Genomic DNA, 72,089 nt, shown 5'->3' on the forward strand with positions numbered 1-72,089 from the left:
GGCTCACATCAACACCATCATCCCTGAAAGCCTAGACCCACTGCAATTTGCATACCGCCTCAATAGATGATGCAATATCTACTGCACTCCACACTGCCGTTCCCACCTGTACGGAACACCTATGTGAGAATGCTGTTCATTGACTACAGCTCAGCGTTTAACACCAAAGTGCCCACAAAGCTCATCACTAAGCGAAGGGCACTGGGACTAAACACCTCCCTCTGCAACTGGATCCTGGACTTTCTTAAGGGACGCCCCCAGGTGGTAAGGGTAGGTAACAACACATCTGCCACACTGATTCTCAACACGGGGGCCCCTCAGGGGTGCGTGCTTAGTCCCCTCCTGTACTCCCTGTTCACCCACAACTGCATGGCCAGGCACAACTCCAACACTATCATTAAGTTTGCTGAAGACACAACAGTGGTAGCCTGATCACTGACAACAATGATACAGCCTATTGGGAGGAGTTCAGAGACCTGGCAGTGTGGTGCCAGGACAACAACCTCTCCCTCAACATGAGCAAGACAAAACAGCTGATCATGGACTACAGGAAAAGGAGGCCCGAACACGCCCCCATTCACATCGACGGGGCTGTAGTGGAGCGGGTCAAGAGTTTCAAGTTCCTTGGTGTCCACATCACCAACAAACTATCATGGTCCAAAAACACCAAGACAGTCGTGAAGAGAGCACAACAACCCCTTATCCCACTCAGGAGAATAAAAAGACTTGTCAGGGGTCCCCAGATCCTCAAAAAGTTCTACAGCTGCATCATTGAGAGCATTGGTTGCATCACCACCTGGTATGGCTATTGCTCGGCATCTGACCGTAAGGCTCTACAGAGGGTAATGTGTACGGCCCAGTACATCACTGGGGCCAAGCCTCCTGCCATCCAGGACCTATATACTAGGCGGTGTCAGAGGAAGGCACAAAAAATGGTCAAAGACTCCAATCACCCAGGCCATAGACTGTTCTCCTTCCTACCATACGACAAGCGGTACCTGGAGCGCCAAGTCTTCGTCCAAAAGGCTCCTTAACAGCTTCTATCCCCAAGCCATAAGACTGCTGAACGAATCAATGGCCACCCGGACTATTTTCATTGACCATCCCCTCCCTTTGTTTTGACACTGCTGCTACTCGCTGTTTATTATCTATGTATAGTCACTGTACCCCCACTTTACCTCTACCTACATGTACAAATTACCTCGACTAACCTGTACCCCCGCACATTCAGCTATTTCTCAATAAAATGTTGAAAAGACTACCATGCTGTTTGTGATCAGTATAAACATTAGAATAACAACATTGCAGACCAGACTTGCAAAGATTAGGCTGTCAATCAAATACCTCCGATTTTGCACTTCAGCACCATGGAGAGCGGTACCGGTCGGTGATGTCCTGTTTTCTTTTTGGTGGTGCCATGGATAGCAACGATGACAGAATAAAACATATATTTTACATGCACATGACTTTGGGAATATCAGAGCTGTGTCCATGTTAACCTTGTAAACTATCCATTTATTTGAAACAAGTGTTTATTTGCTGAAATACGTGCCTTTGCCCGGCTATTAAAAGGGACAGGTGCCTATTTGAGAGTTAATTGAAGTTTCATGGTAGATCAATGCATTACCTACACTACCGTTCAAAAGTTTGGGGTCACTTAGAAATGTCATTGTTTTTGAAAGAAAACACTTTTTTTTGTTCATAAAAAAAGAACATAAAATTTATCAGAAATACAGTGTAGACATTGTTAATTTTGTAAATTACTATTGTAGCTGGAAACGGCAGATTTTTTAAATGGAATACGGTGCCTTGCGAAAGTATTCGGCCCCCTTGAATTTTGCGACCTTTTGCCACATTTCAGGCTTCAAACATAAAGATATACAACTGTATTTTTTTGTGAAGAATCAACAACAAGTGGGACACAATCATGAAGTGGAACAACATTTATTGGATATTTCAAACTTTTTTAACAAATCAAAAACTGAAAAATTGGGCGTGCAAAATTATTCAGCCCCTTTACTTTCAGTGCAGCAAACTCTCTCCAGAAGTTCAGTGAGGATCTCTGAATGATCCAATGTTGACCTAAATGACTAATGATGATAAATACAATCCACCTGTGTGTAATCAAGTCTCCGTATAAATGCACCTGCACTGTGACAGTCTCAGAGGTCCGTTAAAAGCGCAGAGAGCATCATGAAGAACAAGGAACACACCAGGCAGGTCCGAGATACTGTTGTGAAGAAGTTTAAAGCCGGATTTGGATACAAAAATATTTCCCAAGCTTTAAACATCCCAAGGAGCACTGTGCAAGCGATAATATTGAAATGGAAGGAGTATCAGACCACTGCAAATCTACCAAGACCTGGCCGTCCCTCTAAACTTTCAGCTCATACAAGGAGAAGACTGATCAGAGATGCAGCCAAGAGGCCCATGATCACTCTGGATGAACTGCAGAGATCTACAGCTGAGGTGGGAGACTCTGTCCATAGGACAACAATCAGTCGTATATTGCACAAATCTGGCCTTTATGGAAGAGTGGCAAGAAGAAAGCCATTTCTTAAAGATATCCATAAAAAGTGTTGTTTAAAGTTTGCCACAAGCCACCTGGGAGACACACCAAACATGTGGAAGAAGGTGCTCTGGTCAGATGAAACCAAAATTGAACTTTTTGGCAACAATGCAAAACGTTATGTTTGGCGTAAAAGCAAACAAGCAAACTGTCAAACATGGTGGTGGCAGCATCATGGTTTGGGCCTGCTTTTCTTCAGCAGGGACAGGGAAGATGGTTAAAATTGATGGGAAGATGGATGGAGCCAAATACAGGACCATTCTGGAAGAAAATCTGATGGAGTCTGCAAAAGACCTGAGACTGGGACGGAGATTTGTCTTCCAACAAGACAATGATCCAAAACATAAAGCAAAATCTACAATGGAATGGTTCAAAAATAAACATATCCAGGTGTTAGAATGGCCAAGTCAAAGTCCAGACCTGAATCCAATCGAGAATCTGTTCTGCTGTTCAAATGTTCTCCATCCAACCTCACTGAGCTCGAGCTGTTTTGCAAGGACGAATGGGAAAAAATTTCAGTCTCTCGATGTGCAAAACTGATAGAGACATACCCCAAGCGACTTACAGCTGTAATCGCAGCAAAAGGTGGCACTACAAAGTATTAACTTAAGGGGGCTGAATAATTTTGCACGCCCAATTTTTCAGTTTTTGATTTGTTAAAAAAGTTTGAAATATCCAATAAATGTCGTTCCACTTCATGATTGCGTCCCACTTGTTGTTGATTCTTCACAAAAAAATACAGTTTTATATCTTTATGTTTGAAGCCTGAAATGTGGCAAATGGTCGCAAAGTTCAAGGGGGCCGAATACTTTCGCAAGGCACTGTATCTACATAGACGTACAGAGGCCCATTATCAGCAACCATCACTCCTGTGTTCCAATAGCACATTGTGTTAGCTAATCCAAGTTGATCATTTTAAAAGGCTAATTGACCATTATAAAACCCTTTTGCAATTATGTTAGCACAGCTGAAAACTGTTGTCCTTATTAATGAAGCAATAAAACTGATCTTCTTGAGACTAGCTGAGTATCTGGAGTGTCAGCATTTTCTTCTTCCTGATTAGCTGATCCCTCCTGATGACCCGGTGGAACATGAATCCAACCAGGTCATCAGGAGGGATCAGCCAATGAAGTTGGAAGTCCCACTCAGTTGACTGTATTAAAATGGTGGAAGCCCTCAAACAGCCTTTTAGCCGGTAGAGGCCTCTATCATTCTCTATGTTCTGGCCCCAGTGGAAATACTGCAGTCAACCTCTATCTGAGAAAATGTCCATAGGATATAACTGTCATGACAGCGTGCACTAAACCTGAGCATGCAGTTATCAGGAGCAATCAAATAGTATTAAACTGGTAGGTCTGCTGGAAACTGTAGTACATCTAAAACACATATCCAAAGTGCACAACTGAGTTAGTTTGTCAATAATATAAGCCTATTTTTATATTGAATATTTCATAGTGTGTTGATATACTACACTCTATTGTCCATCAGGAATATTGCAGTAGGCCCAACTCCCTGCTTACATCCCACTTAGTCCTCTCCCAGGGCTCATAGATTTGGCTTGCAAAGTTGTGGATGTCTTGTAAGATAAGGCCAAATGAATGTGGGACATTGGAATGTATTACTGTATTTGCACTTTGGTCGAGGCAATACTGCACTGGAGCACATTGTGAAAAGAGGCATTTTAGTGGTGCATATGCATTTAATATGGATCATACACACTTTTGTGGAGACCAGTCGTCAGCGGCTCATTCACACTTGGGTGAAACATAGGTGTTTCTGCTATATTTCCCCTCAGTTCTCAGAGTGACCAGTAGAGCATTCTGCTCTGTGTGTGGATCATTTTACACTCAGTTCAGTGTGGCTAAATGTCATTAAGAGGATTATCAAGGTTGATAATAATAACAATTATGAGGTGGGGGCTTATGTTGGTTGATGGAGGAACATGAGGTACCAGCAACTCTTCCTCTCATTAGAGAGGACATTCTTGTTCAAATCTTCAGACATGCTGTACCAAGGTGAAAATTAAAATGCTGAATGTCTTACTCTCATGTTTTAATTAATTCAGTTTCGGTGGTATGTAATTATTTAAAAAGTAACACACACACACAAACATTAAGATCAAGATTGGAAGTTATCTGTCCATAGGTCATTGTACATTTGAAAGAACAATCACTTCCATACATAACTACTTTTTTTACTGTGTGAGAAGTTGAATTCTCTTGATGTACATTTTCTCCACAAGAGGGCACCTCAGCCCTTTCAACTTCCCTGGCCTCATCACTAGCTATGCCCATGCCAGAATTCAAGCATAACCAAGGAGCTGAGTACAGGCACTTCAAAAATAATGTCACTTTCAAAATTACAATTATTCATAGATAAACACATTTCAATGATTAAATCACAGCAGAATACTTTTTTTTAGAGCAAAAAAACTAAACACATTTATTTATTTTATACCCCTTTAATAGAGCATTTTGCGAGAGAGGAATGTGATGGTCTGGTAATGTTTTGGCAGCTGCATATATCATGACAGAGTTTGCCAAACAAAAGCCCACCTGATTGATAAAAATGAACAGTGGTGGAAAAAGTACTCAATTGTCATACTTGAGTAAAAGTAACGATACCTTAATAGAAAATGACCAGTTAAAGTCGCAGTAAAACACTACTTGATTAAAAGTATCTGGTTTTAAATGTACTTAGCTTTTACTCAAGTTTGACAATTGAGTATGTTTTCCACCACTGTAATTAAAAGTTAACACCTTCACTGTTGGAGCTCACATATTTAAATGTACACTGCAACTACACCTGCAACCCTGTGCATGTGACTAAATAAAAATCTAAAATGCTATACATCAAATTCCTTATATTAAGCAAACCAGACTGCACGATTTCCTTTTATTTTTATGGACAGACAGGGGCACACTCCAACACTCGGACATCATTTACAAACACAGTATTTGTGTTTAGTGAGTCCCCCAGAGCAGAAGCAGTAGGGATGGCAACGCATTTGTGACGTATATGCAGGGAGTCAAGAAGCAGGTGAGTTTAATAATAGGAAGATAAACAAAACAGGAGTAGCGTACTGAGCGTAAATGAAACCAATACTGCCTGAAGACTGAGGCTACCAAGGACTAAATTAAGAGGAGGTAATCAAGGAAATTATGAAGTCCAGGTGTGCATAATGATGGGGAGCAAGCGTGCGTAATGATTGTTGCCAGCTGTGCATAATGTGGGTTGCCAGGACTGGTGGTTAGTAGACCGGTGGTTAGTAGACCTGCGAAGTCCAGCGCTGGAGAGAGGGAACTGGAGTAGGCGTGACACTACCCCACCACGATGCGCGGCTCCAGCCGCAGGATGACACCGGTCAGGAGGACTGCGACGAGGGCGAGGAGCGGGCCGGTCTGGACGGCGGAGATGGAAATCCCGGGCCAATGTTGGGGTCCAGGATGTCGGCCACTGGAACCCAACCGCACTCCTCCACTCCTGACGGCATAGGCAGGGGACCCATCAATGTCCAGGGGAGGCGGAGGGGTGTCGTGAGGGAAGGCATCAGCAAGGGCACCAGGAACCACCGGCCTGAGGAGGGAAACATAAAATTAGGGTGAGAGCCGGTAGTTGGTGGGGAGTTGGCACACAGCTGTACACACAGATGACACACACCTGTACATTTCAATGAAACATGGTGAAGCCCCAAAATTGCCCTCGCTAGAAGCATGTGTTTCAGACATAAGGAAGTGGATGGCTGCAAACTTTCTACTTTTAAACTCGGACTAAACAGAGATGCTTGTTCTAGGTCCCAAGAAACAAAGAGATCTTCTGTTGAATCTGACAATTCATCTTAATGATTTTACAGTCTCAAATAAAACTGTGAAGGACCTCGTCGTTACTCTGGACCCTGATCTCTCTTTTGAAGAACATATCAAGACTGTTTCAAGGACAGCTTTTTTCCATCTACGTAACATTGCAAAAATCAGAAACTTTCTGTCCAAAAATGATGCAGAAAAATGTATCCATGCTTTTGTCACTTCTAGGTTAGACTACTGCAATGCTCTACTTTCAGGCTACCTGGATAAAGCACTAAATAAACTTCAGTTAGTGCTAAATACGGCTGCTAGAATCCTGACTAGAACCCCAAAATTTGATCATATTACTCCGGTGCTAGCCTTCCTACACTGGCTTCCTGTCAAGGCAAGGGCTGATTTCAAGGTTTTACTGCTAACCTACAAAGCATTACATGGGCTTGATCCTACCTATCTCTCTGATTTGGTCCTGCCGTACATACCTACACGTACGCTACGGTCACAAGACACAGGCCTCCTAATTGTCCCTAGAATTTCTAAGCAAACAGCTGGAGGCAGGGCTTTCTCCTATAGAGGTCCATTTTTATGGAATGGTCTGCCTACCCAGTTGAGAGACTCAGACTCGGTCTCAACCTTTAAGTCTTTACTGAATACTCATCTCTTCAGTGGGTCACATGATTGAGTGTAGTCTGGCCCAGGAGTGTGAAGGTGAACGGAAAGGCTCTGGAGCAAAGAACCGCCCTTGCTGTCTCTGCCTGGCCGGTTCCCCTCTTTCCACTGGGATTCTCTGCCTCTAACCCTATTACAGGGGCTGAGTCAGTGACTTATTAGGGCTCTTTCATACCGTCCCTAGGAGACAAGATTCTCTGGTCCGATGAAACCAAGATTGAACTCTTTGGCCTGAATGCCAAGCGTCACGTCTGGAGGAAACCTGGCACCATTCCTACGGTGATGGGAGTGGGAGACCTGTCAGGTTTGAGGGAAAGATGAATGGAGCAAAGTACAGAGACATCCTTGATGAATACCTGCTCCAGAGGGCTCAGGACCTCAGACTGGGGCGAAGGTACCATCCAGTAGGACGACGACCCTAAGCACATAGCCAAGACAACAAAGGAGTTGAGTGGCCCAGCCATAGCCCGGACATGAACCGATCGAACATCTCTGGAGAGACCTGATAATAGCTGTGCAGCGACGCTCCTCGTCCAACCTGACAGGGCTTGAGAGGATCTGTAGAGAAGAATGGGAGAAACTCCCCAAATACAGGTGTGTCAAGCTTCTAGCGTCATATCCAAGAAGACTTGAGTCTTTAATCGCTGCCAAAGCTCAATTTCAAGAAATGTTCAATTTCTTCCTCACTTGGGCAAGAGACATTTAAGGTACACTCAGATGTGACGGTGTAAATCGTCAGTCCAGGGCTGAGAGTTTAGAGAGAAGGAATGTCTACTTTGAATTTGGACTGCAGCCATAATCGCTAACTGGCTACACAAAGTGAATGAATGATAGACAAACGTGCTCACCACACAGACATACAGGGGCAATATTGCTGGAAATGAGTTTTTGAGCCAATTGTGGATAACTAGCGGTGGGATAATGTCAATGTGGATTTGATTGGATAGTAGCCTTGCCTGAATGTAGTGTGCAACATCCAAATACGAAAATGGGGGTTGACAGTGGTGTTTCATGAATAAAGTACACATATATTTTCCCTGTTTTCTACACCTTCTCGCCATTAAAGCGGACACTTCATAATACCCATAAAACCTAGCGGTCAAGCACAGAAATGGTTCCCATTGTCTTTCCACCATTCATTTTTCACATGGTGAATTTAACAAACCAAGGCTTACCTTGGCATGACGTTTTGATAACTGTGTAATTCTCTCTCAGACAAGGTGAGTTTTATCAATATATTCACCTCAATTTGCTCTTATTTTTTTATTGCTAATTAGCAACAGAGAAGACCTCAGCAAGACTACAAATTTCTGCAGGAAGCTCCCGTAGGTCATCTCTAGCCGACACTGTCAGCTGCCATTCACCAGTGTGATCAAAGACCTGTGCCCAATCCATGATGAATCCATGTGCTGTATTGAAATGAATTGAATTGTGTTTAACTTCTTCCATCCTCTTTCTCTGTCTTAGCTAGCTAGTTAGCAGCTAGTTAGCAGAGCAATAGATCAGATACCCCAGATACCAGATTTAGATGTGTGATAACTCAGTTCTACAATGTTGTCATTGATGAGAATTAATCAAACAATCTATTGAAATTCAGAATTGACTTTGTTTAGACATTCAGCCAGTATTGTAGATGCATAACCAGTGACAGATCTTAAAAGGCACAGCATTTCTTTATTCAGAGTGGTACATGCATTCACACAGTCTTAATTTATAGGATCCTTCCCACTATATGACTGTTATGTCAAGTGATAAAATCCCAAGATATCAATTAAAAGTTTATGGGAAAAACTGCACTTGTCCTCCTGAAAATTACAGTTCATTAAATATTCTACAGCTGTCATCAAATCAAAGTTTATTTGTCACGTGCGCTGAATACAACAGGTGTAGGTAGACCTTACAGTGAAATGCCTACTTACAGGCTCTAACCATCAGTGCAATTTATTAAAATAAAAAATAAAGGTACTAGGTGACCAATAGGTAAGTAGAGAAATTAAAACAACAGTGAAAAATAATAGTAAAGAGGCTATAACAGTAGAGAGGCTATATACAGGCACCGGTTTGTCGGGCTGATTGAGGTAGTATGTACATGTAGATATGGTTAAAGTGACTATGCATATATGATGAACAGAGAGTAGCAGTAGCGTAAAAGAGGGGGTGACGGGACACAATGCAAATAGCCCGGTTAGCCAATGTGCGGTGGCACTGGTTGGTCGGGCTAATTGAGGTAGTATGTACATGAATGTATAGCTAAAGTGACTATGCATATATGATAAACAGAGAGTAGCAGCAGCGTAAAAGAGGGGTTGGAGGGGGGAGGCACACAATGCAAATAGTCTGGGTAGCCATTTGATTACCTGTTTAGGAGTCTTATGGCTTGGGGGTAAAAACTGTTGAGAAGCCATTTTGTCCTAGACTTGGCACTCCGGTACCGCTTGCCATGCGGTAGTAGAGAGAACAGTCTGACTGGGGTGAATGGGGTCTTTGACCATTTTTAGGGCCTTCCTCTGTAGAGGTCCTGAATAGCAGGCAGCTTAGCCCCAGTGATGTACTGGGCCGTACGCACTACCCTCTGTAGTGCCTTGCGGTCAGAGGCTGAGCAGTTGCCGTACCAGGCGGTGATGCTCTCGATGTTGCAGCTGCAGAACCTTTTGAGGATCTGAGGACCCATGCCAAATCTTTTTAGTTTCCTGAGGGGGAATAGGCTTTGTCATGCCCTCTTCACAACTGTATTGGTGTGTTTGGACCATGATAGTTTGTTGGTGATGTGGACACCAAGGAACTTGAAGCTCTCAACCTGTTCCACTACAGCCCTGTCGATGAGAATGGGGGCGTGCTCGGTCCTCCTTTTCCTGTAGTCCACAATCATCTCCTTAGTATTGCTTACGCTGAGGGATAGGTTGTTATTCTGGCACCACCCGGCCAAGTCTCTGACCTCCTCCCTATAGGCTGTCTTGTAATTGTCGGTGATCAGGCCTACCACTGTTGTGTTGTCTGCAAACTTAATGATGGTGTTGGAGTCATGCCTGGCTATGCAGCCGTGGGTGAACAGGGAGTACAGGAGGGGACTGAGCACGCACCCCTGAGGGGCACCAGTGTTGAGAATCAGCGTGGCAGATGTGTTGCTACCTACCCTCACCACCTTTGGGCGACCCGTCAGCAAGTCCAAGATCCTATTGCAGAGGGAGGTGTTTAGTCCCAGGATCCTTAGCGATGAGCTTTGAGGGTACTATGGTGTTGAACGCTGACCTGTAGTCAATGAATAGCATTCTCACGTAGGTGTTCCTTTTGTCCAGGTGGGAAAGGGCAGTGTGGAGTGCAATAGAGATTCCATCATCTGTGGATCTGTTTGGGCGGTATGCAAATTGGAGTGGGTCTAGGGTTTCTGGGATAATGGTGTTGATGTGAACCATTACCAGCCTTTCAAAGCACTTCATGGCTACGGCCGTGAGTGTTACGGGTCTGTAGTCATTTAGGCAGATGGCCTTTGTGTTCTTGGGCACAGGGACTATGGTGGTCTGCTTGAAACATGTTGGTATTACAGACTCAATCAGGGCCATGTTGAAAATGTCAGTGAAGACACCTACCAATTGGTCAGCACATGCCCAGAGCACACCTCCTGGTAATCCGTCTGGCCCCGCAGCCTTGTGAATGTTGACCTGTTTAAAGGTTTTACTCACGTCGGCTATGGAGAGCGTGATGACACAGTCGTCCGGAACAGCTGAACCTCTCATGCATGCCTCAGTGTTGCTTGCCTCGAAGCGAGCATTGAAGTGATTAGCTTGTCTGGTAACCTCGTGTCACTGGGCAGCTCTCGGCTGTGCTTCGCTTTGTAGTCTGTAATAGTTTGCAAGCCCTGCCACATAAGACGAGCGTCAGTGCCAGGGTAGTACGATTCAATCTTAGCCCTGTATTGACGCTTTGCCTGTTTCATGGTTCATCGGAGGGCATAGCAGGATTTCTTATAAGCTTCTGGGTTAGAGTCCCGTACCTTGAAAGTGGCAGCTCTACCCTTTAGCTCAGTGCGAATGTTGCATGTTATCCATGGCTTCTGGTTGGGGTATGTACGTACAGTCACTGTGAGGACGACGTCTTCGATGCACTTATTGATAAAGCCAGTGACTGATGTGGTGTACTCCTCAATGCCATTGGCAGAATCCCGGAACATGTTCCAGCCTGTGATGGCAAAACAGTCCTGTAGTTTAGCATCTGGTTCATCTGACTACTTTTTTATAGACCGAGTCACTGGTGCTTCCGGCTTTAATTTTTCTTATCAGGAGGATAGAATTGTGGTCGGATTTACCAAATGGAGGGCGAGGAAGAGCTTTGTACGCATCTCTGTTTGTGGAGTACAGGTGATCTAGAATGTTTTTCCCTCTGGTTGCACATTTAACATTAGAAGTAGAACTGATTTTAAGTTTCCCTGCATTAAAGTCTCTGGCCACTAGGAGCGCCGCCTCTGGGTGAGAGGTTTCCTGTTTGCTTATTTCCTTATATAGCTGACTGAGTGCGGTCTTAGTGCCAGCATCCGTCTGTGGTGGTAAATAAACAGCCACGAAAAGTATAGCTGAGAAGGAAAATAGTGGTCTGCAATTTATCACAAGATACTCTACTTCAGGTGAGCAAAATCTAGAGACTTCCTTAGATTTCGTGCACCAGCTGTTGTTTACAAATATGCACAGACCGCCCCCCCTGCTGTTCTATCTTGCCGGTGTAGCATATATCAAATCAAATCAAATCAAATTTATTTTATATAGCCCTTCGTACATCAGCTGATATCTCAAAGTGCTGTACAGAAACCCAGCCTAAAACCCCAAACAGCAAGCAATGCAGGTGAAGAAGCACGGTGGCTAGGAAAAACTCCCTAGAAAGGCCAAAACCTAGGAAGAAACCTAGAGAGGAACCAGGCTATGTGGGGTGGCCAGTCCTCTTCTGGCTGTGCCGGGTGGAGATTATAACAAAACATGGTCAAGATGTTCAAATGTTCATAAATGACCAGCATGGTCGAATAATAATAAGGCAGAATAGTTGAAACTGGAGCAGCAGCACAGTCAGGTGGACTGGGGACAGCAAGGAGTCATCATGTCAGGTATTCCTGGGGCATGGTCCTAGGGCTCAGGTCCTCCGAGAGAGAGAAAGAAAGAGAGAATTAGAGAGAGCATATGTGGGATGGCCAGTCCTCTTCTGGCTGTGCCGGGTGGAGATTATAACAGAACATGGAAGATATAACAGAAGAATATATCCCGCTAGCTGAATCTCCCGCAAGCTGAATCTCCCGCAAGCTGAATCTCCATGTCATCATTCAGCCACCATTCCGTGAAACATAAGATATTACAGTTTTTGATGTCCCGTTGGTAGGATATTTGTGATCGTACCTCGTCTAATTTATTGTCCAATGATTGCACGTTGGCGAGTAATATTGACGGTAAAATAAATAACGCAGAAAAAACATGTAATAGCACAATTGGTTTGCCGCCAGTAAAACTGCTGTCATTTCTTCCTGCGCCATTTTAAGTAAATCATCAATCAAATCAAACATTATTTATATAGCATAATTATTACAACAAATGCATTTCAAGGTGTTAAAAGTCATGCGTCGGAAGACATTTGGCACGTAACATCCTTCCTCTTGGCAGGTCTCTATTAGGTGACCAGGGGATTCTCTCTACCGCATGGGAATGCCTCTGTGGAGCTCATACGTGTAGCCATGCAGCCTATTTTGACGGTTCACAATATTGGCCATATGGATGTAGAATGTGAGTTGAGGAAGCCAGCCATGCCCAATCTGGTGCAATCAGTGGAGGACCTGTCCCCGGCTGAAGACTACAACCTTCTGTCCCGGGAGCCCACAGAGGAGGATCTACATTGGCTAAGGAACCGTCTCTGGGCAGGTTCAGTGGAATGACATGTCTCCTTGAACCTGAGCCAGAACAAACGCTACCCTCCCTGTCATCCCTATCTGTACCAGACATTGTTAAAAAACACAGGCAGCTAGGGCATGCAAGCATCCTGGCTGGATGCTAGTGGAGGACTAGGAGGATATACGGCAGGCAACAGTTGGACAATGCACCAACCCCAAATGGCACACCATGAGGAGAGGGAGGATGATGGCAGGCAATTATGGAGCAGTAGTTAGGGCCAAGCACGTTACTCTGTGGTGCTGCTAAAAAGGGTCCTCAGATCACAGTCGTTGGATGTAAAGTGGGGCACAGATAACGAAGAGGAGGACATCAAAATAGCTACAGGAATGGATGTACAAGAGTCAGGGCTTTGGGTCACGGTGTCTGGGATCCTGGGATCCTGGGTGCCTCACCAGATGGTCTGGTGGGAACCACAGCAGTGGGGGAGGTCAAGTGTCCCTATGGTGCAAGGGACTTTACCATTGAAGAGGCATTGAAGATGAAGGATATCTATATCAAGGAGGGATGGTCTTACCGCATCCGTGAAGACCATCCTTACTGGCACCAGGTTCAAGGCCAGCTTCACATCACTGGAATGGACACCTGCTTCTTCATTGTGCGGACCACAAAAGCCTCCATCACCATCCTCATCCAGCGTGACGACCTCTGACAGGCCCATATTGCTCCTCCTGCCAGTACCTCTTTTCAGGGAAGCCAATGGTCCAAAATATATAGTTCATACACACACTAGGCTCCCAGAATATGTTATATTACATACAGTACCAGTCTAAAGTTTGGACGCACCTACTCATTCAAGGGTTGTTCATTATTTTTACTATTTTCTACATTGTAGAATAATAGTGAAGACATCAAAACTATGAAATAACACATATGGGAATCATGTAGTCATCAAACAAGTGTTTAAACAAATCCAAATATATTTTATATCTGAGATTCTTCAAAGTAGCCACCCTTTGCCAAGAGTGTGCAAAGCTGTCATCAAGGCATTCTCAAAACAAGCTTCATGAGGTAGTTACCTGGAAAGCATTTCAATAAACAGGTGTGCCTTAAAAGTTAATTTGAGTAATTTCTTTCCTTCTTAATGCGTTTGAGCCAATCAGTTGTGTTGTGACAAGGTAGGGAGTATGCAGAAGACAGCCCTATTTGGTAAAAGACCAAGTCCATATTACGGGTCAGTCAATCTGTAAAATTTCAAGAACTTTGAAAGTTTCTTCAAGTGCAGTCACAAAAACCATCAATCGCTATGATGAAACTGGCTCTCATGTGGACCACCACAAGAAAGGAAGACCCAGAGTTACCTCTGCTGCAGAGGATAAGTTCATTAGAATCACCAGCCTCAGAAATTGCCGCCCAAATAAATGCTTCATAGAGTTCAAAGAACAGACACATCTCAACATCAACTGTTGAGAGTAGAATGCATGAATCAGGCCTTCTTGGTCGAATTGCTGCAAAGAAAACACTACTAAAGGACACCAATAAGAAGAAGAGACTTGCCTGGGACAAGAAGCACGAGCAATGGATATTAGACTGGGGGAAATCTGTCCAAATGTGAGATTATTGGTTCCAACTGCCGTGTCTTTGTGAGACGCGGAGTAGTTGAACGGATGATATCCACATCTGTGGTTCCCACCGTGAAGCATGGAGGAGAAGGTGTGATGTTGCTTTGCTGGTGACACTGTCAGTGATTCAAGACACACTTAACCAGCATGGCTACCACAGCATTCTGCAGTGACACACTATCCCATCTGGTTTGCGCTTAGTGGGACTATCATTTGTTTTTCAACAGGGCAATGACCCAACACACCTCAGGCAGTGTAAGGGCTATTTTACCAAGAAGGAGAGTGATGGAGTACTGCATCAGATGACCTGGCCTCCACAATCACCCAACCTCAACCCAATTGAGATGGTTTAGGATGAGTTGGACCGCAGAGTGAAGGAAAAGTAGCCAACAAGTGCCCAGCATAGGTGGGAACTCCTTCAAGACTGTTAGAAATGCATTCCAGGTGAAGCTGGTTGAGAGAATGTCAAGGGTGTGCAAAGCTGTACTCAAGGCAATAAAAACTTTACTTTGGAAAATCTCAAATATATTTTGATTTGTTTAACACTTTTTAGGTTCCTACTTGATTCCATTTGTGTTATTTCATAGGTGTGATGTCTTCTCTATTATTCTGCAATGTAGAAAATAGTACAAATAAATGAAAAACCTGGAATGAGTAGTTGTGTCCAAACTTTTTACTGGTACTGTACATGTTTTGCTCAAAGCAGCCATGAGCTATACAACTGTACATCTGATTCTAATTCTAAAGAGGAAAGTTAAAACCATTAGCTGTGGGGTCACTGAGGAGGACCAACATTGATAGGGGGATTGTCTGAAAGACACTGACATGAAGGGATGGAACATAAGGATTTTGGGCAATGGCCAGCATACCACGATTTCAACTAGCCCAGGTAACATTCATGTCCTAACAGTGGCGTGTATTCATGGATGCCAAGGGAAGCCAGGCTTCCTCAAAAACTTTACCTAGAAAAAAATTAAACAACAGACAAAATAATGTATTTTGTTTCTCTGTGTTTCATAAATTGACTTCAATTCACAAGAGCCTGAATGTATCTCACCGGAGAAAGCATAGAGCGAACGAAACAGCGCCCCTCTTTCTCTGTAGGTGTAGCACATCTATCTGATGCTGTCTGGTCAAAAAGAGCATGGTATTGTTACCGCCCATAGCAGACATTCTTACTAATCTGCTAGAGAACCAGTTCGGATTTAAGAATAACTTTTGTATAACTAAAGTCTTTAGTGAGAGGTCTAATACTTTAATATTTAGTTTCTGCACTCCGAATTCATATTCATTATATGGATTGGCCCGTTTAATTTTCTGGCTTGCCATTCCAAATAAAATATTGTATTATTTTTTGCTTATATAATTTTAAAAATAAGTCGCTACATCTAGGCTAGGCCATAAGCAAAGGTAAACTGGGATATGACTAAGAGTTAATCAGGGTGATTTTTTCCCACAAATAGACAGGTATTTTCCTTTCCACGGTAGCAAGATCTTGTCTATTTTTGCCAACTTTCTATTAAAATGTATTGTAGTGAGATGATTTCTTTCTTTCGGGATATGAATACCGAGTATGTCCACTTCACCATCAGACCAGTTTATTGGTAAACTACACGGTAATGTAAAAATATTTTTTTGTGAGCCAATGCGTAATATAGTTCGCTTATCATAATTTGGTTGTAATCCAGAGAGGTTAGAAAAAGTATCTAGATCATCTGAGGCTGTGGAGGGAACCAAGTTGTGGATTAATAAAATAAAACATGAATCATCAGTGTACGATAAGACCTTTGTTTTTAAGCCCTCGTTTTCTTGGACCTTGATATTATTATTGGATCTGATTTTAATAGCTAACATTTCGATGGCCATAATAAATAGATATGCCGATAGTGGACTACCTTGTTTTACTCCTCTTGACAGTGAAATACTTTCTGAGAAGTAGCCATTATTTACTATTTTAAAAGTAGCCATTATTTACTATTTTAAAAGTAGCCATTATTTACTATTTTAAAAGTTGCCATTATTTACTTTGAAAGTCTGGTCATCTCTCACATCAATACCATTATCCTAGAAACCCTAGATCCACTCCAATTTGCATACCGCCCCAACAAATCCACAGATGATGCAATCTCTATTGCACTCCACACTGCCCTTTTCCACCTGGACAAAAGGAACACCTATGTGAGAATGCTATTAACTGACTACAGCTAAGCGTTCATGACCATCGTGCCTTCAAAGCGCTTAACTAAGCTAAGGACCCTGGGACTAAACACCTCCATCTGCAATTGGATCCTGGACTTCCTGATGGGCCATCCGCTTGTGGTAAGGGTAGGTAACAACACATCTGCCTCGCTGATCCTCAACACATGGGCCCCTCCGGGGTGTGTGCTCAGTCCCCTCCTGTACTCCCTGTTCACCCATGACTGCATGGCCAAGCATGACTCCAACACCATCATCAAGTTTGCCGACGACACGACAGTGGTAGGCCTTATCACCAACTATGATGAGACAGCATATAGGGAGGAGGTCAGAGACCTGGCAGTGTGGTACCAGGATTAAAACCTCTCCCTCAACGTAACCAAGACAAAGGAGATGATTGTGAACAACAGGAAAAGGAGGACCGAGCACGCACCCATTGTCATCGACAGGGCTGTAGTGGAACAGGTTTAGAGCTTCAAGTTCCTTGGTGTCCACATCCCCAACAAACTATCATGGTCCAAACACATCAAGACAGTCGTGAAGAGGGCACGATAACACCTAATCCCCCTCAGGAGACTGAATAGATTTGGCATGGGTCCTCACATCCTCAAAGTTCTACAGCTACACCATCGAGAGCATCCTGACTGGTTGCATCACCGCCTGGTATGGCAACTGCTCAGCCTCCAACCGCAAGGCACTACAGAGGGTAATGCGTATGGCCCAGTACATCACTGGGGCCAAGCTTCCTGCCATCCAGGACCTCTATACCAGGCGGTGTCAAAGGAAGGCCCAAAACATTTCTAAAGACTCCAGCCACCCTAGTCATAGACTGTTCTCTCTGCTACCGCAGGGGAAGTGGTACTGCAGCGCCAAGTCTAACAGATTCTACTCCAGATTTTTCAAAGTGTTCTATTGTTTCCAGTACTTGTCTTATATTATCTATATTATATTATCTTCAATGTTTTGTCCATATAAAAAACCTGTCTGAATAGGATGAATAATATCCGACAATACCTTTTAAATTCTATATGCTATGCACTTTGATTTCAATTTTTCATCACAACACTGAAGTGTAAGGGGCCTCCAATTTTTTCATTGGACTGGATCTTTATATTTACCACTTGGGTCCTGTTTCAGTAATAATGAAATCAGACCTTCTTGTTGAGTATCTACCATTTTTATAGAAGTGGTTAAAACATGCTAATAACGGTCCTCTTGAGTACATTAAAAAAGGTTTGATATACCTAAACTGGTATGCCATCAAGACCTGGAGTTATACCAGACTTAAAGGCTTTAATTGGATCAAGAAGTTCCTCCTCTGTAATTTGGCCTTCACATGAGTCTTTATGTACATTTGTTCATTTTACATTATTAATAGGGGAAAAAATCCTTACAATTATCTTCGGTTAGTGGAGATGGAGGAGACTGAAACGAAAACATATGCTTAAAGTACTTTGCTTCCTCTTTCAAAATATTGTTTGGTGAATAATGGTTCACCTCATCTGCAACAAGTTTCAGTAAATTATTTTTGGTAGCATTTCTATTTATTGATTTTTTTAAAACCACTTTTTCTCCTCAATGTTACAGTCTTGTCTCATCGCTGCAACTCCTGTACAGACTCGGAAGAGGCGAAGGTCGAGAGCCGTGCGTACTCCGAAACACAACCCAACCAAGCCGCACTGCTTGTTGACACAATGCCCACTTAACCCGGAAGCCACCCGCACCAATGTTTCGGAGGAAACACCGTACACCTACCTACCAATTGTGTCAGCGTGCACTGCGCCCGGCCTGCCACAGGAGTCTCTAGTGCGCGCAGACACCCCTCCCGCCAAACTCTCCCCTAAACCGGACGACGCTGGGTCAATTGTGCGCCACCCCTTGAGTCTCCAGTTCGCGGCCGGCTGCCACAGAGCTTGGACTCAAACCCAGAATCTCTAGTGGCACAGCTAGCACTGCGATGCAGTACTTTAGACCACTGCGCCACTCGGGAGGCCCCTTTTGGTAGCATTTCTATGTTGAAGATGATGATGATTTTTTTAGTAACAGAAGGCTAATGTTACCAAACTGGCTAATTGTTGCCCATGAAAGGAAGTTTGGCTAGCGAGCAAGCATTTTAGCTAGGTAGTATAGGACAACAACAACTAAAAGCGTGTGCTGTATGATAGTCATAGACCATTTTGGCAACAGGAAATATTGGAGGTTGACATTGGCGTTTCTCTACAATTAAGGTGAGTCAACATGCTTTTTCTACTTACACACACAGAGAGACATACACACATAGAGATGGACAGAGAAATTAGTAGCATTGACAGCCAAATTATATTTAGCTTACATTGATTGGACTAAATAGTTTTTGGAATCTATTGTCACTGTCTTAGACTAAGAATAGGTGATTTGATGATGTTGAAGTTGAAATGGTTCTGGAATAGTGGAGGCAGCTCCTGTTTTCTTTTTGATTTGCAGTAACTCTCCGGTGTTCTAAATCAATAGTTGTTTAGTAGTTCAAAAATGTCGGAAACATTAACTTGATTGACCATGCTGTAGGTAACTGTTTGTTACATGCAATGTGCTTAGTGGACTCCACCTGACAGAGGTTGCTCTCCTGTTTTGTGATGAAACGAAGGTGTGGTTGAATATATTCTGCCACTGTGTCTTCTTATTGTCTTGGCCTTAAGCATATATATGACATACAGGTTATAGAGCAAACAACACAATTATCACAACACATAAGTTGTAATGTGGCTTTTTTTCCCTGGCTTGGCTTCCCCAGTGATTTTACCCACACATGGCTACTGCTCATAGGTGGGCTGCAAGCTCACAATCGACCTGTTGGAGACCCCTACAGCATGCATCTCTCCATCTCCTTTCCATACCCAAAACACATTTATCATCAGTTATTTAAGAACTTGGGTGTGTATATAAAGCACAATTGGGAGGAAATCAGAAAACACAGATAATTCATTATCCCATAATTTTAAAAAATAGTTTAAATGCAAATTCTGATCATTTCGAGCGCCGTTTCAATCAAGTTTAACTAGGCATGGATAACTCAACATTGTCATTTCAACAGCATGTTCAGTGAATACAACATGAAAAGGTACCAGAGTATGTCATTAATTATTTAATTCCTTCAATATAAAAAAAGCTGAAAAACACTGACATTTAATAGAATTCCACAAGTCCTAATCATAGATCCAATTCCATAAATCTAGAGCAGGTATTCCCTAACTGGGAATGCCATCCGGGGTACGCCAAATAAAAATGTGATTCACTTTTAATTTTTTTTATAATAAAAATTTATTTTCTTCACATTTTCAAACAGTCCATTTATATTTTCCAATGGGGCTATACATTTGGGTGAGTTTTTTTTCCTTGCCTGAGTAGCCACGTTTCACTGCCAAAAATAAAACTAAACCATCTCGTGTTCAGCGAAATAACAACACAATGTCAAATACAGGTAGCCTAGTCAAATAATTAACATCCAATCACATTCACCGTTACTCTCTCACGGGAATTCCACTAACGTATGCAGCCAAATGTAGCTGCTGCTCATTCCGTTTGCTCGAAAATTGACAAATGGTTAAAAAAGTAAGGCTCGCGTATGCAGCCAAATGTAGCTGCTGCTCATTCCGTTTGCTCGAAAATTGACAAATGGTTAAAAAAGTAAGGCTCGCGTCCATTGAGACACATACCAGCTCTACTGGTAGTACTACTACTACCAGCAGTACTACACCTGCAGCTGTCGACGACACAAGTTGTTCTGCTTCCACGAGCACAACATTGATTTGGGGTTCACGTATATTGGGAGTAGTGCTTTTCCTCAGCCACAGTGTGTTATATGTGCAAAAGTTATATCTCACAACTCGATGAAACCTTCACTTTTGTGCAGACAATTAGAAACAAAACATGCCAATTTAAAAAATAAGCCACGGGAGTTTTTTGAACGAGAATTAAGCTGACTTTCGAGTAGTAAGACATGTATAACAGCAACAGATACCATTAACCTCTCTAAGGTAGGGGGCAGCATTTGGAATTTTGGATGAAAAGCGTGCCCAAATTAAACTGCCTTATACTCAGGCCCAGAAGATAGGATATGCATATACTTGGTAGATTTTAATAGAAAACACTCTAACGTTTCCAAAACTGTTAAAATAATGTCTGTGAGTATAACAGAACTGATTTGGCAGGCGAAAACCTGAGAAAAATCCTTTCAGGAAGTAGGATTTTTCCCCCCTTTTTTCTATTCAATGCCATTACAGTATCCATTGACTTAGGACTCAAATTGCAGTTCCTATGCCTTCCACTAGATGTCAACAGTCTTTAGAAATTGTTTCAGGCTTGTATTCTGAAAAATGAGGGAGTAAGAGCAGTCTGAATGAGTTTACCCTGCCGTGTCACAGAGCTTTTTCAATTGCACAACCAAGAGAGTGCCTTTCTTGTTTGCCTTTTATATTGACAACTTTATTGTCCGGTTGAAATATTAACGATTATTTAGGCTAAAAACAACCTGAGGATTGAATATAAACATCGTTTGACATGTTTTTATGAACTTTACGGATACAATTTGGATTTTTCGTCTGCCTGTTTGTGACTGCGTTTGAGCCTGTGGATTACTGAAGAAAACGTGCGAACAAAACAGAGGTTTTTGGATATAAAGAGAGACTTTATCGAACAAAAGGAACATTTACTGAATAAATGAATGTCTTCTGAGTGCAACCATATGAAGATCATCAAAGGTAAGTGATTCATTTTATCTCTATTTCTGACTTGTGTAACTCTTTTACTTGGCTGGTTACTGTTTGTAAGGATTTGCCTGCTGGGCGATGTTCTCAAATAATCGTAAGGTATGCTTTCGCCTTAAAGCATTTTTAAAATCTGACACCGTGGTTGGATTCACAAGAAGTTCATATTTAAACCTATGTAAAATAGTTGTATCTTTTCTGAATTTTTCTAATGAGTATTTCTGTATTTGAATTTGGCGCTCTGGAATCTCACTGGATGTTGGCCAGGTGGGACGCATACCCTAGAGAGGTTAAGAAGAAGGCACTAGAAGTGTCTTATATGGTGAGCTACCGAGTGGCTAGGACAGCTGCCGCAGATATGGCTGGGACAATGCTGGGGGAAAAGGCCAAAAAGGCTATACAGACAATTACTTCATCAATCAACTTTGTTTCACGACACATCATGGACATGGTAGGAGATGTTTTCAAACAATTACTACTTCGCATACAAGCCAGTGAATTCTATGCATTACAGCTGAATGAGTCAACAGACATGGCGGGCCTGGCACAGCTCCTGGTATTTGTCCGTTACATTTATGGGGGGTCAATTACAGAAGACATCCTCTTCTGGAAACCAGGACAACAGGAGATTATATTTGTAAAGTACTGGACAGCTTTGTGACATCAAATGGACTTTGGTGGTCAAGATGTGTTGGTATTTGTACTGATGGCGCAAAAGCCATGACAGGGAGACATAGTGGAGTGGTAAAGCGCATGCAAGCAGTTGCTCCCGACGCCACTTGGGTACACTGCAGCAATCACCGAGCCAAAGGAATGCCTGGCAGCTTGAAAGACGTTTTGGACACTACAGTGAAAATGGTTAACTTTGTTAAAGCAAGGCCCCTGAACTCTCGTGTATTTTCTGCTCTATGCAATGATATGGACAGCGACCATGTAACGCTTTTACAACATACAGAAATGCTGTGGTTATCAAGGGGCAAAGTATTAACACGTTTTTTTGAATTGAGAGATGAGCTTAAAGTTTTCTTTACTGACCATAATTTTCACTTGTCTGACCGCTTGCATGATGTCGAGTTTCTCTCACGACTGGCCCATCTCGCCTGAATGATCTGAATCTAGGATTACAGGGACTCCTCAACTATATTCAATTTGCGGGACAAAATTGAGGCTATGATTAAGAAGTTGGAGCTCTTCTATGTCTGCATTAACAAGGACAACACACAGGTCTTTCCTTCATCGTATGATTTTTTGTGTGTGTGGAAATGAACTCAAGCTTACGGACAAAGTAAAATGTCATATAGCAAAGCACCGGAGTTGGGTGCGCAATTATGCAGGTACTTCCCCAAAACGGACACAAGCAACTGGATTCGTTATCCCTTTCATGCCTCCAGTCCACTTACAAATATCTGAACAAGAGGGTCTCATCGAAATTGCAACAAGCGGTTATGTGAAAATGTAATTTAATCAGAAGCCACTGCCAGATTTCTGGATTGGGCTGCGCTGAGTATCCTGCCTTAGCAAATCGCACTGTTAAGACACTGATGCTCTTTGCAACCACGTACCTATGTGAGAGTGGAGTCTTGGCCCTCACTAGCATGAAAAAGAAATACAGACACAGACTGTTTGTGGAAAGTTATTTAAGACTTGAGACTCTCTCCAATACAACCCACCATTGCATTGTTATGTGCATCCTTTCAAGCACACCCTTCTCATTAACCTGTGGTGCGTTATTCACAATTTTCGATGAACAAATCAAGTTTTATATGTAAGATGGATAAATAAAGTGCAAAATGATTTATTATTATTTGTGCCCTGGTCCTATAAGAGCTCTTTGTCACTTCCCACGAGCCGGGTTGTGACACAAACTCACACTCATTCTTATGTTTAAATAATGTATTGTATAGTGTGTGTGGCAGGCTTACAATGATGGCAAAAAAACAAACATTTGAGAGTGTGCTGACCCTGGTGCTAGAGGGGTTACACAGCTAGAGGTTGAATGTTTGAAGGGGTATGGAATATAAAAAGTTTGGGAACCACTGATCTAGAGTATACGATACTGTATGTTTACATAACATTGGCAGCAATAAAACATTGCCAAAATACAAGCAGTGAGTGGGAAATGGTTGGTGTAGGCAATGAGGGGGGAAAAAATAATATAGTTCACTTGCCCTTCCTAACCCCAACCTCATCAATCAATCTTTATTGAACAAAGAAAAATATTTGAGAAGACCTTGGTGAATATCTCTGTTCTCATGAAAGCCTATAAAGTTCAAGGTCTTCAGCTAATCATCAGTTTTATTTCTGTGAAAATGAATTGACGCCACGGCGACTCTGAAACCAGGGTTATTGTAGCATTGTTGTGAGAATGCTGTGTTCTCCCCAGTACACCTCAGCCTTGTGCTGACTTTATCTGTAGAGTGCCATGGAGGCACTCTGATACAAACACATGTAGGAGTCACTCAGCAGCCTGCGGACAGGCTCTCCAGCCTGGGAGGGGTCAGCCCGCGCTAGCTCCTCCTCTGACTGAGACAGGAAGTCACCCACCTCAGGACAAGCCCTGATCTCTGGAATGTTGTAGCCACTCTGGTCATCACCTGAGGGGACTGAAGATTAGGGATCTGACAAGTGAAAGACAGATAAGACTAGACATTTACGTCAGGTTGCAGTGTTCTCTACATCAGGTTCAAAGACAAAGTAAGTCACTGGGTATCTAGTGACAAGTAAGACAAATAAATAACTTTACAAGGCAAGGAACAGTCTGCAATTGAACGGAACTATTATTACTACTATTATTTGTTCCGCACCTCAGAAGAAATGGATTTAGCGGTCTGTTCTTCCTTTTAGAATAATGTTGTACCAACCCGACATCTACTCAATAGGTTTTGAAATAAACTTTTGATGGCAACAGACAAGATTCTTAGACAAAGATACAAAAGTATGTGGACACGCCTTCAAATGAGTGGATTAGACTATTTCAGCTACACTCGTTGTTGACAGGTGTATAAAATTGAGCACACAGCCATGCAATCTCCATAGACAAATATTTTCAGTAGAATGGCTGTACTGAAGAGCTAAGGGACCTTCAACATGGGACCGTCATAGGATGCCACCTTTCCAACAAGTCAGTTCTTCAAATCCCCCCCCCGTCCCCGTCCGTCCGTCAACTGTAAGTGCTGGAAGCAACAATGGCTCAGCTGCGAAAGTGGTAGGCCACACAAGCGCACAGAATGGGACCGCAGAGTGCTGAAGCACGTAGCTCGCAAAAATCGTCTGTCCTCTGTTGGAACACTCACTACAGAGTTTCAAACTGCCTCTGGAAGCAACGTCAGCACAATAACTGCTCGTCGGGTGCTTCATGAAATGGATTTCCATGGGCGAGCAGCCGCACACAAGCCTAACATCCCCACGCTTGATGCCAAGCATCGGCTGGAGTGGTGTAAAGCTCTCTGCCATTGGACTCTGGAGCAGTGGAAATGCGTTCTCTGAATTGATGAATCACGCTTCGCCATCTGGCAGTCCGACAGACAAATATGTATTTGGCAGATGCCAGGAGAATGCTACCTGCCCAAATGCATAGTGCCAACTGTAAAGTTTGGTAGAGGAGGAATAATGGTCTGGGGCTGTTTTTCATGGTTCGGGCTGGCCCCCTTAGTTACCGTGAAGGGAAATCTTAACGCTACAGCATTTAATGACATTCTAGACAATTATGTGCTTCCAACTTTGTGGCAACAGTTTGGGGAAGGCCTTTTCCTGTTTCAGCATGACAATCCCCCCGTGCAGACAGCGAGGTCCATACATAACTTATTTGTTGAGATCGGTGTGGAAGAACTTGACTGGCCTGCACAGAGCCCTGACCTCAACTCCATCGAACACCTTTGTGATGAATTGGAACGTTGACTGTGAGTCAGGCCTAAATCGCCCTCCTGTGGCTGAATGGAAGCAAGTCCCCGCAGCAATGTTCCAACATCTAGTGGAAAGCCTTCTCAGAGGAGTGGAGGCTGTTATACCAGCAAAGGGGGGACCAACTCCATATTGATGCCCATGATTTTGGAATGAGATGTTCGAAGAGCAGGTGTCCACACACTTTTGGTAATACATTGTAACTGTGTTCTTTGAGGTTAATCTCACCACATCTGTCTGCCATGCTGTCGAAGAAGAGCCAGGAGCGAGGGCCAGGGCCATACTTTACAAAGGACACATAGTGGCTGGTGTGGATACAGAGCACAGCGAACAACTGCATTTTGTGCCTGGGTACAGGGGCATCTGCTGGCACCTCCGCTGGCACTGCCAGGGCTTTAGGGCAGTGGCTCTGCCGAGAGGGATGAATGTGCACCTGTCACAAAGGGAGAAGTGGAGATGGAGGATTGGGAAGAGGGAAAGTAGAAAGGGAGATTCAGTTAGATAAACGAGACTAAATCAATATACTTGCAGGTAGAAAAGCTGTAGCTCAGTCATGCTGCTTAACTGTGTAGAGTGGGGTCTGAAATGATTGACACCCTTGATAAAGATGAGCAAAAATGACTGCATTAAATAAATATTTCAAATACTGAGTTATATTGTATGCTAAAAAAAGCCAAATAGCCCCATAATGTCATATATCCACCAACGTATTTTACAGTAGGTATGGGGTTATTTTCTGCTTATGCATTCTCCTTTCGATGCTGAACCCACCACTGGTGTGTGTGGCCAAAGAGCTCTGTTTTCATGGCATCTGACCATAGCACCGGTTCCAATCCAAGTGCCAATGCCGTTTAGCCAAACTCCTGGAGTTTACATTTGTTGGATGACATGAAAGTAAAGCTCTTTGGCCACACACACCAGTGGTGGGTTCAGCATCGAAAGGAGAATGCATAAGCAGAAAAGAACCGCATACCTACTGTAAAATATGGTGGTGGATCTTTGATGTTATGGGGTTATTTTGCTTCCACTGGTCCTGGGGCCCTGGTTAAGGGCAGTCAGTAAGCGCAGATTAAGGATATCAAGGATCTGTAAAGATTTTTTTATGGAGGAAGGGTCTAAGATCCCTCCCAATGTGTTCTCCAACTCATAAAACATTCTAGAAAAAGGCTCAATGCTGTTATCCTCGCAAGGTATGGAAAACAGGGGTGTCAATCATTTTGACCCCTACATTTTTTGAGAGAAAAAAGTATTACTTGTTAAACAACATTTCTCTGAGCAATTGCATCTGTATAAAATAATATAATTTCCTTTTTTTTCTCCATACAATATAGCTCAGTATTTATTTATATTATACAGTCATTTTTGCTCATCTTTATCAAGGGGTGGCAGTACTTTCTGACCCTACTGTATACCTTTGTCTTGCAGGTAGTGCAATACTGTTTGATTCTTCCTGGCTGGAGCTTGCGGTCTTGTAGGCACTGGGGGCACTCGTACTCTGCCAAACGCCCACAGAGGAAGCATTCTCGGGGGGCTGATGGGAGAAGAAGGTGGAAAGGTGTCACTCAACCTGAAGACAGTTTAGGGAGTTACTGCATGGCCTTACTTTTATTCATAGGTATACGTGGCAGATGTGTGATTATGCGATTGTGCTGAAACTCACAGTTGTATAGAAGATCTGTGATGTCAAATTCTGTTGAGGGGATAATGTAGGGGAACATCTTGTACTTCTTCCCAAACCTTGGCATGTGGACCATGAGGCAGGATGGGATCTTAGGGACATATTAGAGACATTAACGGTCCAATGGAGCCTTTTTGATCTGAATATCAAATCATTTCTGGGTAACAAATAAGTACTCTGCCTTACTGTGGTTGTTTTCAATTAAAATTGTTAAGAGCAATTCCTCAAGCAATAATTTTGCTAGGACTATCTGGGGGTGGATTGAGTGGGGAGGGGAAAACAGAAAACAAGTTGTTATTGGTAGAGAGGTTTGGAACTCTATTTCCTATTGGTCTATTAAGTCAATTTACTAAGATAAAACTCCATCCCATCAAAACAGGCAGAATTTTCAGGCAGTCATCTCAAACAGCTCTTACACTGAAAGGGCATTATCATAATTTTCACAATTTCACAGTATTATTCCAACTTCACAGTGTGGAAATATATATAAAACACAGGAAAATCATGTTTTTGACTGCACAGGGCCTAAATATTAAAACAAAGTGATTGCCTTCTAAACAAAAGGTGCGCTGACTACAAGGCCTTGTAAATATTGCTCCTTAGATAACTTTGCACAGTATCACCCACCTCCTCAAACTTGAGGCCACAAGACAGCAAGGAGATATCCAGGAGTTGCTGGACAGTGGGAGTCTGTGTCACCTGCTCCTTATCCAGAATAATCTGGAATGTGTAGGCATCCTGAGATGTGTCGTTATTCGACCTGAGGCCCAGAGAACAATCACGCTAAGCAACTCAGTCATGGCAGTGTCAAATAAGGTCTAACAGACACTCAGAATCCCAGAGAATGGAGATAAGAAGTGTGAGGAGGGGACGCAAGGAGAAATAAGTGGCCTACAGCATAACATGCAAGGAAGAGAACATATATTGGTCAGGTCAACTAGAGAAAGGTGAACTGGTTCAAACCTGAGTTTAAGCAATGACTTCATGCAAAGCACCCGCTGTAGAAGGATTGTGATGAACTCTTCAGGGTCTGCATGGAGGCAGGATAACACCATTTAGGTGAAATCAGAGACACTGCAGCCATTTTAAAAATCCTAATTCAGACCCATGGAATCAGCACTCTGAGAAGTGTGTGTGCGTACCTTTCTCTTCTGTTACAAAGGTGTCACACCCGAGCTGCTTGCGGAAGTTCATTACGCTCTCAGCAGGCACAAAACCTTGTCTGTGGATAACACACACACTATTGTCACTCTTGGTGGCCACACACGAAGGATGCACACTTCCACATAATACAAACACACAGAGATGCACATTCATATGAAGTGCATATACCTGAACATACACTACCAATGTGGCAGAGTAATATCAGACATGCATTACAACCACATAAAGGCTATTGTGTTTCAGTCTAGGTTGAATTACAATGTCATAACGCCCTTATTTGAAGACCAGCTGATAATACAGGCCTGCATGAGGGTCAAGAGGATCTAGAAAACTGCAAGCACAGACAATGTTTATACCTGCGCAAACGGTTGACAATGTCTTTCTTCAGAGAGCAAGATATGCTCTTTTCTGTGCCATCTGGTTTGTGGCAAACACTGTCCAGGGTCATAGATGAGCAGAACAGACTGTGGAGAGAAGTAGTCCTTTACTACAATAAACTGGGCTCAATGAAAAACATGCCCAATAAATAGTGTCTCATTTTCATACAATTATGAGAGTTAGGAACAGTGACCTACAGAAAAACCATTTGACCAGAGGGGATTGAGTTAAGTTTACCTGAAGAGAGTGGCGTCGAGGTAGCAGGAGTTATAGTGCCCCTGGATCCCCTTCATCTTGCCCACAAGCAAAGACAGGGCTTCCGACTCAGGTATAGGAGGGACGTTCTCATCTGTTTCCTCCAATGGAACGACTTATACAAAAACATTATGAAGTACTACTTATAATAGAAATACAACTGGTACATGTTTTATATATGCTGTTGGTTGGTGTTTGATTCAATGTGTGTTTGGGTTAGGGTGGGAGCTGCAAAATAATGCGTATTTGGTTATGGCATTGTAATAATAGCCTATCAACACTGTTTATGTGTGTGTTAGTGGGATTAGGACCTATATAATTGGTGTCTAACCTGGGGGGATATCTGTTGCTTTGAGGGTCTCCTTTTCAGTGGGGGGACATAAGAACCTTCCATCTGGACTGCACTTTGTGAGGGGCACAAACAAGGCCCTGCCCCCTTTACAAGTGAAATACTGCTGGCCTCCATACGTCCCATCTGAGCAATTATTCACCTCATAATCCTGATGGTAAAACCACAAAAGAGTTGCTGAGGAATCAAAACTGATTGAGATATTTACATCTCAGGGGAGAATAATAGGCCAGCTCAAGAACATTGCCTACACAGTTCACATCTTACACTCACCAGCTCAATTCCGGCCCAGTCGTTTTTATTTTCTGAAAGGACGCCCATCCAACGGATCACCCCGTATACAGTTATCCCAGTGTTGGATGTTACCTCCACCATGGATCCCACCTCAAAAGGGTGGTGTGACGGGCTTTGGGTTGGGGTTTGGGTGACATTCTGGTCTAAATGGTTTATATCTCTCACTTGTTGTCCACGAGATCCCATATTAGGCATGGAGTTGATAGGTGACACCGCCTTTCTGTTTAGACCTGGGGGAGAAGAAGTTGAAGAGGGGTAAAAATGACACATCACATGGTTTCTCTCCTTGTCATGAGACTGACCTGTGGTAAACATGTCTGTTTATCTCCACAAGAGGTATGCAGAGAGTTCAGAGCAGGTGATGGCGCTCTGCTGCTACATTCCAGAGCACCTCGGCCAGTTTTACCAGTTCTGTATAAGAACTGCTCTATGCCCCACTGTCTAGCCACAGGTACTGCTCTTTGCCATTCAATATTTCTAAGGGGGAGGGTGGGATCTTTTGCGTGTAGGGGCACCAATTCACAGCAAGTCCTACAGATTAACTTTGAAAGTGATGATAATCATTCAAAGAATTCTGTCTTCTTACATTTTAGTCATTTAGCAGGCACTCTTATCCAGAGCAACTTACATTGTCATACTTTTTTATACTGGCCCCCGGTGGGAATCGAAGCAACAACCCTGAAGTTTCAAGTACCATGCTTTACAAACTGAGCCACCATGGGTCTTTGCAAAGCATGTTTAAAATGAGACCAAGCCACAGGATTCTGAAAGCTGATATTATTTTCCTGGTACCATTGCTCTGCTTTCTTTCAATAAAATATGTACAGTATGTAAGCCAGGGATGGGCAACTTTGGCTTGTGGGGCTACATACCCCCACCTTGCGAGCAAAACATTTTAGCAGCCCCCCTCGTGACAGCAAAGAGAAACATTTTAAGATTTAAAGTTCATTTCCTGCAATTCTACACATTTTGCCATGGGGCGGAGAGAAAACTGTGCAGTTTTACAGCAAATTTCCTGGAATTCTACACATTTTGCTATAGGGAGGAGGCAAATGTTTGCCATTTTTAATATGATAACTGATGATCAATGGGCCCCACCCCGGTTGGTAATTCGACCATGCTTACTACAAGTTTAGATAGCTGTTCGCTAGACTAACTTACCAATCTAAAATAAATGAGCTAACATGGGCTAATTGAGTGACTGCTGATGCACAACCACATTTCAAAACTGTACCTTGTGTATTTTACTATTCTAACTCTCAACAGTAAGTTGAGAACCTGACTGATTCCCCCCCTCCCCAAAATAAATTGGCTGACGCTCCTACAAGAGGGGGGCTGCCAGTTGCCAGTTGCATCCCTGATGTAGGCTAGTGGGTTGTATAACTAGAAAAACCAGGTGAATGTGTCATATTTGGTAAACAAATACATGTAGGCCTGTGTGCTTGCATACTAATCCATGACAATACATGGGCATTGAACACCAGAAGGTAAACGTATAGTACTAACCCTCTGAATAACTGTCTTTCCAGCGAGGGCCAATGCCTACAGAGTATGCTGGGACAACCTGGACAATGTCTGCTGCACTGAACAGGGGGAGAGGAGCTGGCTTCTTAGGGGACACTGTTTGATCAGAGTCCTGCTGAAATGGGAAAGGAAACAGGACAATTACGCTAAATCAGTAAATCAAGTACACTCAATCCCATACAGTAGCTGTGCTGAGAATTTTTACTGGCGAGCTGGAAATACAACAAACTGCTTTCGAGCAACTGCCAATTGCTCAGATAATGTTATCAAGTTTCAGATGTTACGTAACTGCTGTAACTAATCAGATAACATTTTGGATCTTCCCCTGAGAGGAACATTCTTGTCTCCTGCTGTCACTCATGTACTATAAATCAATGAGAGGTTCAAGTGTACTTGACAGGTACAGCTCACAGTGTGCCATACTGTGACATCAATAGGCTAAAAGGTTTCTCTTATTGATGAGAGGATCAAACAGACAGTTGAAATTCCTGATTATATGCTTATACTTTGGACAAAATGCTGGAATCCATTCCCTGCCATATTTGTAGAAGTTGTATACTCACCACAAACTCAACCTCAAAGCCCAGCATCAGCAGGTCCCCTTGGTTCTCCTTCTTACCGATCAGCATCAGGTTCCGAACCAGGCCTGGCTGGTGACCTTTCTTGTGCTTAACCACTACCAAGTCATCCTGAGACAGTACACAGATGGCTGAAAAGAGCTGGGGGTTACACAGGAGCTCCAGGCGTTTGCTGGAGGGGGACACGAAGAGCAGCAGCTGGGCCTGGTGTCGGGTGAGGGGGTACGTGTCCTCCCTCTTCACCATGTCCCCGCTCTTAGGATTCCCACTGCTGCCACCTCCGTACAACAGTCCCATCAGCTCTCCCTTATGCATCACTGCTTCCACACGGCCGATACATCCTCTGGAGAAGCCTTTTCTCACCTTCCCCCGTGTCACTATGAAGAACTTTTCCTTCCCATCTCCTTTAAATTCCATTCATCTTCTAAAGTGAACAATGATCCTTGTTGTGTGACTAGCAGGCACCCTGTCAGGGAAAGAAGTAAATAAGTTATTATTCTATCCTTGTGATTATTCACGTATATTATGAGAATGTGAGGTCACAGTCATTCCATTGTGCTGTCACACTCAAAGCATGGCTTTCAAGGTTCTAATGTATAAATAAGTGACAGATAGGTAGGTAGTGGCAGAGGCATATCTCTGGGTAGAGGTATACACAGATTTTGAAATAAATTCATTTTAGGATGTTTGTGTTCTCTTGTGAAACCACCCTAAAACATGGAATCATTAAAAAAACGTTGGGATATTTTTTATGCATTTTTTAACGATAATTCAACATCCAGCTCAGTGATATCACCATAGTTTTGGGATATAGAATACTGGAATGGACCGTCTTATAATGGGATAAAAGGTCAACCATTTTGGTCAACCATGGTCTGCCAGTACCGGCGCCGCAAAAAGTCAAGTAAGCCCTTTTCTGTGGATAACCTATCTCCACCTCCTACCGCATGTACAACCGGTAAAGTATTTCTAAATATAATTGTATTTTTGTCATTTTTTAGGGCGACTTCGGTCAGACTGCTAACGTTAAACAGTTAATTCAAGAGTTACCCTGACTATCTGCATTGACCCTATCTTGCACTGACTCTATACACACACACTATATTCTTTATTCATATTGTTATCTATGCTGATGCCTGGTTACTTGACCCTGCCTCAATCACCTCGTACCAACTGGTACTCCATAGCTATATGTTTGTGTATTTTATTACTCTTGTGTTACTATTTAATTTTGTGTTATTATATTTTAACTGTGCATCGTTGGGAAGGGCTCATTACAAGCATTTCACGGTAACGTCTACACCCGTTGTATTCGGCGCATGTGACAAATACAAATCTTTATCAAGTTGTATCTGTCTGGAACCAAAATCACATAGCAACTGGCAACAATGTCTCTTACAATTATATTGTATTACACTGTCCACAGTCTAGTGTAAACCAATATCGAGTCGCCTACAGTAGTTGCATAAGAAATTACTCCATTTAAATTGACTCATCTTACCGACCGTTTAAACAAGTATCTGAAGAGCAGTTACTCCAAAGTACTACAGATGACTGGAAGGTACAACTGAATCCTCGGCGACTGTAGCTCAGAATAAGAAAGTATTCCAACGTAGATAGCCTAACTGGTATACTGTAGCACTGTGACCGAACACGCCCAATTCATACTGTCCTCTCCTCTCTGAAAGTGACACTTCAGAATGAAGATTGCGATTGTTCTTCAAGAGAATTGTGACAGAAAAAGGGAATAGTAAACTTGTCGTCCACCATGAATGTTTCAGCGCCCCCCTCTGCCTAATTGAGACATCGCATGTGACTAACACATTTCAGTTTGTACAGTGTTTTGTATTTATTAGGGATCCACATTCGCTGCTGCCAAGGCAGCAACTACTCTTCCTTTGGTCCAAACACATTAAGGCACTTACATTACATATAAAACAAAAGATAAAACAGTGCATCATATAACATTATTACACCACAACATATTTACAATACAAAAGGTATAGAAATGTATGTATTATCTTTTGTTTTATATGTAATGTAACAATATTACAATGTACATGTGTGTAGAGTGAGTGTGCTAGCGCTTGTATGTGTGTGTCTGTACATGTGTGTGTCCCTTCACAGTCCCTGCTGTTCCATAAAGTGTATTTTAAAAAATTTAATAAAAAATTGCTTGCATCAGTTACCTGATGTGTAATAGAGTTCCATGTAGTCATGGCTCTATGTAGTACTGTGCGCCTCCCATAGGCTGTTCTGGACTTGGGGATTGTGAAGAGAACTCTGATGGCATGTCTTGTGGGGTATGAATTGGTGTCTGAGCTGTGTGCTAGCAGTTTAAACAGACAGCTCGGTACATTCAGCTTGTCAACCCTTCTTACAAAAAAAAAACATTCAGACCTGGGTGATACCACTGAGGTTGTGCTCTCCATTAGAAGATCCCAGGGCTACATAGGATCCACATTTACCTAGAGACGGTATCACAGTTATGGGCATAATAAATGAGAGGTCGCTTGCCTGGCTGGACCTTGTTTCTCTGCAAAGCAAACAAATGTTGAAATAGGATATTTTCACAAGATGGTTGTTTCTCTATCTGGGGCTCAGATTGAAGAGTATAATGTTATGTTAATACATTATACAGCCTAAAGGTACAATGTTTGGGATGTACTGTGGTATGTTGTTACCAGGTTGGATCTTAGCAGTCCCTGGATTTTATTCAGTGGTGTAAAGTACTTAAATAAAAATACTTTAAAGTACTACTTAAGTAGTTTTTTGGGGTATCTGTACTTTACTTTATATTTATATCTTTGACAACTTTTACTCCACTACATTCCCAAAGAAAATAATGTACTTTTTACTCCTTACATTTTCCCTGACACCCAAAAGTATTCGTTACATTTTGAATGCTTAGCAGGAAAGGAAAATGGTCTAATTCACACACTTATCAAGAGAACATCCCTGGTCATCCCTTCTGCCTCTGATCTGGCACTCACTAAACACATTATGTCTGAGTGTTGAACTGTGCCCCTGGCTATCCTTAAATGTAATATATATATCTATATACAGTATATATATATACACACGTGTATATATAGTCATCTGGTTTTCATAATGTAAGAAATGTTTAATGATTTATACCTTTACTTTTGATACTTAAGTACATTTCAAACCAAATACTTTTAGACTTTTAATCAAGTAGTATTTGACTGGGTGACTTTTACTTGAGTCATTTTATTTTAAGGTATCTTTACTTGTGTACAAAAATTGGGTACTTTTTCCACCACTGATTTCATTTGGCCAGGAGAAGTCCAGGATCTGGCAGCTCATAAGAATGCCTGAAGGGGTTTAAATTCTACTTCCAAAGGGCCTGTTCAGTGATCTGAAACATCTATTCCCACCCCATATGCATCATGCTAATGTGCGCGTGCAGACAGTTACTGTTATCTCCCTCAGGTAGGCTCTATTATCACAGCACCTGGTTACAAACACGATGAGGTCATCGAGACCCACCACCTGGCAGCCACCTCTCCACTCTGCAGGGATAGACAGTAGAGTAGTGTCTAGGAGGAGACACCTGCGAGTCACTGATCATCTGACGGAGCACTGCAGCCTGTGGCTTGTTTTAACAGACACAGATACAATACAAGAACAATCCTAAATTTATTTTTGATACTGTCGCAAAGCTAACTAAAAAGCAGCATTCCCCAACTGAGCTTTCACTTCAGCAGTAATAAATTCATGAACTTCTTTGAGGAAAAGATCATGATCATTAGAAATCAAATTACGGACTCCTCTTTAAATCTGTGTATTCCTTCAAAGCTCAGTTGTCCTGAGTCTGCACAACTCTGCCAGGACCTAGGATCAAGAGAGACACAAGTGTTTTAGTACTATATCTCTTGACACAATGCTGAAAATAATCATGGCCTCTAAACCTTCAAGCTGCATACTGGACCCTATTCCAACTAAACTACTGAAAGAGCTGCTTCCTGTGCTTGGCCCTCCTATGTTGAACATAACAAACGGCTCTCTATCCACCGGATGTGTACCAAACTCACTAAAAGTGGCAGTAATAAAGCCTCTCTTGAAAAAGCCAAACCTTGACCCAGAAAATATAAAAAACTATCGGCTTATATCGAATCTTCCATTCCTCTCAAAAATTTTAGAAAAAGCTGTTGCACAGCAACTCACTGCCTTCCTGAAGACAAACAATGTATACGAAATGCTTCAGTCTGGTTTTAGACTCCATCAAGGCACTGAGACTGCACTTGTGAAGGTGGCAAATGACCTTTTAATGGCATCAGACTGAGGCTCTGCATCTGTCCTCGTGCTCCTAGACCTTAGTGCTGCTTTTGATACCATCAAACACGGACAAGTTCTGGCCTGGTTTAGATCTTATCTGTCGGAAAGATATCACTTTGTCTCTGTGAATGGTTTGGGCTCTGACAAATCAACTGTAAATGTCGGTGTTCCTCAAGGTTCCGTTTTAGGACCACTATTGTTTTCACTATACATTTTACCTCTTGGGGATGTCATTCGAAAACATAATGTTAACTTTCACTGCTATGCGGATGACACACAGCTATACATTTCAATGAAACACAGCTGTACATTTCAATGAAACATGGTGAAGCCCCAAAATTGCCCTCGCTAGAAGCCTGTGTTTCAGACATAAGGAAGTGGATGGCTGCAAACTTTCTACTTTTAAACTCGGACAAAACAGAGATGCTTGTTCTAGGTCCCAAGAAACAAAGAGATCTTCTGTTGAATCTGACAATTAATCTTGATGGTTGTACAGTCGTCTCAAATAAAACTGTGAAGGACCTCGGCGTTACTCTGGACCCTGATCTCTCTTTTACTTACTTACTTTATTGTCCCCATGGGGAAATGTTGTTGCAGTGTCATGTACACATTTAAAGTGGCGTTTAAATAGAAAACAAGATTGACAACACAACTATCATAACAGTTACGCACCAATAAAAATAATAATAGTAAGAAATAAGAAATAAAATGTTTTTTTTAAAGAAAAAAGAAAAAGGAAAAATAAGAAAATGTTTTTTAAAGAAAAAGAAAAAAAGCAAGAAAAGACTAGCCTGTTGGCCTTACGGGGTCAATGGTCACATTCGCCCGAGCTATTTAGGAGGGATATCACACCTGGCACAAATGATTGTCTCGTTCTGTTTTTCCTGCTGAGGGGTGCCCTATACCTGCGCCCAGAGGGGAGTAATTCAATGTCCAGGTACAGGGGGTGGCTTGGGTCTAAAATTATTTTGTGAGCCTTACGGAGGGCCCTGACCTTAAAGATCTCATCCACGCCTGTCTGTTTGACTCCAAGTACCTTGCTTGCTGTGGTAATAATCCTTCTCAGTATGTTTCTCTGGCTGACAGTGGCATTGCCAAACCAACAAACAATACAAAAAGTTAAAATACTCTCAATAAAGGATTTGTAAAACAGAGTCAATATAGTACAGTCTATATTAAAAGAACCCAACTTTTTTAGAAAGTACAGTCTCTGTTGGCTCTTTTTGTAGATCAGGTCTGTACATTTACTCCACTGAAGCTTATTGTCCAAAAGGACACCCAGATTTTTATATTCCTCTACAATTTCTATATTCTGGCCTCTGATAGATGTTGCAGAGGTAGGTGTTGTACGCTTCCTGAAGTCTATGCACATCTCTTTGGTCTTGTTGGTATTGAGGATCAAGTGTGATTCCTCACACCACTCTACAAAGAGTTTGACGAACATATCAAGACTGTTTCAAGGACAGCTTTTTCCCATCTACTTAACATTGCAAAAATCAGAAACTTTCTGTCCAAAAATGATGCAGAGAAATTAATCCATGCTTTTGTTACTTCTAGGTTAGACTACTGCAATGCTCTACTTTCCGGCTACCCGGATAAAGCACTAAATAAACTTCAGCTAGTGCTATATACGGCTGCTAGAATCCTGACTAGAACCAATTTTTTTTATCATATTACTCCAGTGCTAGCCTCCCTACACTGGCTTTCTGTTAAGGCAAGGGCTGATGTCAAGGTTTTACTGCTAACCTACAAAGCATTACATGGGCTTGTTCCTACCTATCTTTCTGATTTGGTCCTTCCGTACATACCTACACGTACGCTACGGTCACAAGACGCAGGCCTCCTAATTGTCCCTAGAATTTCTAAGCAAACAGCTGGAGGCAGGGCTTTCTCCTATAGAGCTAAATTTTTATGGAATGGTCTGCCTACCCATGTGAGAGACGCAGACTCGGTCTCAACCTTTAAGTCTTTACGGAAGATTCATCTCTTCAGTGGGTCACATGATTGAGTGTAGTCTGGCCCAGGAGTGTGAAGGTGAAGGGAAAGGCTCTGGAGCAACGAACCGCCCTTGCTGTCTCTGCCTGGCCGGTTCCCCTCTCTCCACTGGGATTCTCTGCCTCTAACCCTATTACAGGGGCTGAGTCACTGGCTTACTGGTGCTCTTTCATGCCGTCCCTAGGAGGGGTGCGTCACTTGAGTGGGTGAGTCACTGACGTGATCTTCCTGTCTGGGTTGGCGCCCCCCCTTGGGTTACACCTGCATTGCTTGCTGTTTGGGGTTTTAGGCTGGGTTTCTGTACAGCACTTTGAGATATCAGCTGATGTACGAAGGGCTATATACATACACAACAATTGTTCCCAGATATTCATGACATTGCATTTCACAAGGACTTAAATTGCATGGCTAATCTACTTAGAACATAGTGAGGAAGTGAATGCACCCTTTTTTTTTATTTTTTTAATTTTACCCCTTTTTCTCCCCAATTTCGTGGTATCCAATTGTTGTAGTAGCTACTATCTTGTCTCATTCCTACAACTCCCGTACGGGCTCGGGAGAGACGAAGGCTGAATGTAATGCGTCCTCCGATACACAACCCAACCAGCCGTACTGCTTCTTAACACAGCGCGCATCCAACCCGGAAGCCAGCCGCACCAATGTGTCGGAGGCTACACCGTGCACCTGGCAACCTTGGCTAGCGCGCACTGCGCCCGGCCCGCCACAGGAGTCGCTGGTGCGCGATGAGACAAGGAGATCCCTTACCGACCAATCCCTCCCTAACCCGGACGACGCTAGGCCAATTGTGCGTCGCCCCACGGACCTCCCGGTCTGGACCTTGGAGATGAGCTTGGAGACTGATGGGGTATACGCTGGATATCCTAGCCCACTGGCCATAGCCAGCGCCGCTTTCAGTGACTGAATGTGAATGGTCCAGACAGTCCATCTAAAGATGCTCTACAGATGGTCATACCATCAACAAACTGTCTGTTGATAAGCAAGGTTATGATTGGGGTTAGAATAAGGGTTAGGGTTAAGGTTGGGGTAAGGGTTAAGTTTAGGGTTAGGATAAAGGTTAGGGTTAGTAGATAGTCAGTTGAAATGTTACTAATAGTTTGTAGAGCGTCTATAGATGGACTATCCAAATAAAGTGTTACCCATTTTTTTTTTAGGGGAACCTTTTCTGTACGCTGTAAACTACATACTGTACATGGGTCTCACTTCAGAGCTTGAGATGCAGTACCTCAGCAGTCAATGTTTGGTGCTATACGTTGCGCTATTCCCAACGAGTTGGAAGTCCTCAAATGTCGAGGGCTGAGATCAGAGCAGCACCAACAGATAATAGTGTGTGATTGTGGCCAGCAATTCGGGGCGTTTCTGCATGTGGGAATTCCTACATCTGCAGGAATGCTCCCACCCCACCCCTCTTTTTACCAAAGCTGTGAGAAAGTGATGTAATAAATAAACAGACTCCCTCGCAGTAACGTTAACAGAACTGCGGGAAAACAGCGTTCGGCAAGCGGGGGCAAAGGACACTGTCTACTGTTGTCCAAGGTAGCTACAGTGCCTTGCGAAAGTATTCGGCCCCCTTGAACTTTGCGACCTTTTGCCACATTTCAGGCTTCAAACATAAAGATATAAAACTGTATTTTTTTGTGAAGAATCAACAACAAGTGGGACACAATCATGAAGTGGAACGACATTTATTGGATATTTCAAACTTTTTTAACAAATCAAAAACTGAAAAATTGGGCGGGGGGGGGGGGGGGTTAGACCCTGGCCTTATTGTGAAGGTAACAGAGTGAAGGTGGGATAAAAACCAACTGTACGTGTGGCAATTTGTGGTTGACACAAGCAAGATTTTCTTCACATCAGGTAAGTGACATTGAGTTGCTTCCAAACCAACTACCTGTGTTTTTGTTATGCTCTTTCGGAAAGTTTCCATTTTATCCTTTGGCCAATGTGTCATCCATGGTCAACTGAGGTAAGCCATCAAAGCACTTGTAAACAACTTGTGATTGACCACTGCTAAGTTTAAGGCTCAGGACTCACATCAGAGGCTGGTGGGAGGAGCTATAGGAGGATGAGCTCATTGTGATGGCTGGAATGGAATGGAATCAAACATATGGTTTCCATGTGTTTGTGTGTGATATTGTTCAATTTATTCCATTACAACGAGCCCCTCCTCCTATAGCTCCTCCCACCAGCCTCCTCTGACTCAGATACATCTTGTCTATATTTAGACAGGGATAATTTAGATGCACAAAAACAGTTCCACTATGTTACTAATCTAGTGGAACAGAAAGTATAACCGTTTAATGAGCTCTCCATTGCTAGCATCCCTCTTACCTGCACTTCTAAACGGCGTTCCATACACTTCCCTTGAATTTACAATACCTCAATAATGACAAACGGGTTAATAATTACTCAGCCAATCAGATTGGCCATTCATTATCCAAATGATCAGCCTTTACATTTTTTTTTTATTTTTTTAACTATACCCAGCTGTTTTTATAACTGTCTTTCACACTGTTTCACATAACATTTAATAAATTGGATAACATTACTATTTGGTCACCAAATAGCCCAGATCATGCATTTCTGCCACAGCTTTGGCATTATAATCAAATAAAGGAACAATGGTGCAATCATGTAGGTCATCATTGTTTTTATTGCTATATGAAATGTTTTAACCCCCACATGACAATCTGACAAAATACATCCTGTACATACAATACCTTTTATTTTCCCTCAACATATGTTCGATATTTTTTTTGCATAGGCTTTGCACAGAAATGTGCGTGTCACTAGCCAGGTTTCCATCCAACCTTTTTATGTGAGTAAAATGTTTGTCGGTTAAAAAATGTCATGACAGGCCCGATTTTCGGTAAACTTTCCAAATGTTGACTAAACAAAATACGCCAGACAAGATGGTATTTTTTGTGTCTGTAAAATTAAGTATGCAAGAAATGTCAGTGGAAACACTTTTATGCTTAAATATTGATATAAAAGCCTAACCGTCATATCACGCTATGACATGTTGTGTGGTCCTCCCACTACGACAGTTTATTAGGCTACAGATGAAATAAATTGTGATGCGCTCTAGCCAAAAACCCGCAATCTGAATTCTGCGGATATATCGTAATATCTTTTGTGAGAAAACCATCAGTAGAGTTAAATGCGATGGAAACCATTTAATTTGTATTTTTTGATTTGGTACATGGAAATTGAACTGCAAAAGGTATCTTTATGTGCACTATGTCATCACGCACAGACTTATCTGCAACAAGTCAATTTGATGGAAACATCTCTGGTGAGAAAATGTGCATATTGTTTTTATGCGGATTTTAGAATATTCACATTTACATTTGTTGCCATTTGGATGGAAACCTAGCTACTGACAGTGGTTTTCTCTGGCCACACACCACCAAGCCTACAAATGTATCTCATTTGATATGGAGTTTACCATCTCTTGTCATATATAGTGCAGGTTCAAAAGTGATTTTAGCTGCCAGTGAACAGGTTACAATTCTGACTAACAAGCCTAGTGTTTTGTATCAAATGGGGTAGATTAGGATTCATTTGGGGGAATAGCTTAATCTACACTAGTTATGACTGTATTTCGCTGTGCTGAAGCATGCTGTCAATCAATTTATGGTGCATTTGTGAGTGTGTCTAAGCATATATGTGTGTGTGTGTGTGGTGCGAGCAGATTGAAGGTTCCTGTTGTTCTTGTGTTAACTGCTGTTGGGTGTTCAGTGGCTGAAGTTGCGGTGTCCTGGCTGTTGGAGGTAGGTTGTGCGGGAAGAGTGGCGCTGAGCTCTCAGGCAGACACTGTTCTGCCGCTGGATGCAGCTACGTGTGAGGTGGCGGCGGTCCACCCGGGTCTGAGCCCTCTGGACACGGGCAACCTGCGTCACCTTAGCCAGCTGTCCAGCCACGGACACTGATTCACGAATGATTCGGCTGGGGCTGGTGGCGCTTCTTTGGACTGGGAGCTCTGGTTCTGACATGCTGCAGAGAAAGACATAATTGTAAGCCTACAAATGCACACCCACAATTGTTCACAAACAAGCGGACAATCAATATGTGGAATCAGTGGTAGAACATTGCTTTTGACAACTTCCTGTGTCAAACACACAACAGTCTGTTTCTCTCACCTGACGTCAGTTTCTGAGATGGGTTCACTCTCCCCAGTGACAGTTAGGTTGGAGGGACATCTGTAGATAGACGTATTGGCACACTCCACCACCGGCTCCTCCACTGAGCTCACTTCATTGATAGCTTCTGTAAAGGAACAAGAGAGCTAGGGTTACCCATATTATGTCCAGCAGAGCAAACCGATCCCTACTATGTACAGTCCAACCACTACTTCTTGTGAGAAACAGACCTTGATGGTTGACCAGAAACCATCCTTCCTCAAGCATTTCCGCAGGCTTGGATGTCCTCTGGTCTGTAGGGATGTCCTCATCTCGTCCAAAAAACAGACTGGTGAGCCTTCGGAACATGACTGGGTTCTGTTCAAAGTGTTACCTTAGAATCTGCGTCTCAGAATTGGTTGTGATTTGGTGTTGTGAGGTCGTTAGCTGTGTTCTCTCTCTCTCTTGTCCTTTCCGGTATTTGGCAGGAGGCTCAGACGTAGCAGCAGAGGCTTTGGTTGTGGAAATACTTCTCACAAAGACCTGGTTGATCAAGAGATTAGAAAAAAATAAAGTCTGGTTCCTATAACTCAAACCTGCTATAAGAACATTGTCTTCTTATAATTTTGCATCCTCTTTTGAAAACAACTCCCCCAGTGATGAATTAGGAGTGATGTCTAGACCCCACACATCTATACTGGCCCATGGTAATTAATGCAACCTCAGGTCAACTGACCATGGCGGTCATTGATTGGCCAATGAACCCTTTATGAATATACAGGGCCTAAATAATCAGCACCCCCTGCAGAGCTCCATTGTCAGAGTCCATCTGCTATTAAACTTATTGGGGAGGGGCCAGTCTATACTCTACAACAGTATAGTAGCATCCCCATAGAATCTTCCAAATATAGTGGAGATGCTTTCAGCTTTAATAAAATTATAGGACACATTTTTCAGGTGTTCTTTTTCTGATATTGCTGTTTGTTGGCAAACGGCTACAATTGTCGGTCTCCGAATGTAACACTTATGTCATTTTTTTCATGCACGCAGGGAATCCCCCTCCACCCCAAGCAAAGAAAGCATGGTTTCTTATGGTAAACCTTGATCAATGTGACTGGGGCTTATCATGCACAAGGTCCCACATTCAGCTTATGAGAACAGTTTTGGGATAGATAATAAGCGAGCAGATCTAGTGGCACGAGGCCCAAGGCTGCAGAGTTCAGTGTGGTATTAGGCTCGAAGTTAGGTTGTTGGTTCCAGAGCCAACAGGGTGAAAAATCTGTCAATGTTCCCTTGAGCAAGGCATTCCACTGCAAAAAGCACAAGAAAGAAGAATGACACCCACCATCTGTGATTAGTCTGAAATTGTTTCTGTAGTTAACGTGTTTCTGTAGTCAACGTCACTATTCAGACTACTAGACATGTGAGATTAAGAACAGAATTGATTTTCATAATGAGCAAAAGCTATTGGCTTTCTACCCAAAGTTGCAAAGTAAATAGTGTAATCCATTTGATAAACACAAGAGACCTGCAGAATTGCTAAAGGTATGTGGCAGAAACAGGAACAGCGGCATCTACTGGCCAAAACCTGGTACTTTCACACTCATTTATGGGGGGAATGCAAGTGGCTTTTGACCATTTCTTTGGATTCCTCACTTCTTAATAATTTAAGATATTTGGTACAAATCGGATGTTGAGTACTATATTTATTGAATATTATATGAATCCTATACATTGAAATTGCCAATTTGAGTTCAATCAATTAGCTTAATTTCTTAAGAGTTCAAATTGTCTTTCAACAAAATAATGTTGCTTGAATGCGTATCTTATGTTTCTAACTACAAAAACTATTTCAGAACAATCTGAGATGGTGAGTGTCATGGCTTGCTGAAATGAAATGGAACGACCCATGTGATGTTCAGGCGTTCTACCTATGAACTTGATGGCGGCATCTACTCAATTGAGCAAAGATGTGGTCTATGGAAGTGGCTTCCAAAAACAAAACGACATCCCCGAAAGCGTCGCATGTGTAAGCAACTGGCGTCACTATTCAAAACCTAAACAGCTTGAGCAGAGAACAAGGTTGGGGTACCACTGCAAGACTAAACGGGACAATTTCACGATGACTACAAAATAAAACCTGAACGTTAGCTTTATATCAACAGAGAAATAACGTTGAAATGAATAACTGGATATGAAAGCGTACTGGTGTGGTGAAGGTGACAAACTCAGTCTGATATGAAATGGAGGCGTCTGTAATGACAGCCAGCAGTAGGTCAGCTATAGAAAATACGGGATTTTTTTTTTAAAGATGCCTCTTGTGAATTAATGTTAGGGCTGTGCTCTAGAAGCTATTTATACGGACAATACAAAAATATAAAACAGTTTGCAGCAGACCTGTAAACAACTTACGCAAGCTGTATTGATAAGGGACCGATTTGGATACATGCCGAATCAAATAGGACAGGTTAAAGCTAAATAGACTAGAGGCAAATAAAACGTAGTTTACCTTTATTCGGAGAATATTTCTGTTTGGGTAGGACATTCATTTTATGTTAACCCCAAAACGTCCTTTGAATGAGGTTTTATCACCGATTCCTTGATCAATGCATTTTCCTTTGACGAGGCATCGGTTTAGAACTGCAACCCTGCACTTTTTTTTCCTCCAAAAGATCTGCATCAGTTCTTGATTCACTGGCTGGTCTTTGCAACTGTTTCTTTAGAAATGTATAGCGGTAACCGTAGCACCACCTCTTCCCCCGTCCATCTTAATTATTCGATGAGTTTAACGGCGGTTGGTATCCAATAAATGTTGCATTACCGCCATCTACTAGACTGGAGTATAACTCCCTTATACTTTGCTTGAAAAAAATCATAAATAAACAAATACCCTACCATTTAACACTACAAGTTACACCACCCCACTCCACCACCAAGTCGCACACACCCAAATACCTCTCTGCAGCTGCCGTCACAATCTCAATTTTCTGCGACTTTCGTTCCATCCCTGCAGTACAGTTGATAACCATTGCCAGAAATGCTAAAAATCCAACCTTACTGAATCATACAGTACCAGTCAAAAGTTTGGACACACCTATTCATTCAAGGGTTTCTCTTTATTAAAAAATATATATTTTCTACATTGTAGAATAATAGTGAAGACATCAAAACCATGAAATAACACATATGGAATCATGTAGTAACCAAAAAAGTGTTAAACAAATATATTTTATATTTGAGAATATTCAAAGTAGCCACCGTTCTCCTTGATGACAGCTTGCCTCTGTACCCCACACACTCTTCTATACTCCATTTGCCTCTATACTCCACACACACACACATACACACACACACACACACACACACACACACTGGCAGCAGAAGAGGCAATTGCCTCAGGTCTTACATCATCAAGGGGCCTCGTGAATTGGTCATAATAATAATAAAAAATATCCACTTGAGCCCCCCCCCCCCCCCCCCCCAAAGCACCGCTTAAGGCATAATAAATAAATAGTAATAATAAAATCCCCACCAAAATCCTTCTGTTAGGGAAATTGTATCTTTTGAAATCGGCATTCCGCATCCGCGGTGGAAGGGGTTGACACTACTGACCACCAGTGGTGGAAAAAGTACCCAATTGTCAAACTTGAGTAAAAGTAAAGATACCTTAATAGAAAATGACTCAAGTAAAAGTGAGTCACCCAGTAAAATACTACTTGAGTAAATGTCTAAAAGTATTTGGTTTTAAATATACTTAGGTATCAAAAGTTAAAAGTACAAATCATTTCAAAGACAGCACCATTTTCTTGTATGTTTTATTTACTTACAGAAAGCCAGGGGCACATTCCAACACTCAGACATAATTTACAAAGCATGTGTGTTTAGTGAGTCCATTGGACCCTTTTCCTGTCTTGCTAAGCATTCCAAATGTAACGAGTACTTTTTGGTGTCAGGGAAAATGTATGGAGTAAAAAGTAAATTATTTTCTTTAGGAATGTAGTGAAGTAAAAAAAAAAAAAAATGTGTAAAGTATAGTATAGAACCCCCAAAACTACTTAAATAGTACTTTAAAGTATTTTTACTTAAGTATCTTAAACCACAGCCACAAAGTCATAATTATGGCAAAACCATGCCTATTTCTACAAAAAAAAAATCTGATTTTAAACCTAACCTTAACCTCACTGCTAACCTTATGCCTAACCCTAACCTCAAACTAAGATCATCTGTACACAACACAACATTTTGTTCCTGATCTGAGCCAAAAGAAATGGCCATATGGGTTCTGGCTTGGTTTCATTTTACACTTTTGAAATGTACAGCGACAGAATTCAGAACATGGGCCGTTCTTACAGTATTCTCCCTGTACACCAAGTCAGAACCATAGGATAAATAAAAGGGGCATATAAGCAGACAGTACATATCTCCCTGGCATATTACATAATTTATGCAGCAGCATACAATACATTTTTGGACTCACCTTGTTTTGCTGTGCTCACTAGAACAGGAAGATGGCGCAGCGGTCCTTCTTGTGGACACATTTTGTCTTTAAACTTTGTCATCGAAGTCTGGCATTCTCTGGATTTATGGTGCTTTCAAGACAACTGCGAACTCTGAAAAAAACAAGATTGAAATATGCCGTCAAGGATCTTCAGGTAGGAGCTCTAGCTCTTGGTAGCTAAGATTTTGGAAGTATGATGTTGTCAGGATCAGTTCAATCAAAGCTACATTAGATAACGTGATTTGACATCCTTTTATCTATGGCCAATGTCCTTGAGCCTTCTTGGATGGGCACTTCTAATGTAAGTCTATGGCAGCACCCAAGGGGCTTACATTTTCGAGCTCTCCCTGTAGATTTTGCAGTGACGTATTGTCCCCATGAGTGACAGAGCACTGAGCCAATCATGGTGCAACTAGAGAACATTACCAACCATAAGGCTCTGTAATTTACACTGGCTGCCCCAACAGAAAGCACTGAGCTAGGCTGAAACACTTGTTTTTTGAAACACCTGCCAGCTCAATGCAGATGTAGGACATCAAATCTATTTATAAAGACCTTCTTACATCAGCTGATATCTCAAAGTGCTGTACAGAAACCCAGCCTAAAACCCCAAACAGCAAGCAATGCAGGTGTAGAAGCACGGTGGCTAGGAAAAACTCCCTAGAAAGGACAGAACCTAGAGAGGAACCAGGCTATGAGGTGTGGCCAGTCGACTTTTGGCTGTGCTGGGTGGAGATTATAACAGAACATGGCCAAGATGTTCAAACGTTCATAGATGACCAGCAGGGTCAAATAATAATAATCACAGTGGTTGTCAAGGGTGCAACATGTCAGCACCTCAGGAGTAAATGTCAGTTGGCTTTTCATAGCCGATCATTCAGAGTATCTCTCCCGCTCCTGCTGTCTCTAGAGAGTTGAAAACAGCAGGTCTGGGACAGGTAGGACATCTTGTGTGAACTTGTTGAACTGAAACCTGCTGATATTGAACTTGATTCAGATACCATTTCCACCCAAAAGGTGGCGTCATGAAACTACCAGCAGCAAATGAGGCACTGGTACCGGTAAATCAGGTGTATTTTCTTGACATAATGCATTCTTGCCAAGTGTTAGTATTCACACAATAGTTAGTATTCACACAATACTAAAACAATTTTCGTATCTGAATAAGGGGTCTGTTATCCAAATGTTGCATGTTGAAAATGCGGAACAAAACCATTAGAAAGGCCAGTCGCACCCTATGTGACCTGGCCTATGTAGGCTAGCATTGATAGAATCGGCACACACCAAACCATCATTCTTTTGTTTTAGACATACTGACGTCTTAAAGAACAAGCATTATTTTCTTGAAGTCGAATAAGACAATAATGCGTGTCTGTATAGTGATCTGACAAGGTTGCGCAAGTCTCCATAGAAGGTTCAATTAAAAAAAAAAGTAATTTTATTTAACCTGGCAAGTCAGTTAAGAACGATCACGACCGGGTGTGATACAGCACGGGATCGAACCAGGGTCTGTAGTGACGCCTCTAGCACTGAGATGCAGTGCATTAGCCTTACACCACTGCGCCATTCGGGAGCAAATAGGGCAACGTGTTCATGCACGAGTGTTTAATTTGCATAATTGGAATAGCCAATACTATTGCGTGATGTGTGTTATCTGCAGGTCAATGCGATCAAGGCCGGGTGAACGCTTTGGGGGACATGTTTTTGTTTAGGAATGGGTAAGCGAGTGGTCTCATCCTGCGCTCATGCGGAGGTGGGGTGTGCCCTCAGGGCGTCATAGTATTTCAGCAGAGGACAGAGCAGCATTTTGGAGACAGTCCGTTATTTAGACAGTCACACAGTGGTCCACAGTTGAGCAGGTTGAGACAAACGGGTAGACTATAAGTTTCAACGATATATTATTCTTTATATACCGCTTTTCTCATGTGGGTCTAAGTCGTAGACGTCTGTCTATTTCCAAAGTTTGAACCCGTGACTGGTGGATATTTTACGAACATATTTCGCAAAGTGGAAAAATGCCTCGGTCTTTCTTGGTCAAAAAGTATTTCGCGAATAAAAAACCCAACTATAGTGAACTGGAGTGTCAAAATGGTGAGTAGCTTTACTTTATTTATTCATTGTATGAAGTAGAATGCATTACATAAATACTTAAAACATTACAGAATAGGTAACCGTCTGTTTTCTCTATTATTCTTCCTTACAATAAACCTCTGGGGATATGTTTTACTTGATCCACTTTTACTTGTGTTGCCCAAACATAAACTGTCTCCACGTTGGCAACCTGTACAAATCATATTCGATTTTTTCAAGTAGGCTCGTTATATAAAAAAAATATAGTTCCCCCTAAACTGCACAGAGCTGCAATAAATTTTTTTCTACCCCATGTGAATACGTGGGAGGAAATGGCCCATGATATCTCAGCTTGGTTGAATCTCTAATGTTTCTGGTGTAAAATGCTCTGGAATTTTATAAAGATATCACAGAGAAACCTGACAGGCAGTTAGTTGTTGCTTTACAAGTTGAAAATATATGACCTATCCAAACTTCATGTTCTCTATTCATTATGTTGTGTTCCAGTTACATTAATTATATGTCCATGATGAAAACGTCTCAGTATCTGTCAGCTGTGCTGTAAATGTATCTCTATAACCTAACCCTCTTCCTCATCCCTCAGCCACCTCACTGGAGAGGTACCCACTAGCTGAGCTTCCAGCAGGGGACAATAACTTAGCTGCCACCTGTTACACAACAGGACTGGTATGGGACGTGAGCTTCCTTCCAGCCCTCTACGTCCCCACATCCCCCACTGATGCCCCTCCCACCCCCGGTCCCCTGGACCTCAGCTCCCCATCCAGTCTCAGCAGCAGTGCCAGTAGCAGTGGGGAGGAGGATGAGGGGCGCACCTCTGACCCACCCAGCCCCGAGCCCACAGACACCTACCACCCCCCCCAGCGCCCCAAACGCACAGGCATCAAGAGCCATGGGGCCCTGGCCGAGGACGAGAGAGTGGCCCCAGTCACTGCAGCAAGGCCAGCCTTCTTCTGCAAGCACTGCCCTAAAGAGTACACCAGCCTGGGGGCGCTGAAGATGCATATCCGCTCGCACACACTACCCTGTGTCTGCCCCACCTGCGGGAAAGCCTTCTCCAGGCCCTGGCTGCTGCGCGGCCACATTCGCACACACACAGGTAAGAACTCCTACACTTTCCATTGGATATTACTTTGGTAGAAGGCAGGGGCAATTATTCAGTTAATTAGATCAACACCTGCAGTTTGACCAACAAGCCCAAAGGGCTTTGTATTGATCACTCATTGTGTTCTACCACACTGTAACAATGACTCCCTGAGAATTATCTTATCATTGGCTACTCTGTGAGACAACAGAATGCATGATAACATTGTGATGAAGGGGACAAAGAACATAAGGAATCTTTCAGCTTTCAAAAGGCCCACTTACTACCAGCAGCAACTTGAAAGTAGTAATCTAATTTGGCACTGATTTAATCATGTTAATTCAAGTGTGGTCCTGATCCTGACACCAGATTCATATTACCATTTAAATGAGCTGTATTCACTGAGGTGTTAATTAACCCCTCTGGTGAGCTCCGAGACAGCCAAATTGATGTGGTTGTGTGTATTGCTAATCAAAGCGAAGGTTCACAGAATCCGTCTCATACACAGGCTTACATGTTTTAAATGTGTTCCTTTATTTAACTAGGCAAGTCAGTTAAGAACAAATTCTTGATTTAGAATGACGGCCTACCGGGAAGCAGTGTGTGAACTGTCTTGTTCAGGGGGCAGAACGACAGCTTTTTACCTTGTCAGCTCGGTGATTCAATCCAGCAACCTTTCGGGTTACTGGCCCAACGCTCTAACCACTAGGCTACCTGCCACCCTGAAACATCACATAGTTAGTGTCATGCATCTCAATCCAATGCTCCTCCAACCATCTCCTCCTTCTCAGGTGAGCGGCCGTTCTCCTGCCAACACTGTAACCGTGCCTTCGCCGACCGCTCCAACCTGCGGGCGCACCTGCAGACCCACGCTGAGGTGAAGAAGTACCAGTGTGGTGTGTGTTCCCGTACCTTCAGCCGCATGTCCCTCCTCCAGAAACACAGCGCTGTCAGCTGCTCCACCTCTTCCACAGCATGAGCAGGATTGGGCCATGGAGTTTTCCCCACAGAGACCTCAGGGCGGTAGGGGAGTCTACAGACTCATATCACCAGCAAGACCAGAGGAGCCTGAACCAATCTGCCAACAGAGACCATGAACTCACCGTTAACTGGTAGGAGAGGAAGTTGACCCTGACTCGTATCTCTTTGGATGGAACTTCCACAGCCATCTCAGTTTCAATCTCATTTAAAGAAGAATAAGAACATTTTTCAAACTCCTCCCATTTCAAGTCTGGTAGATGTATTGGACTGTAAGTAACTCTGTACTCCTGCCATTCTCCCAGTCCCAACTTAGTTTTTTCCTCATATACAGTAGTGGATTCATGAGGGTTAGTGGTGCCATTGTTTTTGTCTATGGCCAGACAAGTTCAGGATCATCGTGGCCTAGACACAGCTGCTGAGAGAGGTAGGGGTGCGTATGTGAGATACATCTCTCAGCATGACACACACACACACACACACACACAGCTGTCCCTGGTAGAGTGGTGTAGATAGACAAGGTGCTAACAGGTGCTCTGGCCCTGACCTTCACTGGGCTGATAACAGGTGACTTCCACCTCCCCCAGAAAGAGGAAGTATGTCATCATCACAAAGAGGATGGGGTCCGTTGGTCCCTTTGTATGCATGTCTCTAGTGGGTGCGTCTTAAGCTTTTACTTTGACTACATCAAGCCCAGATGTAATCTGATGTGTTTCAAAGACAGGATAAAGCCATTTGTTTCTGTTGTTATTCCTTATGGAAGCTCTCAGCTTTCAATGTCGTTTTAATTCCTGAATGATAATCTAAGCCATGCACTCCAGGTTACCACAGTGTTAATTATTGCCGTTGTTCTCTACAATGATAGAGAGAACAGTCTTTCCCATGCCATTTTTGTAAGATATAAACTTGTTTTGTGAAATTTATTCTTTCTAAACCAAAGATGTGCCTTCTTGCCTCAGCTGGTAGTTTTACCATTATGCATCAAACAGTCAGAACTGTGGGGAAGGAGGGGACCAAATGCCTTGTCTAAAATGTTTACGTCATAGAGGCACGGTTTCACAGCCCTGGCTGTAAAGAGGTGAATTTTACATTTCCTAAACCTTTTATGGTTTGCAGTGCGGTGTCCAGATTGTATGTAGTCTTATTTTTTACTGTGTTTGTGTTTTTCACTTCAATTTCAATTATTTCATAGCTGATGGATTTGCATTCAATAAAATAATTTATGTTTCTAAAAAGTATTGTTTTTACCTTCTTTTTTTTGAGGGAGAGTCTAGCACTACTTAATACAACAACCGTATATGCATGTTTGGTTGGAGACTGTTAATTGGAATAGGGCTCTCTTTCAACAACTGGAAATGTAGTCTGTTGGGAGTGAATGAGCAGTTTGAATTGCCCATTGTGACGTTTAGTGGGAGGCAGGTGTGCAGGTGAACACACTGAGTGATGGACAAGGACTACTGCGTACACCGGCTCAATGTCTCCATCTCTCCACCTGCCACCGCCTCCTGCAGCCACTGTGCAAACAGTGTGTGTGTGTGTGTGTGTGAAAGAGAGAGTAGATTTGTTGGCCAACATTCATCTAATTTAAACTTGTTCCAGGTCTGTATTTCCTTAGTTGAGGGAGTTGAAGCTCCTACTATGTAGCCCAGACAGTGAGTCAGAGTCTGTGTAGCCAGGAGAGTCTAAGTTCCCATGGTGCTCAGGGAGTGGGTTTCCCAAAAGCATCGTAGCACAAAGATCATCTTTCGTCCATTTAGTTGAAGTGGAATTAAGACCTTAGTGCTATGATGCTTTTGGGAAACGTAGCCCAGGTCTGGTCACAGAGCAGCGAGGGTGCGTGGGCTGTTGCCGAGGGTGAGATGAGCTGTTCCACTCAGCCTCTCTGTCTGCTGGAGCTTCTAGCCGCACAGTTCTTAAACTCCAAATTTTCTTCTCAGTCAGGGAAATATTCACTGAGCAGGAGATAAGACTTCTGTGGCGAGCTCTAGACATTTGGTCATACTGCTGTGAGCTAACAACGAGTCCGATATGGATTGAGAGGTCTGGGAGGTGGATTAATAGTTCCGTCATTTGGTTGTTACCATTGCACCTTTGACATGGATGTTCTTATACAGCAGGCCTATTAAGTTCCAGCTGCTTGGAATTAATTCAGTGGTTTTAGGATGTAAATTGTTAGCGTGTCCTCAGGCGAGGGTGGCGGCTCAGCTAATAAAATCACACAGCATTGCAAGTTGAAGTGAGTAACGGTTTTAGTCAGATTATGCTCTCTAGTTAACTTATTAATACTACATTGGAATCACTCATTCTGCTGTATGAATAATGTCTCGGCAGTTGAACTTCTTTCTTGCCACAAAGCGTATATAGTAGGCCTACCATTTTGAAATCCAGCTACCAGTTGAACCCCCAACATATCATAACCCTCACCACACTCCAAGTTAGTGTATATATTAATCTTTTTTTTGGAAATTAAAACAGTACTTGCTCCCCCACTCACTCCTTTGGGAGATTAGAATGCCTGGTTCTGAAATGTGAGAACGTTTTCCTGCTGCACGCTTCCCAGTGCCAGAACACTCATTGTAATTTACCAAAGGGGCTGCTATTTATGCCATTAAGTGTTTAACATTCCAGAGCCCCACTGGGTTTGTGTATTCTTCTCTCTCTCTCCCTGCCTCTGGCTGTATATCTATTTATGTATGTATATGTGTTGAGTGTGAAGTGTCCCTGCAGAGAAGCAGCGCTCTCTCTCTCTCTTCACAGGAGGCTCAGCTCTCCTCCTCAGAGACAGGCCGGCAGGAAATGGGAGTTTACTTTGGCCTACTTCACCCAAAAAAGACAGGCTAGGAGCCGAGGAGCTCAAGTGCTAACCCTCACTGCTTACTGCCACTGCACCATATCCCATCCCCCCACTGTTCTCCACTGGTCCCACCCACGCCCGCTCCCAGGCCCAGTCCCAGTCAGGGGGAGAGAGAGACAGCGGCCTTCAGTGCAGCAGCAGCCAGGGCTCACAGTGGGCTCAGGGCCTGGGATACAGGAAGGAGCTGTCAGCCTCCCATAAACACGACTCATCCTGCGCAGATGACACAGAGGGCTTGGGGGTAGCGCTCCCCGGCCACCCCGCTGCCAACCCGCAGTTTTACACTGTGTGCTGCTAAGTTCCAGACTTGTGGATTCCTACGGGGTTTTCCTTCAGGCGCCGGTCCCCGTCTGTGGTTATCTTCTCTGCATGTTTTCCTACACAGCAGTGAAGTACGCTGATTTCAGGAGGCCGTGGCGCTGTTCTCTCAATGTGGTGCCGTGCTGAGAAATATAAACTCAACAGCAGAGGGAACGGACTAAAAGTAGTAGTTCTCAGGAGGAAATGTAAAGTATAATTGAAATGTTTTCTGTTGATTGTCTTTTTAAAATGAACTAGGGTGTGTTGTACTTGCAATGAAGTTATAATCTCCTCCCCCACCCTCGTATCCTATATGAAGTCTTCATAATAGTCTCCTCTCTGCCTGTTGCCTGTGGAGAGGAAGCTCAGACCAACGAACTCACCCAGATGTGAAAATCTAGCCTGTTAAGTCTCCTCTGTCTGCAAATAGGCCAAGGACAACCACTGCATCTGGTAAATAAAGAACCCAACAACAGTAACACCACAAGTATGCCTAATGATGGATTTCATCAGGGTCTGGAGTCTGCCTGAGGCCAGGATTGGAGAGGTGGTTGAGTGGTTGGGGGGGGGGGGGGGGTTGCATATTAAAGAGTAATGAATCACACACTCAGTCACAGGGTCGCCGTGGATGAATGTGCTCTCTGTTTTCCTGGAGTCTGGAGTTTACTAACTGATGACGCAGGCTACACTTGATCAGAGACATGTGTTGCTGTGGACTCTGTGCCAGTGAGAAGCAAGGAGAGGGGGAGAGGTGGAAGGACGGATGGCGCCTAAGCCCTCTCTCTTTCTCTCCCCCCTGGGTATTGCCTCACACTGATGCTTGTGAGATTGGGGAGGAGGGTTGTCCCGTCCCACTCTGGGAAAAATAAACCCAGCCTTTTAGGCCAGGACAGGAAACGAGATCTTCAGTGAGCGTCTTGACCTAACTCCATCAATTCCTTTACCATCCTCTTCTCCAAACACACTCAGGGAGAGAGAAGGGAGATTGAGGGTGAGAGAGTTTGTGTACATAACTAATATTGCCGAACAATTACTGAATTATATCCAAAAGGGAAGTTTTCATTGCCTGTTCAGCCTCACTTGAACCAGTAAAAAAAAAAAAAACATTTTTAATTTCTCCCCTTTTCCATGTCCAAAGACTTAAACCTTAACTTTTGCAATAAATGGACCCATTATCCCATATCAATAGTCACTTTATTCAGTTCCAAAAATTAGAAGTTTTTCCAGAATTTCAGTGGAAGGCAACCAAAGAAACATGTGATCCACGGGTGAGAGAGAAAGTGACTTTGGGGATTGAAAAATGGACAAAAGAATAACTACTGTAGAAAAAAGGTAACATCCGCTGACTGTTTGCTTCTCCCCATGTGAGCTTTAAATTAAGATTTTAGTTACAGGAAAAATGCTTTGACCAGGGAAATTGACAACCCATCTCATGTCAGATTTCACTAAGGGGTCAGGATACTCTGACTTTACCCTCTATGAAGAATCAAGAATGATGAAATCCTGACTGCATAGTCATAGAAAGGGCTAAATGCTCTGAACATTGCAGATGTAACAGCGTGCCTTTGGTTCTGCCTCGAACAGGGATCGAACTAGTAACATTCTATATAGCAACACTTGTAACTCAAAGCCAACTGCCTTAGGTAACAGAGCAAGATTTGATTTGATTTTTGATTTGAAGAGATGATTTGGTCCTTGATCAACTCCTTGATCAACAGTTGGCATTAGATCTCAGGGCGATGCCCCTGATGTACTCCAGCCAACATGCTACAAGCGAGTTTCACATCTACTACACAGACCGTATGAAATCAAATGTTATTTGTCACATGCTTCGTAAACAGGCGCGGACTAACAGGGAAATGCTTACTCAAACCAAGCACTTCCCAAAAATGCAGATGGAAAGAAAATACAGAAATAATAGAAAAAGTAAAACACATAATAATAGAAGTAATAATAAATACACAATGAGTAACGATAACTTGGCTATGTACATGTGGTGCCAGTACTGAGTCCATGTGCAGGGGTACAATGTAATTGAGGTATATATGTACGCTGAACAAAAATATAAACGCAACAATTTCAAAGATTTGACTAAGTTACAGTTCATTTTTGTTAAGTGTACATATACTGTAACTAGGAATAAAGTGACAGATAGTAAACAGTATCAGCAGCATATGTGATGAGTCAAAAAAGTTAGTGAATAAAGGGTCAATACACAAAACAAAAATATAAACATGCAGTGTTGGTCCCATGTTTCATGAGCTGAAAATCCCAGAAATGTTCCATATGCACATAAAACCTATTTTTCCCAAATGTTGTGCAAAAATATGTTTACCTCCCTGTTAGTGAACATTTCTTCTTTGCCAAGCAGCCGATTAAATAACATGAACATTGCACAGGTGCACCTTGTACTGGGAACAATTTTTGTCACACAACACAATTCCACAGATGTCTCAAGTTCTGAGGAAGTGTGCAATTGGCATGCTGACTGCAGGAATGTCTACCAGAGCTGTTGCCAGAGAATTTAATGTTAATTTCTCTACCATAAGCTACCTCCAACATCGTTTTAGAGAATTTGTCAGTACATCCAACTGGCCTCACAACCGCAGACCACGCCAGTCAGGACTTCCTCATCCGGCTTCTACACCTGTGGGATCGTCTGAGGGGGGGTGGGGGAGGGGGCTGCTGAGGAGTATTCCTGTCTGTAATAAAGCCCTTTTGTGGGGAAAAACTCCTGATTGAGTGGGCCTGGCTCCCCAGTGGTTGGGCCTGGCTGCCAAGTGTGTGGGCCTATGACCTCCAAGGCCCACCTATGGCTACACCTCTGCCCATTATTGTGAAATCCATAGATTAGGGCCTAATTAATTAATTTAAATTGACTGATTTCCTTATGTGAACTGTAACTTAGTAAAATATTTGAAATTGTTGCTTGTTTATATTTTTGTTCAAGATAGTAGCCACCTGAATCATTATAGTTACCTGGACTAACTATTTAGCAGTCTTATGACTTGGGGGTAGAAGCTGTTCCGGGTCCTGTTGGTTTCAGACTTGGTGCATTGGTACCGCTTGCCGTAGAGTAGCAGAGAGAACAGTCTATGACTTGGGTGGCTAGAGTCTAACCAGAATAGAAAGAGGAGTGGGAGACCCCAGTACACAACTGAACAAGAGGACAAGTACATTAGAGAGTTTTCTAATTATAAATTAGCCTTTTGAAATGCTAAACTTGGATTAGCTAACACAACGTGCAGTTGGAACACAGGATTGATGGTTGCTGATAATGGGCCTCTGTACGCCTGTGTAGATATTCCATGACAAATCTGCCGTTTCCAGCTACAATATTCATTTACAATATTAACAATGCCTACACTGTATTTCTGATCAATTTGATGTTTTTCTTTGAAAAACAAGGACATTTCTAAGTGACCCAAATTTTTTAAACAATCGTGTATCTCCATTGACTCTTGAAGAATGTAACTTATGAGCTTAGTTCAACTGTCACACTCCATGAGATCCCAAAATATAAACTTGTTTTTCTCCAATGTTTGGAAACATTGTAAATGTAAACAAACACTGTTTAGCCTCATAACATGGTTAAAATAATAATGTTGATATCATGGATGGTCAGTCCTTCCATCCATAGCGCTGTCTATTAATCTGAGAGTGGTTACATTTTTCCAGGCCCATCCCTCAGCTTTTTACCAAAACAGAGGCGGGGTGTCCATTTTGTCATTGTTTCATCTGTGGATTTGCCCTTTAAACAGCTGCATATTATCAAGATATCACAGTGTCAACAACAAAAAGGTCAACAATAGGCCTATAGCAAATGCAGCATATGGCATTCATTTTTCACATGTAAATAGCCCTTTTCAGTAGTGCTCAAAGCATGCCATTCCATGAGCGCAGCATTTATTTTATACTCCAATCAATGAGCCCAATCAGTCCTCCATGACAACAAAATCATAAACAACAGAGTAGGGCTGGCTAATAAACCCTTAAATTTGGTGATATGCTCAGGAATTTTTTGGGGTTAATCTATACTCCCATATTTCCAAGTCCTATTCTTGAAGATCAAGGGGGTATAACATTTATTGGAATGACTGGAATTCTGATATACTTTGGGTTTTTAATGTAAAGATATAATTAAATCGTATTATTATATGTAGTAGAAAGCGATAGGTTAGAAGAAGCCTACGTAACCAACCCAAAAGGTAAAATGTAACATCCATATATGGCCAGCTATGTAAACTTTAACATTGATTCATCCTGCAATAGATGTCGTTCAATTGGTAACATACATTTTTGTCTTCTTCTAATGCTTCTTAAGGGGAAAGTAATCTAAAAGTAAATTAATGTAATCAGATTACTTTGCTGAGTTTGGGTAATCCAAAAGATATGTTACTGAATACAATTTTGGACAGGTAACTACTAACTGTAACGGATTACATTTAGAAAGCAACCTACCCAACTCTGGTCGATGTCTAGCAACCCAAAGGTTGCGAGCTTGAATCTCATCATGGACAACTTTAGTATTTTAGCAACTTTTCAACTACTTACTACTTTTTAGCTACTTTGCAACTAATTAGCATGTTAGCTAACATTTCCCCTAACCATAACCCTTTTACCTAACCCTTCACCTAACACTGATCTTTTTAGCTAACCCTTCCCCTAACCATAACCCTTTAACCTAACTCCTGAACTTAACCCTAACCCATAGCCTAGTTAAGTTAGCCAGCTAGCCACCTAGCTAGAATTTGTAATATATCATACATTGAGCAAATACGTAACATATTGTACATTTTGCAAATTCGTAAAGTATAATAGAAATTGTAATTCGTATCACATAAAACGTAGTAGGCGATGGACATCCACAAATGAATACATGCAATACGATACGAAACATAAAACATATCATACTAAATTAAGTGTCTCAGATTTATGTACAGAATAATACATAATGCTATGAGTCTAGGTTGGGGATGATGGTGTTGTGAGTCATGACCAGCATTTCAAAGCATTTAATGGCTACAGATGTGAGGTTACCTTGGCGTTCTTGGGCACATGAACTATGGTGGTCTGCTTGAAACATGTAAGTATTACAGACTGGGTCAGTGAAGACACTTGTCGGCTGGTCAGCGCATGCTCTGAGTACACGCCCTGGTAATCTGTCTGGCCCTGCGACCTTGTGAATGTTAACCTGTTTAAAGGTCTTACTCACATCGGCTACAGAGAGCCTGATCACACAGTCGTCCAGAACCGCTGGTGCTTTCATGCATGGTTCAGTGTTGCTTGCCTTGAAGCGAGCATAGAAGGCATTTAGCTTGTCTGGTAGGCTTCTGTCACTGGGAAGCTCGCGGCTGGGTTTCCCTTTGTAGTCCGTGATTGTTTGCAAGCCCTGCCACATCTGATGAGTGTCAGAGATGGTGTAGTAGGATTCGATCTTAGTCCTATGTTTTGTCTGTTTGATGGTTTGTTGGAGAGCATAGCAGGATTTCTTATAAGGGTTCAGGTTAGTGTCCTGCTCCTTGAATGCAGAAGCTCTAGCCTTTAGCTCAGTGCGGATGTTGCCTGTAATCCATAGTTTTGGGTTTTGGTTGGGTTTTGGTTGGGATATGTACGTACTTTCACTGTGGGGATGGCGTCGTCAATGCACTTATTAATGAAGCTGGTGACTGATGACTGATGTGAACTCCTAAATGCCATTGGATGAGCACCGGAACATATTCCAGTCTGTAATGGCGAAATAGTCATATAGCTCAGCGTCCTCTACATCAGACCATTTCCTGTTTTGCTTGTAAGCAGGAATCAGGAAGATAGAGTTATGGTCAGATTTGCCAAATGGAGGGCAAGGGAAAGCTTTGTATGTTTCTCTATGTGTGGAGTAAAAGGTGATCTACATTTTTTTCATCTCAATTTTCACAGGTGACATGCTGATGGATATGAATTAAAACGGATTTCAGTTTTCATGCATTAAAATCACCGGCCACTAGGAGTGCCGCTTCTGTTGTTCTAACCCACGTTACACCAACCTTTTCTAGCATGAGAGCTAATGAAACGTTGTGAGCTACTCATTTTGTTTCTAACTTTCAAATAGGCACATCCTTCTTTTCTTCTCCCCCTGCAACTCTTCCCCTAGTCCTTAACTAGATGCAGGCAAGAGCGTGCAAGGCAGTACTGAATGTCACTGTCTGTCCATGTGTCACTGTCTGTCCCCTCAAATTTGTCTCTTGACCTGTGTTCACCTACATTGTAAACATTCATTCATAAGCTAGGTTGTAGCAACCTGATGATGGGTAGAGGGAAAATGTAAGGATCATGCCTAAACTTGTCGCTGTTACATTGAGCTGGGTGAATGGAATATGAATGAGAATCATCCAATATGCTGTAATAGAAATAAGGCCATGCACACAAACAAAAAAATAATCATCCTCTTAAACGGCACTGACCGTCACTGGAGTAAACTGATATATTTTTCTGGTCTCTGATTCCCACAGTAAGCCCAACGACTTGGTAGTTATCCATGTGTTAAGTCTGTATTTTTGGTGAAATACTCCTTCCACAGAGGTTTTCGGTTTTGACACAGAACAAGACAAAAACAGAGATGCCTCTCCAATGGGCCTTAAAGATGCTCCAAGATATTTCTTTATTTTTGACAGAAAGAACAGAGGTTATGGGCATGCGTCTGCAAAAGTGGGGGAAAAATATATAAATAATTGCAAAAGAGGGCCGTAACCCTGATGATATGATATGCATAATCAATGACTTGGCATTTTAATGTTGTCACTGCAAAATATAGTTTTGAGATACAGAGGGTTATTCAATTCCCAGATCTCAGAACTGTTTTTGAATGTCTTTCATGACTCAAGTACATCACCTCACATGCATTTATTTTTTTAATTGGAAACACAGCAATGTTGAGAATCATCTGACATATCTCATATGTGAAAGACCATCTAACGAGCAACTATGTAAATAACTGAATGTTGACCAAAAAGTCAGATTGAACCTTCTAATTCCAAGGTCTCGATCCATGTGAGGAATGCACCTGAGTGCTTTGTCCCAGAGTAGGTGCAAGGGGATGTTGAACAGTTGCTGGAGGCATAGGGAGATTATTGTGAAAGAACAATGTAAATGTTTGTCCTCTTGTCAGGACTTGTCAGATTGAGCGTAAGCAACCAGAGAGTGTGTTGAGAAATATACCGATTTGGAACATTATTACTGACCCACGTGAAACTTTCATTTGACCTAGAATTTGACTTCATGACAAACATGGGTGGAAGTAATAACTTGCCAAAACACAGATTTCTGTATGTAGGAGAGTACATCATGTGTCAATACAATTGAGCATTTTATTGATGGAGTGGAAGTGATAGGTTCACTTAGGAAGCTGTCCATCTTGTACCACTGCCTCTGTCCCATGAACAGCCCCACAGGTGCATGAAGCACTTGCTCAGATCCAGAGCCCACCCCAGTATGACACACATAGAGAGATGAGTTTGGTGGGAACATGTGCACAGTTTGTCACTGTTCCACTTAACTGTAAGTTGCCGGAGCACCTCCTCCCAACTGGAGAATCAGAAGAGATCAAAGAGAGTTAAGACTGGCAACAGCTGAAGGGCTAGAGCGGTGGAACAGATGCATCAATTCAAAACGCTTTTTACAGATAGTCAAACAAACGCTGACCAATCCACAGCTGTCATATTTCATCACAAGCCATCAAACACTCCCCCCCCCCAAGACACACAAAACGCTCTGTGAACGTTGCAGGATCCAGTGCCTTATAGTGCCAGAAAGCCCCATCTGTCTGGTTGAATGTGTCAGGTTTCACACCCCATCATTGCATAGGGAGTGAGATGTCACATTTTCTGGCTTATTCAGTCAAAGAATCGATTTGCTCTCCCTCTGATCAACGAAGCCCAGCCTGAAAGATGGCATATGAAAGGGGACAGTCTAGTGGTTTCAGCAATTGTGGCCTCATCTAGCTGTGATATTCCCAGGCGGATTTAGAGCTCTCAACATAAAATCATTTTTTGTGAATTGAAACACGACCACTTTCTCTCGATGACAAAGGGGCGAAATCAAATCACTTTGTGCGTGAATCAGAAGTTGTAACAAGTCAGTAGACATTTGAATGGTGTCTCTACGTCGCTCAGAGGAGACTTGGCAGAAAATGCTCTGTCGTCAGTCATATGAAATGTGGCCAAATTTGTACTGTCACTAAATATGATCGTATTTATTTTACAGTTATAATAAAGTTGAAATCTTAAGGTAAATTGTTTATAATTTCATTGCAGGGTTCTGTAGGTTACTTTCTAAATGTAATCCGTTACAATTACTAGTTACCTGTCAAAAATGTGTATCAGTAACGTAACTTTTGGACTACCCAAACTCGAGCCTTTTGGATTACCCAAACTCAATTTGTCAGATTTCCAGTCAAACCAATTCATTTAATACCCCTTGATCTTCTAGAACAGGACTTGGAAATATGGAAATATAGCTTACCCGAAATGATTTTACCTGAGCATAAGCTAAAAACGAAGGGCTTATTAGCCTACTCTGTTGTTTATGATTTTTTTTTGTCATGGAGGACTGAATGGCATGCTTTGAGCACTAACGAAAACTGTTATTTGCATGTGAAAAAATGTATGCCTTATGCTGAATTTGCTATAGGCCTGTTTGTTTACGTTTATGTTGGTAACACTTTGATATCTTGATCATTTTTTAATCATCACAAATAAAAGCCCTACATGGTCTTTTTAAAAATAATTTTGCTTAAAGTATGTGGAGCATAATACCACAGAGGAGTTTATAAGGGATTCACTTTCTCAATCTTTTATTACTGGGATCCACTCTATTCAGAGCGGATGTCAGCGATCCATTTTCTAGATATATAACTTTCAAAATACAGAAATACAGCCTGTATGATACCAGGAGTATTTCTGTATTTTGAAAGTTATATATATAGCTTGAAAACTTGATTGCTGACATGCAAAACATTTTGGCACTATATCAACAATGGACTAATGAAATAAATGCCAAAATAGTTTTTGGGTAGTTTCTGACTTGTGGTCAGACTCACTCAGGTAAAAAAACTTAAACTTTCACCTTTTTCTATTGGGAAAACAGAAAGATGTATTTTCTCCCAAACATCCCTTCTAAATTTAACAGTAATCCTGGAAGTGATCATCTAGTTTTTCAAAAGTATCTGTAATCCAATTACATTCTTTCTGGAAATGTATCAGATTAGTTATAGTTTTCTTGTAATCCGTTACATGTATCTCTGGGCGGCGTGTTGGGCCAGTAACCAGAAGGTTGTGGGATCAAATCCCTGCTCTGACAAGGTAAAAATATGTCATTCTGCTGCCTGAACAGGTAGTCTGTCATTGTAAAATAAGGATTTGTTCTTAACTGACTTGCCTAGTAAAATAAAGGTTAAAAAACATCAATTTCTCCCCAACCCTCTTTGTTACTATAGATAGAGAGCATTTCAGTCATTTCAAGTGCTATCTTTGTTGAATAGGAAAAAAATTGTGATTTTCATAATATTTTCACTATGCACTTGAGCTTGTTTCCTCACAAGTGAGAACAATTCAGCTATTTATATATATATTTTTAAATACCTGAAAAGGTATTTGCAGCATTTCTAGTTATTGTTTATGGCCATCTAATGAAAAATAATTACTTTTGGGTATGTCTATTTAGGCGGAAATCTAAATTTTGCTGTAACGCTCAACAGGTTTTGTCGGCACAGCTGTCAAACAAAGTACAATTGGATCAAATAGAATTCTTCACACGCAGAGGAATGAGGAGACACACTCACATTATGCACACGAGCGCATACACACATGCACACACCCTTGCACTCGCACATGTTGAAGCCATTACACTGTAGCTTGTTAAGTCATTACTCTGAAGCTTGTTATTTCTCAACCCGAGAGAAAGCAATCTATCCAGAGAGAGCGCTGAGAGATTTGCCACCCGATTGGGCCTTAGGATATGGGAAGTTACACTGAAATCCCAAGAATGTGGTCGAAGCCTGAAAACTAGGAAAACATAGAAAATGTACTTTCCGGGAAATTGGCTTTAATGTTCTGAGATTACTGCCTGTAGATCACTGAAAGCTCTGTGCTGACCATGGGGAAGACCCAATCGTGCAGACAGTCTACTGATGACAGTGCAGAACAGCCTTACTCAGCCAGAGGGACTTGGAGGAACTGACACGGTCCATGAGCTTTGACGTGTTGTAACGGTTTTCCTCTTCGTCTGAGGAGGAGTATGAAATATCGGACCAATATGCAGCATGGTAAGTGTTCGTCATATTTATTACACTGAACACAGAAAACAAACGAACAAGAGAATAAAGGAAAACCGAAACAGTCCCGTATGGTGAAAACACTGAAACGGAAAATAACCACCCACAAACAAAATTGGGAAAACAGGCTGCCTAAGTATGGTTCTCTATCAGAGACAACGATTGACAGCTGCCTCTGATTGGGAACCATACCAGGCTAAACACATAGAAATATAAACACAAGAACAAAACATAGAATGCCCACCCCCAACTCACGCCCCGACCAACCTAAAATAGAGACATACAAAAGGAACGAAGGTCAGGACGTGACACGTGTTCACAGTGGATCCTCTACATTTAATTTTCCCCTCACTCAAAACAATGAGTGGTGGCAGTTGTACCTTTAAATGGTTGTGTCTCTTGTATTGAACTGTATTATCACTGATAGTTTACATGAGTATAAAAAAATCAGATGAGAAAAACTCAAACAACCTCAGGTGGTAAGGGTAGGTAACAACACATCTGCCACACTGATCCTCAACACGGGGGCCCTTCAGGGGTGCATGCTCAGTCCCCTCCTGAACTCCCTGTTCACCCATGACCCAATGGCCAAGCACGACTCCAACACCATCCTTAAGTTTGCCAACGGCACAACAGTAGTAGGCCTGATCACCAACAACGATGAGACAGTCTATAGGGAGGAGGTCAGAGACCTGGCCGTGCGGTGCCAGGATAACAACCTCTCCCTACAGGAAAAGGAGCACCCCCTCATTCTCATCGACGGGGCTGTAGTGGAGCAGGTTGAGAGCTTCAAGTTCCTTGGTGTCCACATCACCAACAAACTTGAATGGTCCAAAGACACCAAGACAGTCGTAAAGATGGCACGACAAAGCCTATTCCCCCTCAGGAGACCGAAAAGATTTGTCATGGGTCCTCAGATCATCAAAAGGTTCTACAGCTGCACCATCGAGAGCTTCCTGACTGGTTGCATCACTGCCTGGTATGACAACTACTCGGCCTCCAACCGCAAGGCACTACAGAGGGTCGTGCTTACGGCCCAATACATCACTGGGGCCAAGCTTCCTGCCATCCAGGACCTCTATACCAGGCGGTGTCAGAGGAAGGCCCTAAAAATGGTCAAAGACTCCAGCCACCCTAATCATAGACTGTTCTCTCTGCTACCTCACAGCAAGCGGTATCGGAGCGTCAAGTCTAGGTCCAAAAGGTTAAGACAGTTTCTATCCCCGAGTCATAAGACTCCTGAACAGCTATTCAAATGGCTACCCAGACATTTTGCATTGTTCCCCCTCACTCCCTCTTTTACGCTGCTGCTACTCTCTGGTTATTATCTATGCATAGTCACTTCAACTCTACCTACAGTACATGTACATATTACCACAATTACCTTGACTAACCGGTGCCCCCTCACATTGACTCTGTACTAGTACCCCGTGTATATAGCCCCACTACTGTTATTTAGTTGCTGCTCCAACTATTTGTTATTTTTATTTTTTACTTATCTATGTTTTACTTAACACTTATTTTTCTAAAACTGCATTGTTGGTTAAGGGCTTCTAAGTAAGCATTTCACTGTAAGGTCTACCTACACCTGTTGTATGTGGTGCATGTGACAAATACGATTTGATTTGATTAGAATAGGAAACACTAGATAGTCAGTGTGTATTCCCGTTGTGTTGCTCTCTCCCCGCCTCTCTCTCCCACAGCCCAGGGCCCAGTTTCCCCCTTACCTCATGGCTCTGTGTTTTTGTTGTTTTTGCAGGAACACAGTTGGCAGGCCTTTCACAGCATCCCTCCCCGCATGGCTTAAGCAATATTCCCAAAGCTTGGCTGGGCTGATCTCCCTGGCTGGGCTACTGCCACTCTCACCGGAACACTAATGGGTGATACATGCCCCACAGCTACGCCACTTACACCTAAGATCAAAGCATGGGGCAGGGGCAAGGTGAAGGAGGGGGGTGTTTTACACTCTAGTGTCCCCCCCACCCCCTCTTTGACACCAACACGATATGTCTGTCTGTGGGACCAAATGTGGAAGCACCTGTCCTCTCTGGCGCTAGGTTTAACATGAGTAATAATGTAGCGTAGGTCGACTGATCCAACTTGACAAGTCCCCCTTCAGATTGTATTGATTTATTTCCCATCTGGATGTGAAGTCAGCTCAGATAACATAATTCAACTAGATAATATGTCAGCGAGAGATGCACCAGACACAAATGAGAAATGCATCAGTCCCGTCACAGTCAAACCAATCAGTCTCAACATTTTGGTGGAAATCCTCAATGGAAATTGAATAAATAAATAAATGGAAACTGGATTGGACTGGTTTGTTTGTAAGTAGCCAACAACTGTCAACTGAGAATCCCTGATGTACCTTTAATTACGTGAAATAGGTCATCTCATCCTTCACAGTTTGGGGAAATACTCTGTGATTAGTTTCCATCACTGAAAGAAAGAGAGATATTGAGGGTAGGGAAAGGTGGGGGGGGGGGGGGGGGCTGGCAGGGAAAAGACAGGAAATCCCATTGCAAACTGAACTTCTTCTACATAGTTCTACCAGAGAAAGCCTTTGTAGTGATCCCCCACCCCCTCCATCCTGCCCCCGTCTCTCAACCAACTTCCAACACGAAACATTGCAGCACCGTGAGACCCCCCCCCCCCAACACACACACACAGTAGTAGGGAGGGGGATCAAAAGCTCAGGGTTCCCCAATGTCTCCCAGCACAGTCCCACTGTGGTTAGGACTGAGACAGACAGGCACCTCCATTACAGAGACCCTAAATGCCAAAAACACAAAGTGAAAATAATACACCAAAAAGTGTACGTACACACACACACACTTCCTGTTTCCCTTCACAAATTCCTTACGGGAGGAAAGTTATCTGCGGTACATTGAAGCCTTCTCTTTCAGTTTTGCCTGCCTCTTTACATTCCACAGCAGTAATTCTCCACACAGTATTCCTACTGTCACTTGTTTATTGAGGGTGCACATGCTCTTCATGTGACTCCAATGAAGACTCCAAAAACACTGTACAGACACTCTGCTCTGTATTCTTTTTTACAATAATACTCATTTAAGATCAGAGATCGTAAAATGGTTGCAGTGCAGGTCAAAGACAACTGAAACGTATTTTGAGGGGAAATGTACAGAATTGTATAATGTGCACAGTAAGATGGGAAATAAGGATTTTGGTTTGATCTGATTTCCTGTATGTCGTGCTGAGACCTCATGCAAAGTCAGGGCCTCCAAAAGCACAGCAAGCATTTTCCTGATGAACCGAGGGCTATGGAAATGGCAAGTGCGAGGGGACAGAGGTGGGGGGTGGTCAAGGCACCTTGCAACAGCTGGTCGGAATTATCCAGGGGGTCAGGGGTGTCGGGGAACGGGTGGGAGGCACAGAGACTCCTGGCGCCAGGATCGGGGCAGCAGGTCATTGAGGATGACGATTACCAAAATACAAGCAGGCAGCCATACCCTGGAGAGCAGGGGGTGTTCCTGGCTCAGAGAATCCCAGCTACAGGATGGGGAAGCTAGAGGACTACAGTGGTGGGGGGACGCTCCTACTTCCACTTCCTATCAGATAAACCCTTCCTGTCCAAATGACAGCCCAACAGAAACCTATTGAAAGAAAACACCAGTGGAATTACTATTTCCAAGAGTGGCCATTATCTAGAATTGGTCAGTTTTATCAGATACATTTGTGTAGTTAATTTGTGCATTTTTATAAGAACACATTGACAACAAAATTTTCACAAGTTCTGTAATAGGAGCAGATGCAGGGTTTTGTAAATCTGGTTTATCAATAGATTAACGTGAAACCTGGTAACACTGCTGTTTGCAACACACCCTGTGGATCCCTCTGCTGGCAAAAGCAATCATACTGCCACAACACTTCATCATTACAGGCAGAGAATTCGGTGGTAAGTGAACCCTATTTGGATTGGGCAGCAGGTAGCCTAGCTGTTAAGAGTGTTGGGCCAGTAACCAAAACGTAGAGCCGACTACGTGGACTAGGTGAACAATCTGTCGGTGTGCCCTTGAGCAAGGCACTTAACCCTAATGGCTCCTGTAAGTCGCTCTGGATAAGAACGTCAGCTAAATGACTAAAATGTAAATGTAAAATTGAAGGGGCTAGGGCCAGGGTTGAACATAAGGCTAGGATTAAGCCAAGATTAGGGTTAGGTGTTATGGCTAGGGTTAGGGTTGAACTGGGGTGTGGACATGAAGCTAGAGTTTAGGTTAGGGTTGAACCTGGGTGTGGACATGAAGCTAGTGTTAGTTAGGGCCAGGGTTCCCATCTAGCACATTTGGTTCCGAGAAAGTTGGAAGTTGGGGGAATGCACGTTTTTGATTTCCCATTGGTTCTGGGAACGTTTCCATGCACTTCCTGGGCCCTGTTTCCCGATAACAATGGAATTTAGGCTCACGAGTGTTTTAACAATGCATCTTTCCTACAACGGCCGAAGATGTGACATACGTTTCCCAAAACACCATGTCATTGAGGCATGTGTCGATTCTGATAGGATCGAAAGAAAGGCAGCGCTGCTCTCGGATCAGCTTTCTTCATTAAAATCTTACCTTAACATTATAATTATTGCACAGTACTGATGATGGATCAGCTCCTACAAATACATTATAACCTATGGCTGCAAATATTGAGGCGGCTTATCATAATGCTTACCCTATAGTAACGAACTAAATCAGGATTTGGCATATAATTGCACACGTTAGGCTACACATCCTTAAATGTATTGAGATAAATGACCGCTGAATTGATTCAACTTTACATGTATTTCAATATGATTCAATAGGCCTATAGCCTACTGTATATATATTTGAATGCAGTCATCTCCGTTTTTATATTTTTAAACTTTGATTGTTTGTACCAATTGCAGAGAGACATTTGGCAACTTTGTATTTGTAGTCAACTTTGTTTTGAAGTTATTGGTGGTTACAGAGGGTGATAAACCATGTGATTCAATGTTTAGCGAAGATCTTCTGTGTATAAAGTGACTCGGGAGGGCAGAAAAGCATCTAACGAGGCACTTAGCTGTTCTAAGAGTGGTCTGAGGCAAGCGATAGATTGCGAGCATTTTAAAGTGCAACGTTGATAACGATGGTTTTGGGAAACAGCTCAGAGATTTAACGATGCTCAAACGAAGGTTCTAATGATGAAGTTAGCCTTAACAGGCTTAACAGGCTGTTTTTAAAAACATTTCTGGGAACATTACATTTTTAGTTGCAGGGAGGTTCTCAGACCGTTTTACTATGGTTCTCTGAAAGTGTTTCAGGGAGGTTATATTAATGTCCTGAGAATGACGGAAATAATAGGTCATTTTGAGGTTTTTGAAAAAGTTTCACTGAATGTTTCAACAAGACTGCTGGTTTAGGTTAACTGCTGAACTCCAAGCACAGATAGAACACATGGGAATTCATTTGCTTAGGAATTAATCATGCAAACACTTTTTTTTATTTTTGTTACACGCCGTCAGTGAGATTCAAACCTGTAATCTTCTGTTCTTTATCCATGGAATTAGTCCACTGCACCACCAGGATGGAGCTAGCATGCCATGCTGGTTTTTTTTCAAACTCATACCAAGCTGTTCATTTAAGTCTTTTCAAACAGACCCTACTTCAAAGGAAACAAGCATTCATTACGTGATAGCTGGGTTAGGCTTGAATTGGGTTAGGGTTATTTTTTTCTCAGACAGTGCTGCCTGTTGAAGTAAATGTCAAATATATGACATTAACATACACCCTTTCAAATGCGTGGATTAGGCTATTTCAGCCACACCCGTTGCTGACAGGTGTATAAAATCGAGCACACAGCCATGAAATCTTCATAGACAAACATTGGCAGTCGAATGGCCTTACTGAAGAGCTCAGTGACTTTCAACGTGGCATCGCCATGGGATGCCACCTTTCCAACGAGTCAGTTTGTCAAATTTCTTCCCAGCTAGAGCTGCCCCAGTTGACTGTAAGTGCTGTTATTATGAAGTGGAAATGTTTAGGAGCAACAACGGCTCAGCCGGAAAGTGGTAGGCCACACAATCTCACAGAACGGGACCGCCAAGTGCTGAAGCACGTAGCATGTCAAAATCATCTGCCCTCAGTTGCAACACTCACTACCGAGTTCCAAACTGCCTCTGGAAGCAAAGTCAGCACAAGAACTGGTCGTCAAGGAGCTTCATGAAACGTGTTTCAATAGCCGAGCAGCAATGCATAATAGCACCAACTGTAAAGTTTGGTGGAGGAGGAATAAGGGTCTGGGGCTGTTTTTCATGGTCCGGGCTAGGCCCCTTAGTTCTAGTGAAGGGAAATCTTAACGCTACAGCATACAATTACATTCTAGATGATTCTGTGCTTCCAACTTTGTGGCAACAGTTTGGGGAAGGCCCTTTCCTGTTTCAGCATGACAATGCCCCCGTGCACAAAGCGAGGTCCATACAGAAATGTTTGTCAAGATTGGTGTGGAAGAACTTGACTGGCCTGCAAAGAGCCCTGACCTCAACCCCATTGAACACATTTAGGATGAATTGGAACGGCGACTGCGAGCCAGGCCTAATCGCCCAACATCAGTACCCGACCACACTGATGCTCTTGTGGATGAATGGAAGCAAGTCCCCGCAGCAATGTTCCAACATCTAGTGGAAAGCCTTCCCAAAAGAGTGGAGGCTGTTATAGCAGCAAAGGGGGGACCAACTCCATATTTCGGGATGAGATTTTGGGATGAGATGTTCGACGAGCAGGTGGGTGGATGGATGGGTGGTGTGTATAAAAAATAATTACGTGGTTAGCCCACTGTTGCAGTAGAGGGCAGCATTGCTCAGGATTAGTATTAAGTCAGTTTCCTGCTTTTCTTTCTGCTGACTTGTCATGTGGCTGGCTGCATTCAGAACTCTTCTGTTTGACTGTATGGGTTTTCATTCAAATATAAGTTTGACAAATCATATTAAAAGAATACGTTTTGGATCTAGTTCTCTCTCTCACCTTTCAAGGCATCATGCTCTCAACCTCAACAGGTCAAATAAGTAATTCAATGTTCTCCTTGTGCAGGATACTAATCTTTACTGTCAATCAAGAAAACAATTTACCTTAACTTTTTATAAAGGATAATATAGTGTGGTATTGTGTGCTATATTGAGGGGGAGGGGGGGGGGGGGGAATTGAGACACGCTGGTCTCAGCTGTTCAAGTGTCAGGCCTGCTGCCGGGAAGTAGCACTTCTCAGGACTCCAGCAGGGGGATGTGGGGTCTTTCCCTTTCCCCCAGGACTCACTTCACCTGCTACTAGGACAACACACAGAACAGCCAGAATATATAACAGAGTATTTATTTATTTACTAGTTATTTTGGACATGCGTACGGGTTTGAAAAGAATGTGAATTAAGACTACTGTGAATAGTGTCTTAATAATAAAGGAGTCTTTTTGCACCAGGTATGGTTGTTAAACATTTGCCAGATGTAAGTTTAATTATTATTTTAGAACATGAAGGACAAACAATACAGCATCAAGACACTATCAAACATGTATCAGTCTTTCTGCAACAGAGCCATCCTTATGTGTGAGGGTGCATGTGCATGATAGTGATATAAAATATATGTCATAGTTTCCTTTTTCATGATCACAATCTTGTGAAACCCGAACCTTCCAAGATCCCCCCCACAGTTCCCCAATAGCTGTCCCTCAACCATTCGAGATCCCTCCCACAGTCCCCCCCGAGAATATATATTTTTTTAAATAGTTAATTCCATTCCCCACCCCCAGGAACCCCTCAATGCACCAACAACCAAGAGAATGAACTAAAGAGAAGGAAGGAAAAGACAGAAGAAAACAGCAAACAACAATGAAAATAATATAAAACAAAATAATTAATTTAAAACAAAGGACATCAAGGACAACTGAAATCATAACAGCAATGCCAACTGTATATGTTTGTGTGCATGTCTGGCAGTATTACATGTATGTGT

General features: G+C 42.6%; 3 protein-coding genes across 7 annotated transcripts; 1 reads left to right on the plus strand and 2 right to left on the minus strand.

The window, feature by feature from the left end:
• Nucleotides 1-23,078: 23,078 nt before the first annotated feature.
• Nucleotides 23,079-37,974, minus strand: LOC110527909 (ubiquitin carboxyl-terminal hydrolase CYLD). Of its 5 annotated transcripts, none has more exons than XM_090241021.1 (14): nt 37,805-37,974; nt 31,562-32,042; nt 30,981-31,113; nt 29,454-29,704; nt 29,163-29,331; nt 28,814-28,946; nt 28,555-28,662; nt 28,177-28,256; nt 27,998-28,064; nt 27,662-27,794; nt 27,017-27,125; nt 26,769-26,887; nt 25,585-25,789; nt 23,079-24,050 (listed from the first exon to the last, which is right to left on the minus strand). In XM_090241021.1, exons 2-14 carry the CDS (start codon nt 31,991-31,993, stop codon nt 23,863-23,865), a joined length of 2,127 nt encoding a protein of 708 aa, XP_090097147.1. In that variant the 5' UTR covers nt 31,994-32,042; nt 37,805-37,974; the 3' UTR covers nt 23,079-23,862. The 5 variants fall into 5 exon arrangements, with proteins under 5 accessions (XP_090097147.1, XP_021465188.2, XP_090097148.1 ...); XM_021609513.3 differs by lacking the exon at nt 37,805-37,974 and adding an exon at nt 33,082-33,365; XM_090241022.1 differs by lacking the exon at nt 37,805-37,974 and adding an exon at nt 33,082-33,287 and having other exon boundaries at nt 30,981-31,110.
• Nucleotides 37,975-40,523: 2,549 nt separating this feature from the next.
• Nucleotides 40,524-45,048, minus strand: LOC149982545 (uncharacterized). The gene is made up of 4 exons (XM_090241024.1): nt 44,519-45,048; nt 42,261-42,552; nt 42,031-42,157; nt 40,524-41,884 (listed from the first exon to the last, which is right to left on the minus strand). The coding sequence occupies exons 2-4, from the start codon at nt 42,376-42,378 to the stop codon at nt 41,626-41,628; spliced, it is 504 nt and encodes a 167-aa protein (XP_090097150.1). The 5' UTR covers nt 42,379-42,552; nt 44,519-45,048; the 3' UTR covers nt 40,524-41,625.
• Nucleotides 45,049-48,020: 2,972 nt separating this feature from the next.
• LOC110527910 (zinc finger protein SNAI1) lies at nt 48,021-51,892 on the plus strand. Its single transcript, XM_021609516.3, has 3 exons — nt 48,021-48,598; nt 49,182-49,694; nt 50,471-51,892. Exons 1-3 carry the CDS (start codon nt 48,523-48,525, stop codon nt 50,656-50,658), a joined length of 777 nt encoding a protein of 258 aa, XP_021465191.1. The 5' UTR covers nt 48,021-48,522; the 3' UTR covers nt 50,659-51,892.
• The last annotated feature ends 20,197 nt before the right edge of the window (nt 51,893-72,089 follow it).

The sequence above is a fragment of the Oncorhynchus mykiss genome, chromosome 7, assembly GCF_057628025.1.
Source record: "Oncorhynchus mykiss isolate SJ-2025 chromosome 7, ASM5762802v1, whole genome shotgun sequence".
NCBI classification, from domain to species: Eukaryota; Metazoa; Chordata; class Actinopteri; order Salmoniformes; family Salmonidae; genus Oncorhynchus; species Oncorhynchus mykiss.

Bases quoted from the DNA above. Each gene is read 5' to 3' on its own strand.
- LOC110527909 (XM_090241021.1), bottom strand. From the start codon at position 31,993: ATGGAATTTAAAGGAGATGGGAAGGAAAAGTTCTTCATAGTGACACGG. The intron at 27,795-27,997 runs GTTTGAACCAGT...TCTGGGCCTCAG, and splicing joins AAGTCATTGCTTAAACTCAG to GTCGAATAACGACACATCTC. The intron at 27,126-27,661 runs GTGGGTGATACT...TATGTCCCTAAG, and splicing joins GTGGCCTCAAGTTTGAGGAG to ATCCCATCCTGCCTCATGGT.
- LOC149982545 (XM_090241024.1), bottom strand. From the start codon at position 42,378: ATGTTCCGAAGGCTCACCAGTCTGTTTTTTGGACGAGATGAGGACATC. The intron at 42,158-42,260 runs GTCTGTTTCTCA...GTTCCTTTACAG, and splicing joins GTTTCTGGTCAACCATCAAG to AAGCTATCAATGAAGTGAGC. The intron at 41,885-42,030 runs GTGAGAGAAACA...CTTTCTCTGCAG, and splicing joins ATCTCAGAAACTGACGTCAG to CATGTCAGAACCAGAGCTCC.
- LOC110527910 (XM_021609516.3), top strand. From the start codon at position 48,523: ATGCCTCGGTCTTTCTTGGTCAAAAAGTATTTCGCGAATAAAAAACCC. The intron at 48,599-49,181 runs GTGAGTAGCTTT...CTCATCCCTCAG, and splicing joins TGAACTGGAGTGTCAAAATG to CCACCTCACTGGAGAGGTAC. The intron at 49,695-50,470 runs GTAAGAACTCCT...CCTCCTTCTCAG, and splicing joins CCACATTCGCACACACACAG to GTGAGCGGCCGTTCTCCTGC.